Source organism: Vulpes lagopus, chromosome 24, assembly GCF_018345385.1.
Source record: "Vulpes lagopus strain Blue_001 chromosome 24, ASM1834538v1, whole genome shotgun sequence".
Taxonomy (NCBI): Eukaryota; Metazoa; Chordata; class Mammalia; order Carnivora; family Canidae; genus Vulpes; species Vulpes lagopus.
In genome coordinates this window covers 10,523,303-10,583,427 of record NC_054847.1, presented here as the reverse complement: position 1 = coordinate 10,583,427, position 60,125 = coordinate 10,523,303, and the positions used below count along the sequence as shown (strand labels likewise).

Here is a 60,125-nt window from a genome sequence, read left to right as displayed (position 1 = left end):
GCTCTCTTCCTGGCAGCCCATGGTCCCTGCCTTTTTCTTCAGCCTCCCTAGATGCTGTGAGGGCCCATATTCTGCTCTAGATGTTCAGAGCCCAGGTCTATCGTGGGCAGTGCAGAACCATAATAGGGACGGGGGGTGGGGAGGTGCATGGAGGGAAGGAAGAAGGAAATACGGTGGGGCAGATCCCTCTGTGGCATCTGGGGAGATTTAAGGCTGTTTTTTGCCCAGTTTCCCACCACCACCCTGTCCCAAGCAGCCTGGACAAATTGCATCACGCCTCTTACCGCTTGCGTTCCTGGCACACATGTCTGTCCTAACACTCATCACCTCATACTGGTTAAACATCAGCCACCTTTATTTGCTTGTGGGTGTTTGGAGGGCATTTTGTTCTCCCCCTCTCTTGGCCTAGTTTTCTCATCTTTAAACAAGAGAGTGGAGAGCATTAACCCCAAGGCTGCTTCCACCGATCATTTTATGGGTTGGTTCATGCATTCAACCAATCAGCTCTCCTGGAAGACTCTGGCTGGGTTAAAAACTTGGGGAAACTCCCCAGAGAGAGGAAAAACAAATCATCCAAGGTTAAACAGAACCAGAAGTGCAGACCAGAGTATTCATATTACCTTAGGACTCTAAATTCTATAAGAATTGATGCCTGTTCTGTAAACAGAGCCCTCTTCTCTTGCACTTAAGCATTTGTTTGCAGATCAATACCCATTAACAACTGGGGGAGATGGGCAAAGACTCTAACAAGGGCCCCAGGTCTCCCTGGCTGTGTCCAAAATAGCAGGGAATCACTGTCCAGCAGAGGTGCTGTCACTTTCCCAGCCCGTCCTCTGGGACCCCCTCATTGGACCCCTCCAGGACCTCACGGTGAATCACTGAATACATCGGCCACCTTCAGAGGTCACTTAACTCCTCTATAACAAAGATGGCATAGCTGTTGACTGAATGAACAAATGAACCTCAATCTTTTCATCTCTAAATGAGAAGGTTAGACTAAAATAAGACTCCTTGAAATTCCTTCCGGCTCTGACATCATCACCATTGATAAGTGGCTGTGAAACTGGATTATGCAGGGTCTTCTGGCCTTACCAACTCTTTGGAATAATTTTATCTTTTCCCTCAGCTAGGTAATGATGCGCCTAAGGGCAGGGAGGGTGTGTAGGCCTGCTTCCGTGTCTGGGAATTGTGTGGTGGGGGTCCCAGCGCTGGCCCACAAGGTCTGCCCCTTGCTGCACCTCTAGTGCCCATCTCATAGCCGCTCAGCCTCTCCTTGGAGCAGAGCTGTGCTGGCCTACACCCTGCAGGTGTTCACTCCCTCTTCTCTCTCAGGGCTTCCCTGACACCGAGTCACCAGGAGAGCCTGCCCCACAAGCAGGCATGCACAGTCCAGAGGCACAGGGCTTAGGGATCCTCAGAGCAGCCCTGGGCCATAGCATGGGGGTGGCAGGGCACAAGCAGACACACTCCTCAGGGGCTTCCAACAGACGGGAGACCAAGTCAACAATGTACCCTTGATTTGGCTTTTCCTCCTCATACCCCCACTCAGCTCCCTGGGCTCCGGTCCCAAATAACACATGCATACACAGCAGGCCTGAGGCTCTGCCCTTAGTGGAGACTCCAGGCTGAGAAACAAGCCCTGGGGATCTGAGGAGAGCCAAGAGAAGGCAGGAGGGCAGTGTGGGGCCACCAAGGAGGGCTTCCGGGGTGCTGAGTAGAATCTCAGGCAGGAGAGAGGGAACCTGCCATGGAGTGAGGAGAAACACTAAAGCAGAAACAATCGAACGAGGAATTCTCTCAGACAGCAGTAGGGGGCTTTGGTTAATCCAGGGTTTCTTCACCCATGGATGTCTATAAAAGGACATATCTTTGTTGTGGAGGGTCTGTCCTGGGCATTGCAACATCTCTGGCCTCTACCCACTAGACACTGGTAACACCCTCCCAGTCAAGACAACCAAAATTATCTCCAGACATTGCCAAATACACACACACACACACACACACACACACACACCAGTGTGGGGGGGGGGGCAGGGGCAGGGAATGAGAACCACTGGGTTAATCAGAAATGATTCAAGAAACACACTCCAGGGGGCAATTTGAGAGCTATTTACTAGGGAGAGTGGGTAAGCCCATGCATTCTGGAATGCCTTGTTTTCTTCAACTACAAAATGAGGATGATAGTAATGGACCTAGCTCATGAGTTGGCCAGTAGGCTTGGATGAGACCCTTTATATATATTAGGACACACATGACAGAGTCTGGTACATGTAAGGGTCATGGACCTCTCATTATTTGTCTTTCAAGGAGAAAGGACCCTAAGGCAAAACAGGAGTGGGAGCTTCTTGCAGGGAGATCTTGCTTTCTCCTTACTGATTTCCCAGCCTAAAGGAAACACGGAGGCAGGGGAACCTGGGTGGTGCAGTTGGTTGAGCGCCCAACTCTTAGTTCCAGCTCAGGTCGTGATCTCAGGGTCATGACATTGGCCCCTGTATGGGCTCCGTGCTCAGCAGGGAATCTTCTCTCTCCTTTCCCTCTGACCCTTACACTGTACTTTGTCTCTCTCTCAAATAAATAAATACATTTTTTAAAGAAAGAAAACACGTAGGCAGAGTTAGCAAACAGTGAGCAAAGAACGATGGCAGGCTATTCTGTGGGTGGCAGCAAGAGGCATGGCCACTTTAAAAGTCTGACTAGAGAGACAGCCACAAAGCCAGAGGCGGGCCACCTGATTGTTCAGGGACCAGGGCTTCTCAGATGTTTAGAGGCTCATGTTTTCCCAGCCAGTCCACCCAGCAGCCTGCCCCCAGCCATCACTGGGGCTTATTCGCCTCAGTTTCTGTGTCCTCAGGCCCCAGGGACACACATAGCCTGCTCTCTTTTCTGAGCCTCCAAAAAACCTGCCCCCCAAAAGTAGCTCCAAAGGCAGGCATTCCAGACAGGCACTCAGTGAGGTCTGGGAACACTGGTGCATTACCAATATGTGGGGCTGGAAAAGCTTGTAGCAGAATGTCTCACAGTGCACTTTGTAGAAAGAAGCTCCTAGGTCCCACCTTGTTTCAGGGATCCCTTTCTTTCCAGATCTTCCTCCTATCCAGCTTGGAGCACTGACTTCTCACCCTTCCCTTCCAGGTTGCCTGAAATTCAAAATCCCTTTTAAGGGACGCCTGGGTGGCTCAGTGGTTGAGTGCCTCCTTTTGGGCCTGGGCATGATCCTGGAGTCCCAGGATCAAGTCCCATATCGGGCTCCCTGCGTGGAGCCTGCTTCTCCCTCTGCCTGTGTCTCTGCCTCTCTCTGTGTCTCTCATGAATAAATAAATAAAATCTTTAAAAAACACACACACACACACAAAAATCCCTTTTAAATAAAAGATGGGACAATTTATCTCCCATGAGTCTTGTCCCTCTGCCCCTGGTGGGGGTCAGGGGTAGGGTTAGAGGGGAGTTTGCCTTTTGTGGCAAACTAGGTCCCAAAGGAGCAGATCTCTCTCTCTCTCTCTCTCTCTCTCTCTCTCTCTCTCTCTTAGAGAAGTTTTGCTTCCTCCTAGCCCAGGTGGTTCAGATTATTGCCTGTCTCTAAAAATAAGGTAATTCTTCTCATTAAAGAAACATTCTCATGTACCAATAGAAAAGAGATGGATCTCTAAGTGGTGAAGAGCTTTCAGAAGAGCAGGGTGAGCTGATCTGAAGCTCAGGCTCCAGCTTATGATTTAGGGACATAACTGGTTTCTGCATTCCTGCATCCTGGAGGTCGATGTCTAAAGGGTTGCAGAAGGCCTGGCAAAAAGGAGCAGCGCTAATAGCATGGAGACCCCTCCCCAGCAGGCAGGTTTTACACCTGCAAAGCTTCCTAGAATGCTCAGAGCAACAGGAAGAAGCCTCAAGCCCCTCCCCTCTCCCACCACCCTCCTTCCCTGTCCTCCTCCTCCCGCCCCACCCAACCCCCCCCCCCCCTGCTGCGTCCCACTGGGCCTCTGGTGGCTCAACTCTCCCTGGCTCTGGTCTCTAAGAAGCAGGATTTTACAGACTGGGAAGCCAAGTGTAAGTAGGGGCCGTCCCAGAATGTCCAAGCTGCAAAGCTCCATGAATGTTTTCAGCTGTAAGCTCAGTGCTAGGAGAAGGAAATGGGAGCAGGGAGATGGAGATGACTAAATCAAGGGCACATGGGGTAGGGGAGGGATTAGGGAAGTCTGGTCCCTGCTGGATGCAGAGTAGATCTCTGACCCCAGCATCGCCCTCTAGTACTTGCTCCAGAGGGTGTGTGGCTGGGACCATCCTCCACGTGTTTCTCACTTACTGGGGCCTCAGTGTACAGATCCCCAGAGGCCACAACCCACCAGATTGCAACCACCATGCACTGGCGGCACCACATCCTGACCCTGCACATGTGGCCGCCAGCCAGCGTTTGCAAATTTCAGTTTACAGCTTTATTAGAGAATTGGGCCAACAAGCTTTTTTTCCTTTAATGTAATGGAATAGAATTAAATTTAAAATATCAGATGTTACCACGTGTCACAAAGGTAAGTCCCGTCTCTGAACGCTTCTGTTTCAGTTAGGGATCGATGATCTATATTTAAGTGTGTATGTACTGGGTCAGGCTGTACAACCCTGCACAAATGCTGGAAAGCCTTTGCATTGTAGCCATCTGACAGATCAGACACCCAATAAAAGCTTTCAAAAATGAGTATTTGCCAACCGAAAGGAGACACCGTGAGCCTGGGAGAAATCTACTCAAGTGCCATCACCGTAGCAAGAAAGGGATCGAGGCCAGACTCCACTCCCACTACACTGAGCTGAGTTGCCCCTAAAACACTGTCCACCGCACAACTTGGTTTGATTCCTCTTGTTAGAGGATCAGCGTTCTCATCGGAGACACGGGCAGATGGAAGACCAAAGACGTCAGAGGCAATGGAAGTGGAGAGCCTGCAACCAGCCAGTGCTCCACAGCAGGATAGCAGCTGGCAGGGGAGCGGGCCCCAAGTCAGGCAGAAGGAACACGGGAGTCTTCTTGGCCCAGCAAGGTCTCCTGCCCAGGCTCGAGTAGGACCTCTGTGCAGCAGTGTTTGAGACCAGACTTCTGTTACAAGAAAGTGCCTTTGGGACGATAGGGAAATGAGGTCCTGCTCTGAGCAGGTGCCACAGTGAGACGCCCTCAAGGAGAGAGGGCAAAGCCTTGGAGTAGAGTCAATGGTGGGTCCCCAAGTGGGGACCGTGCAAGAGACACCTCATGGGGGTCACTACCTCAAACACACTGGAGGAGGAATGTGTGGGGCAGGCTCCATGCCTCTCTCTTCTCCTTTTTTCCAAAATGCCCTGCCTGCCTCCAGGCCACCTCTCGGGTCAACAGCGCGCATTTGAGCACCTGAGGGGATGCTCCTCTCCAAAGTGCATTACCGAGCCCTGTGGTTAATTTTTCAGTAGCTGCTTGCCTCGCTAATGGTCTGGGAAACCAACTGGGCCTCCCCTGCTGCCTAAGTGCCCAGGCCTCCCCCACCCCGGCCCTGATTGGGCAGGAAGCCGGGCGCTGCCCCGCAGCCAGGCTCACCACACCGCCACCGGCTCTCCTTTGTCCTCTACCAAGGACTTGAGCCTCTGCCGTGGGGCCTAGCATCATATTTTACCCGAAATTTTACATGGTCTCTGCATGATAAGCCTGGGAGAGTGAAAAGTTGTGTCTTAATTTCACCTGGAGAACCAGTCACATTCGGAAGTAACTGCTGCGTGGGAAGAAATCCCAGGGCTCCCAGGTTGATGGGAAAAGGAAACTGGCTTCCCGGGCCTAGAGACTCTGCACTGTCACCAGTGCCATCAGGATGCCTGGCCCCTGACAGCTCTGGCTATTTCTTCTGCCGCCACCAAACTGGCCTCAGTCGGGGTCACCATACTGTGACTGGCCAGGCCCCAGGCCAGAGACCAGGCTTGAGTATGTAGGTCTCCAAACCTATTGTCCTGTGACCCCCAAAAGAGAGCACCCTTGCTTTTTTGGCTGCAATCATTATAGTATAAGTCCTTACCGCCATCTACCCAAAGGTACCTGTCTCACCCCTACCACTGTTTTTTTTTAAAGGGTTTCCCAGGAGACCACCTGCAAGGGCTCCCGAATAAGGCCCCTCCTCCAGTGTCTGGTCTTGCCACCATGTTGCAATGACCACCTGAGGTGGCCATATGCCCACTTGTGCAGGTCTGGCTCTCTCCACAGAAACCACTGATGCCTCCACTTGAGGGGGAACAGGATCCCCAGTGGCCCACAGCACAACCAGGCCCAAGCATCCCTGGGCAAAATGCCCCACAAAGCTTGTAATTAACCCAAGTCCAGCCCTCTGGGCTCACACACACCTCGGTCTGACCGTGCCACTCCACTGGTCATGCCTGTGCCAACGTGATTCCCTGGAATGGAAGGGTGGATCAGGGTGGGGGCTGGGGTGTTGCAGCTCAAACTGTGGGAACTCTGAGTTTTCAGGCCAATGTTCTCCAGGTCCAGAGGGGATCTCTGTGCCCAGTTCTGAGGCTGCCTCATTTCCCACCCGAGGGCAATGAGCAGCTACTAGAACATCCAGGCTCTACAGCAAGAAACCTCCAGGGTGTGGTCTGGCCTGGACACTGGCTGTCTTAAGAACAGCAAGTACCCAGGTAGCTGACGTAAACTTCAAGTACCCACCTTAAAGGTAACTTTCAGGCCTCTGTGAGAACAGTTGCAGAGCACCTCCCGGGCGCTGGGTCTGGGAATGGACGAGTGCCCTGGGGCTTGCATGTTAAGTGGGCCTGGGTCCCGCTGCAGGGGTCTGGAGGGTCCACGCGGCTGCATGCCCCCATGAACACACACAGCAGGGCATTTAGTTCTGGAGGTGGGGGTGCAGCACTGGAGCTGGCCGTCGTGGGGAGAGGCATGGAGTCAGCATTGGGCTGGCTGAATTCTGTCCCTTCCTATGGAGCGAGGACACTGACCCAGACCAGGCCGTCTGTTCCCCTCAGTTCCCCTACATCTCTGTGTCCCCTCAGTTCCCCCTGGTGTATTCCAGCACAGTGGGGCCTGGGCATGGGGACAGCCCATCCCTGCTGGTCTCCTGCATACCCTGCAGAGCAGAGGGAAAGCGGTGGGCTGCTCCCTGTGAAGTCCTCAGGAGCCTTAGGCAAAGTCAGAAGTGACAGGGGCACCCCATCCCCCACCAGCCTCTATCCCAGGGCCCCCAGCCTAAGGCCAGCTGTATTTGCATTCTATTTACATAAATTTGCATAAGCACCACAAACGTGTATCTTGTAGCCAATTATTTCATTCAGGCATCTCTGCATTCCAGGAAAGGGCACCAGGAGAGATGTGGCCCTGTGGGCTTCATGTCAAAAGGGCACCCAGAGTCCCTGCCCCATCCCCAGCCCCCCTCCCGCACAAAGTGTCTCCGGTGGGCCTGCACCTTCCCTCCCCCATCACCTGCTGACCCTGAACCCTTCTCAGGAGCTACTGTCTCCTGCCTCTGGCTGTGGCCACCCGAAATTCCAGTTTCCTGGGGAAGGCTGAGCCTTGACACCTCCAATCCTCCCCTACTCTTCAGTGGCCCTAATTTAACCAATCAGGAATCTTAGATGTGGAGGGGACGGACTTTTGGAGTATCTTACACAGGGATGGTCAACTTGATCCCACCTACAGATAGTTAAGAGGGCAGCTGCTCTGGATAAGGGGAGGGTGGGCAAGGAGGCCACCCTTGATCTAGGCCCTCACAAAGGCGTTTGTAACCCACTGCATTTCACCTCTGGGAAAATGGAGGTGTGACGAGGGGAAAGGTCTCAGCCAAGGTCACAGTGGCTGCAGCAGAGCAAGGACCAGAACCCAGGGGAGCTGGGATCCTCATGCACCCAGCAAAAGTGGAGAACATGCCCAGGAGGCTGCAGGCCTCACAGAGCAACTTCCAGAATCAGAGCAGCCAGATGGGCCTGGAGCAAAAGTAGAGAGACAGGGGTCCCATCCTCCCTTCCACCCAGGGAGAAGGAGGGTTTCTGGAACTTCAGGAAGACTGTGATCCTGAATGGGAGAGTGCAGGAGAGACTGGGCCTGGCAGCCACCAAATCAGGCCCTCCAGCCTGGGGCCAGGCCAAAGGACAGAGGGCACCCAGGGTCCTAGGACTCTTTCCAACCCACCTTCTACACTGCTTCTAGATAGGGGTAGGTAGGGCCTGCAGGTGGCAGTCCCACTGTTGGCCTAGGCCTAGGGGATTGATTGTGGCAAAGGACAAGGAGCCAGGGGAATCTGGATGAGGGGAGGCAGGGGATTAACATGAGTTCAAGTCTCATTGTACCATCTGCACTTCTGCTCTTGCTTCATCATCCCATTTCACAGATATGTTGAGCTGAAAGGTGTAGGAGGCCCAGCAAGGCAGAGATTTGATGGGCAGCTCCATGGCAAGTCTCTTGACTCCCAGACTAGGGTGCCATGGCACCCGCAGACCTCTGGGACAGGGGGCAGGGGAGGGGTGGCAGGCATTCATTGCCCACTGGTCAGAGCAGAAAGAGTTTCCTGAGCGTTTCTCGGGGAAGGAGGACACAGGACAACAAAGAAGACTTTTCCAAGGGGGAAGACTTATGGAACTGGCTTTTTTCAGTGGTCTGTCTTCCTCCCCCTGAACCCCTTTCTTTTCCTCTCAGATTGGCTGGCAGTATTTTAATGAACACCTACTAAGTGCCAGGCACTTCCTGGCAATTTGTAACTTAATTCTCACACTACCTGAGGCAGTATATTCTCTCAGATTATAGCTGAAGGGATCCAGGTTCTATGGGGAGACCACATCTGAACCCAGGTCAGTGTGTTTCTTTACCCTACGGATGCCTCCAGAGCCCCAGCAGGGCCCCCTCCTCCTCCCAGGAGACCCCGTGCCCCGCTGACCGTGGCTCCTGGCCCTTGGCACAGATCACAGCTCTTGCACCATTATCCACCATAAGGTTTTCCTTTTCTGCAGGGACCCTGCTTTTTGCACGCCACCAGGGCCCAGCAAACCTTCAACACTGGCTGGCAGGTCGGTGAAACCGGCCCTACTCCAGATACAAGCAGGCTCTTAGAGGCCTACCTGGCAGTCCACAGACCTGCTCCAGGCGAGGCAAATCTCAAGTGAACAGAGTCGTGGGGCTGCCACTGACCTGGAGGCTGCAGACAGCCGACGAACCTCACTAGGCTCGGCAGGCAGGCACTGTGGGGTGTGCTGGGGAGGGAACCCTGCTCCCCAGCTCGCGTCCCCTCTGGTCACACCACGCAGACTGCCTCTGTTCCTCCCTTGCATCACGCCGGCCCCAGTCCTTGGCACTAACGGGGGTCACAGGAGCCTTCCACTTAGCGAGGCAACCACAGCAGAAAGGCCTAGGAGCCAGGCAGACCTGGTTCAAATCCCAGCTCTGCCACTTGCTCCGTGCATGAGGCCAAGCAGGTCACTTTCCCCATCTGAAAAATGGAGCTGATCCCATTTACCTGGCAGGGGCCAGGGAGGCTTAGGGGGGGCTGATTTATTTTTTAATTTTTTTAAAGGTTTTATTTATTTATTCATGAGACCCACAGAGAGAGGCAGAGACACAGGCAGAGGAGGAAACAGACTCCTCACAGGGAGCCCGATGCGGGACTCGATCCCTGGTCTCCAGGATCAGGCCCTGAGCTGAAGGCAGATGCTCAACCACTGAGCCCCCCAGGCGTCCCAGGGGGCTGATTTAAATGTGGCACAGTGCTGGCCTCAAGGTGGGACCTCAACAAATGTCACTTCCCTTCCCCGACACTTCCCGGAGAGCCAAGGCTCCCGGAACAGAACCAAGCAGGTTGAAACACATGGGGGGGGGGGGGGGAGGGCTTATCTCAGCTGCTGACCAGCCTGTTTGTAGACGTGCCTGAGGTCAGTGACCCCACCTCTGCCCTGCGGAGCTGTGACTCCTCTGTCCCGGAGCCGCCTCAGCTGACTGTCTCCTCCGCCCACACCCTGCACCAAGTGAGCTGGGCACAGACCACCTGCCTGGGGACCCAGCAGAAGGAGCAGCGCATGCTGAGATGGCAGCGGAGGCCTCTGGTGAGCAGGATCCCTCCACCCCAGCCTGTGGAGAGTCCCCCGGCATGAAGGACAATACCTTGCACACCGGATCAGGTGAGACATGCAGACAGACATAGGGGAAGCTGGGAGGGGCAGGGTGTGAGCACCCCATCATGATTTCCCCCCTGGTTACCCCTAGCTGGTTGGACTTCCCTTCCTCCGCAACGCCTGCTGGAGTGCAAGGGCATGTCCTTCTCCCTACCCCTCGGTCCCCTTCTCAAAATTCCAGCAGAGGATATGCCACGAACCACCCTGCTCTTGCCATGAAAGGGCGATGGCCGCCGAGGGGGAAGAGAGGATTGGCCACTGTCGCACACCGATGTTTCCTATTTAGTTTGCTTACACAATTGGCTTTTTCCAAAAGCAACTTAAGAGAGCTTATAGTGAAAAGTTGAGCGACAACGCTGATTGTAAACCTGACACACATACAGTTCATGGACTGGAGGGAAATAAAGTAGAACTTAAATATATTCAGGGAGGATAATATAGTCATGAATATGGGTCTGAGTATCCGAGTCACCACGGTAAGAAGAGAAATAAGGTTAGTCCCTGGAAAGGAGTAAGCACACTAACATTTTTCTTCTCAGAGCTCTGTAGGACAGGCATGGAGTGTCGTGAAGGACAGTCATTGACTTCCTATTCATGAAAATTCAGAAGCAGATCGAGTCAGGCTGTTTGGCTCATAAGAACCCCCGAGAAAGCAAAGGGTAGAGTGTTAAAATGCCACCCCAGTAGGGTGGGTGTAGTCCTGTACAGACTTCTGATCATCAGCCGTGGCCCAGGTGCTCAAGGAGTTGCTGGTTTCATTTGGACCTCAGACCAGTGCTTCTCAAACTAGAATGTGCACATTATTTCTTGTGGATTCTTGTTAACATGCACTTCTGATTCATTAAGGCTGGCTGGGGCAGGAGAGACTGCAATCCTAAACCACGCCCTGAGGCCATCACATGCACCACAGTTGGAGCAAGGTCCTGAAACCCAGACTTCTCTAGTTCTGTGCCTTTGCAAACTCCCCCAACTTAAAGACGATGTGATGCTACCATGGACCAACAGGGAAGACCTGCTTCTGGGCTCATTAAATGCTCCCCGGAGGTACTGGGCCAGCTTCCTACATTCTCATTGGCCACCGGTGGTCTAGTCACAAGCTGAGACACCGGATCTTACACAGAGTTAAGTACCTGCTATGTGCTAGTGAGCTCCCTTGGGGGAATGGTTGCTCCTGCCCACCCCATCCCCAGTCCCTTATCCACACCCACCTTTAGCACTTGCCTTTAGAACCTTCTCCACACTGTTGTGCTGGTCACGGTTAAATCTCCTGTGGATCCACAGTTCATTCCAATGAGCTCAGAGAGTTCTTCCTCTTGGGAGAGCTCATGTTTCTTTTCTTTTTCTCTCTCTCTCTCTTTTTTTTAAAGAGTTTATTTATTTATTCATGAGATACACACACACACACACACACACACACACACACACACAGAGGCAGAGGCACAGGCAGAGGGCGAAGCAGGCTCCATGCAGGGAGCCCGTTGTGGGACTGGAGCCCTGGACTCCAGGATTACGCCCTGAGCCGAAGGCAGGTGCTAAACCGCTGAGCCACCCAGAAATTCCTCAGAGTTTCAACAGAGGACTGAAAGAAGGGCAGCCTTATGCCAGAGTACCGAGCTCTGGGGTGCAGGGGGCCCAGTGCCCGGGAAGCCAAACCTTATCACATCATACAACACTGGTTCAAAATAAGGTGCCAAGTGGAGACAGAGTTTGTAACTCCAATCCCAGGCCCCAATCACACTTTTGCCAGCCTGCCTCCCCACTCGGTGGCTCGTCCCACAGACTATTCCCACAGTCCGCTGCCACCTCAGCTCTGGGTGGTTCCGACAGGCTTTTACCCACGAGGTCACCACAGTGGCAGGGAAACTCCTCCATTTGCCCCACCAGGATCACCTGCTGGGACTGCAGCCTCGTTATCCGTGCACCCTCCGGGGCCCCAGCAGCACTAGATCCAGGCAGCCTGGCTCCCAGCTGTCAGAGTACATGGGCACATGGCTTCTCGTGGCCATCTCCTCATAGTCAATGAGGGTGTTTATTCTGGAAATGGATGTGTTCTGTCCTAGCCTATAAATGCCGGATCAATCCAAGAAGCTGAGAGTGCACAACGGTTCCTCTCCTCTCTGGCCCAAGGAGGAGATGAACCTATATTTTCTTCCTGGATACTCTTGTCTTCTTTGCCAAAGGGCTAGCCTTGTCTCCAGAAAAAGGGGCAATCTCAGGAGGCTGACACCAGCGGCTCCATAAAGAGAATATTTGGCAACCCTAGGCCCAGACATCCAGCAGTGCATGCACTGGGCACATCCTCTGTCCCAGCACCACGCCAGCTCTGGGGCAGGCAAGGATAGCAGAGATGGTCAAGAGCCATGGGGGAAGCTTCCCGGAGAGGCTGAAGTTGGTGATGAAGGGTAAGAATGAGAGTGTGTTCACTCAACTGTGTGCCAGGCACTGCTCTAGGCACTGAGAATACAGCATTGAATGAGACAGACCTAACTTCTTGCCATAGGGGGGCTCACATTTCTGTGGGAGCGGACGGTTAACATGCAATAAACAGGAAAGTGGGTTTACGGCATGTTAGGAGAGAAACACTTCTAAAAAACAGAAAAGAAATAGGACATGGTGCATGGATGAGGGATGAGGGATGATGGGGTGGGTCTCACAGAGATGATGGTATTCAGCAAGTACCTGAGGGAGGCAGGGAGGGCCACAGGGATGCCCAGGGTCCAGGCAGAGGGAACAGCAAGGACAGCCAGCTGGCTGGCCTGAGGACCCCGCCTAATCTCTTTAAGGGGAAGAGAGGAGGCCACCCGGGGAGAATGGCGGTGGGGGTGGCATGCGGAGCAGAGAAGTAACAAGATCTGCCAAATGTCTTAAAGGATGGTTCTCACTGCTCTGCCCTTGGCCTGATCAGACACGAGGCTGGCACAGAGAAGGCACTCAGCCAATGTCAACGCACCATCCTCTCCCCTAGATCAGGACGGGGCCCATCTGCTTCCAAAAGTTTGGCCCCCAGAGTATTCAGGAGACATTTTTTGAGCCCTCACCCACACGAGACCCCTTGCCAGATAAGCTTCCACTCAAGGCACTCCCAATCCAGGGGGAGACAGACCCGCAAGCCACTGAGGCCAACAGAGCCGGTGGGCCTCTTGGACTTCAGCAGGGCATTCACCTGCCTACCTCCCTGTCCCCATGAGGGCTCCCGATGTTCTCTTGCAGAAGTTCATGCTCCCCTTAGAATATTCTTCCCCCTATAGTCTTCGGTCAGGTCAGCCTTCATCTCTCTCCAGTTCATGGGGAGCCCCACAGAGAGGCCCTCCAGGTCTCTATGGAAGGCTGCTGGATGGATCCAAGGGTCCTTCCAAGAATGCCACAAGATCTCTGAGTGCCTCCATTTCTCAAGCTCAGGCTCCTTGTGCTGCTTGCTGGCATTGCAGGAAGGATGCTCAGAGATCACCATCAGCCAGAGACATTCAAAGAGCACCTAGTGTGTGTGTGTGTGTGTGTGTGTGTGTGTGTGTGTGAGTCGGTGGGGGGCGCCAAAGGGAGCTAGGAACTGGTTCTGTCTTCCTACAGTTTATAACCCACTGCAGCAGCAACCCACCATCCAAGGGCAGGGACCAGGCATTGGGCCCCTTGCTCCCTGGCACCCAGAACGTTGTGTGGTATTCCCTGAGCATGGAATGGAAAAAGGACCCATGAGAAAGAACTGCCATGGGAACTCAGAGAGGGTGTTGCCCGTGGGGCAGGGTGGAGCAAAAGGAGGCAGGAGAGGATCTGGGCCTTGGGGCCTGGCAGTGGAGAGCTGGGGACAGAGGGTATTCTAGGCAGGAGGAAACCTATGGAGGTGAGCAAGCACAGGTGCTCATGGGTGGATGCCATGGGGGGGGGGGGGCGCAGGGGGAGTGGGGAGAAGAGGCCCTTCACAGCAGCAATCCCACCCTGCTGTTGTGCTCTTTGGGGTCCATTTAGTAGGGCCCAGTCCCCCGAGTCTGGCCTCAGGGTTCAGATAAACCTCCCTAGGGCTTATCTCCCCTGCCCAGTTAGGCTCCCTGGGGTAATCTGAAGCTCTTTATCAGGGACTGCTGGAATATGCCCCCCAGGCATTTTCTAGATGGAGTCCCAAGGGTCTGGGAACCCCCAGTCAGTCTCCCAGAAGATGAGGGACCTTAACACCAACAGCACCTCACCTAACCAGAGCCCCTACCTCCTCACCTGTAAAGGGAGGGGAATAACTCAGCACCTGTTGTGAGGCTGCAGATGAGAAAGGGCTTCAGATGGGCATGCACCCCTCTAGAGAGACACCCCGAGCATGCTCACCTGCTGTGCTGTGGTGCCATCCACATGGGGGTGGGGGGCAGCAGTCAGTGTTGGGGGCCACCTTTCTCGGGGGCAGGGTAGTGTCTGGGGGCCTAGGAGGTCTACACAGGAAGGCGAGCTCAGCAGTTCCTCCCAAGGGCCCCCCACCAGCTTCCAGGCCTCGGAACCTGAGGCTCTGGGCAAGGACCAAAGGTCCGCCCTGTGCGTGGACAAGGGACAGCGGAGGACCAGGACCACACTGCCTGGATGCTGCCTTGTGTCACCCCCACTTCCGCGGCAGGAAAAGAAAGAAGCCGGTTGCAGCCTGACGTCTTGGCCTCTCGCCACCTGTGCACGTTTCGCCGCCACTTAGCCTCGGTCGTAAAATGGCAGCGGACCTGAGGTTCCCTCCGATGAAGGAAGTCACCGGCCTGCGCGCCCTCGTCCCGGCTCGGCTCGGTGGCGGCCCGGAGTGTGCGCGCTTGGGCAGGGCGGGGAGGGGCGGGCACAGGTCGGGGCGTGGGCGGGGGGCTCGGGGCGTGGGGCTCGGGGCGTGGGGGCTCGGGGCGTGGGCGGGGGGCTCGGGGCGTGGGGCTCGGGGCGGGGGGCTCGGGGCGTGGGGCTCGGGGCGTGGGGCTCGGGGCGTGGGCGTGGGGCTCGGGGCGTGGGCGGGGGGGGCTGCAGCTCCGCGATCGCGGCGCGGGGGTGCGGGCGGGCCGGCGGCGGGCTGGCGGGCGGCCACGTGCCCGCAGGGCGGTCCCCGCGGGCGGGCGGAGGAGGAGGAGCCTGCGGCCCAGCGCCCGCCTCCAGCGCGGACCTGCCGCCGCCGCCGCGGCTCGGAGCTGCGGGCCACCTCGGTGAGTGACCCCCGCCCCGGCCGCGACCCCGCCGCGCCCCGCCCGGGACCCCCGCACCGCGGCTGCAGCCGCCCGGGCCGCGGGGGCCGAGCCACGTGCGCCCGGCGGCGGCTCCCGGCTCCCGGCCCCCCAGCTCCCGGCTCCTGGCACCCAGCTCCCGGCACCCCAGCTCCCGGCACCCCGGTTCCCCGGCCCCCCGGCTCCTGGCACCCAGCTCCCCGGCCCCCCGGCTCCTGGCACCCGGCTCCCGGCTCCCGGTTCCCCGGCCCCCTGCCCCGGGGGGCGCCGGCCGCGTGCGCCGAGGGGAGGCCGGGCCCGGGGGCCGCGCGGGGCGGGGCGGGGGCGGGACCTGCCGGTCAGGCCTCCCCGAGCCTCGCAGCCGCAGCCGGGCGGGCCGGGTCGGGGCGGCGGCGCCGACCTTGAGCGGAGGAGGCCGGGCCGACCCCTGCCCGCCACCGCCACCGCCACCGCCACCGCCACCGCCACCGCCCGCCGAACTGTTGCCTTAACCCTCTTGACCGCTTTCCCCGAAACCTGGGGGCAGGCTGCCCACAGGGGTGTGGCTGGAACTTTGGGCGCTCCGGGTGGAGGACGGGGAAGGTACTAATTTCCCTGGGGGGGGCCGAGGGGCCAAAACCAGGGAGGAAATGCGGCCCGTCCCGCTGGAGCCCTGACGGGGGGCACCGAAAGGCCTCCCAGGTGTCCAGGGCCGCGTCTGAAACAGGCTCTAGAAGTGGGCTCTGGAAATAGCCCCAGGGAAGTATCTCTGTCCATCAGAGCGCCGGGGTGATATAATTAATAGCAGACATTTATTGTGCACTTATCTGTGCCAGGCAGCTTGCTTTGCACACACTGCCCTGGTTAACCCTCAGGGCAGGAAGGAACGGCTGTGGCTGTCATCTCGTGACAGATGGGGAAACTGAGCCTCAGAAAGCATGGGTAGTTGGCAAAGATGCACAAGTAGCAAGTTGCAGAAATAGGGATTTGTGTTCAGATTTATCCGACTCGGGAACCCAGAGGAGCCAGCTGATGGGACAGAAGGGACATGTTCTCAGAGGTGGCAGCCTAGAGAATGCAGTGTTGGGGGCCAGGATATCCACAGGACCAAAGGGTCTCACGTGGGTGTGCCCCTTCAGTCACCTGCATGGCTTGTTAAAAATAGGGATGCCTAAAGCCTACCTGTGGCTGACTGAATCTGAGTCTGAGTGAACCCCCGCCCAACACCCAGCCAGGAGGGCTGGAGGACTAAGCCTGTGTCTGTCCATCCTGGCATATGGGGATGGGGGGAGGGGTGGGAGGGGCAGCTTGGAGCAGGTGTTTGATCATGGTCTGATGGAGAAATGACCTACCTTAGTAGGGCAGGGGGCATCACTGGGTACAAAAAGTTTCCTGAAGGAGGCCTTGAATGATGGGCAGGTGGCCTCTGCCAGGCAACCTAGGAGGAAGGCCTGGAGTCGGCATGGGGTGATGTTGGCCTCAGAGCCCGCAGGGAGCTCAGCCCAGGCCACCTGTTCACTATCAGGGAGCTCAGCCCAGGCCACCTGTTCACTAGAGGGTCAGACAGCTGGTCCCAAGCCTGCTGAGTTCCCCAGGACCTGTGGTCACTCTGGGACCACAGGTGTGCCCCCTCTAGCCTAGAGGTGCCAAACAGGTAAATTACTCTCCAGCTCATGTCTCCTGTCCTTGCCCCATGGCCCTTCCCTCCTCGCGCTCATCAGAGTATTGGGCAGGGCTCCAGATAGTAAAAAGTGAGAGTTAAGGACTCTAGTGCAAAGCTGTGTACCCGAGCAATGGAGCTGCCTGACTGTAGGTGAGAGCCCCCGGCTTTGCAGTCAGATGCAACCGAGTCAGAATCTCAGCTCTTTACCATGTGACCTTGACCAAGTCCTCAACTCTCGCACTTGCTTCTTCATCTGTAAAACCTTGCTAAGGACGCTGCACCTGATATCTCTATCAAACAGTGACAGTAATGCCTGCCTGGGGGATTAGCTGTGTGAAGTGCTGAGTTTTAAGAGTGCAATAAATTAAACATCAGAGCCCTCTCTCTTCCCCCAGGATTTGAACATTAATCAGCTGGGGACCTTCTAGGTTCATTGCTCTTCTAGTCCAAGCCCCTCAGTTCCCTAGAGAAGGTAGGTAGCTAAGGCCCAAGGAGTGGCTTCCACCGCCTTCTTCTCTGTTGCAGAGCTGGCCATGGGCCCAGGCCTCGAGGCTCCCTGCTTGTTGTCCTGGCCAGCGCCTTCCAGACTGGGAGAAAAGTCTGTGCTCCTGCTTTATTCCCTGGCCAGTCTGCAAAAAACACCTCAGGGGCCGGAGTGATTTTCAGGCATGTTGGGACAGGCCAGGGAAGCAGGTTATGCAGTTGATGTCCAGGCTCCCTGAGGCTGGATCTACCCCTTCCTGCCCTCCCCACCAATATAGTGGCCACGACTTCCTTGGGTGGGCATTCCAAGCTGGGCCTCAAATGGGCGCCCCATGAAATTGCTTTCTAGCATCTGGACTGAGAATGGGCCTCTCAATTTAAAACAAGGAAGCTTGCCTTTATAAGCAGTTATTAAAACTTAAGATCAAGCTGGTTCTTTCCCTCCCTCCTAGGGGCTGGAGGGGTGTGTGCCTCTTTTTCTACTCATATTCTGACGTTGCCAGCCCAGTCCCAATCCAGGGGGCTGTGGAAATTATAGGACTTGGAGAGAGGAATGAAGGGGTGGGGATAGGCCACTCTAATGTGGTTTTCAAACATTCGACTACAGAATTCTCTTTTTCTCTCTCTGTCCTCTGCAGCTGGGCCTACCAGCTGTCTAACCTACCCAGACCTCTGCACATCAGCCCTTCACATCCTTGGCATGCCACAGGCACCTCATGGATCACACCTGATATGACAGTTATCGTCCCTGAATGTTTAGTTCCCCACACGCCAGTCCCTGGGCTGAGCACGTTAAGCCTGTGAGCACATCTGAAACTTCAACCCTCTTAGGAGGTAGATAATATTGTTCTCCCAACCATAGGGCTTTTCCAAGTAAACATGAGGCTTCAATCCATTCTTCCCACCAAACTGGAGGCTCCTAACCACTAACTCCAAATGCTTGTCCAAATTCTGCCTCATTTACTCATTCAACAAACATCTATGGAGCACCAGTCAGGCGCCAAGTACTCAAGACCGAGTCCCACTGCTGGTGGGATGAGGGTCCATTGTCATTTTTTTTTTAAGATTTTATTTATTTATTCATGAGAGACAGAGAGAGGCAGAGACACAAGCAGAGGGAGAAGCAGGCACCATGCAGGGAGCCCGATGTGGGACTCGATCCCAGGGCTCCAGGATCACGCCCTGGTGGAGAGCTGCGCTAAACCGCTGAGCCACCCGGGCTGCCCTCCATTGTCATTTTTAAGCTTGTGCGAACCCACAGCCTCCACTCACTTCTGAAGAGAAGTAAGGGAATTCAGCAGCACTGAGGCCCAGGTTCCTCAGCTAGTGGGAGCCAGGGCAGGTGCGTGCGTGCATGGGGCTGCCAGGGTGGGATCAGTGACTGCTGATATCAGCGATATCAGGGTTGTGGCCTGCATTGTCACTTCATCCCAGGGCAGAAGGTTTCCCTCCCCCTCAGATGTGGACCGCAGTCGCCTGGGAATTACTGGCACCAGCTCTTCCCAATCAGCCTATCCTCATAACTCACCACAGTCCCTTGGCAGAAAGTGCAACAGGTGGGCGCTAATTGTCCTGCAACCAGGCAGTAACTTCCTACCTCCCACTTCTGCCTAATGCGAGCCAGGTAGGATGTAAGCAAACGATTCTTAAGCCTTCCAGAGCTATCAGATTAGGAGATGAAACTGGAGAAGCTACAGGCCCCAGATGATAAACTCATTCACAGGTAAACATAAAGGAATTTGCAGGCCATCTCGGTGCCCTGGGGGACAGCAGGTCTCCCAAAGCCCATGTGCTGGGCTTTGTGCTGGGTGACCCTTCCTGTTCCTATAACATCCGCTGTTTGTCCTAAGGCCGTCAGGCTGTGAGGAGGGTGGGCTCGGGAAGTGCCAACATGCCCAGCAGTAGAGCTGAGGGTCCTGCTAAAGGTGAATCATTCAGGACACACGGTGGGGGGGTGGGTGTTGGCTGTGACATGGGCCCTACAGGTGGAGTCTGTGTGAAGATAGGGTGACCTGCTACATCGCCAGGGTAGGCTTTTTGGGATCCAAGGGGCCTGTGCTGGGGCAGGGTGACCAGCGAGCTCTGTGCATGGGACACTGGGGCAGGGAGGGGGAGCCAGTGACCACTGTCCAGTGAATCAGCTACAACCTGGGCGTGGGACCGAGCAGCTAAAAGAGGTGGGACAAAGCCCCTTGTGGTTGGTCCGTGCAGATGGCTTCAGGCTGGCCAGAAATAAAGTGGTGCCCGGAGCTGGAAGGAAAGGGAAAGAGCCTGTGGCGGGCGGGGCAGCCAAGGATTGTGTTGGGGGTTGGGGACTTCTGTCCAGGAAAGCCCTGCCCTCCCGGTGTTCCTGGATTGGAGGGCTGACAATGCTCTGTTGTGTGTTGCCTGTTGGACCTGTTTGTCTTCCTCTAACCTTTGCTACAGTTCTTCTTGAATGTTCTGATCTAGCATGGCTGTGTGTGGTGAAGGTAGAGGGGGAGCTCAGGGCACAGCCGAGGGCCCATTGAAAACCCCAGGAAACCGGGAATCACAGCCGACCTGGACCCGTCTCGGATCCATGGGCGTACTCTTGTCAGCTCACACCTGGAGGGTTTGCATTCTTGCAGAAGTGTGAGGTCCTCACAGTACAGCTTCTTCAAGGGGATGGGAGACTGCCCAGAAGCTTTGATAGGGACAGAGAATGCTGAGCCCACCCCAGCTACTGAAAGGAGGGCTCTGGCTGCCTGGAAACCTGGGGTCTGAACTCCCCCATGATCCCGTGTTCGCTACCGTTTGAGAGCACTGCCTGAGCCCCCATGGGCCCAACAGGCACCTGCGGCCTCACAGTGAGCAGAGTACCATGAGCAGGGCCTTGTGGATGCAGAGGGGTGCGGGGCACCAGGTCCCTGCCCTCAGTGAGCTTGCAGTCTCATTGGGAAGCTGAGGGACAATACAAGGTACCACCAGGCAGCAGAGGAAGAAGATTCCAGGACATCATGCAGTGGGTGGTGCACAGCAAAGCACAGGAAATGTGTGAACCAAAGCAGTCCAGTGATGCGGTTTGGGGGGGCTTTCACGTTCACCATTTAGCTGAATCACAGAGAAGGACAGGAATCCGTCCAAGGTCACACTGCTGGGGCGCTGCCAAATCTGAAGTCACACCCAGGTGTGACAAACAGCAGCCAAGGTGAACTTGGTCCCAGGAGAAATGGTTGCGGGGCTCTGGGGGCTGGGAGGTGTCTTCAGGACCCGAGGAAGGGATTTGGCTGGCCAGGGGGATGTCAAGAGGGCTAAGCATTGGCAAGTGGGGAGTGGCAGGCAATGGAAAGAGGGGAGTGGGAGCTGAGTGGAGGGGAGGTCGGTCTGCGTGCTCACCTCTGCTGGACTCGGGAGGTTCGAGAATACCCTTGCCCACAGGAGGTTTCTCTCTGGCAGAAGAGACAAGACACCATGCTGTGGTCTGACCGCAGCACGGGCTCTGTTCTGCTGCTTGCAACTTTTGAACAACCTGCCGAGCCTGGAGGTGTGTATTCTGGTTATGAGAATGAACAGGGTTACTCAAAACTACCATTTTCCAAAACCATCAGTGTGCGAACATGTGGAAAGCAGTTGAATATACTTGTCTGAGACCGGACTTGGCATAATTAACTTCAATGATGAAAAAAACCTCCAAACCTCTGGCTTCCCTTTGTGCTGCCTCCAGGGTCACTAGGAGAGCCGTGGGCAGCAGGCAGGCGCATGCCCATCCATGCTTTGCCCGTGTGACAGTGCTGCCTTCTGCCTGTGGGGCCTTCTGTCTGTCTGTCTCCCCTACTATGGGCACCGACTAGCAAATAAAGATGACCATTGAAGCCTTTGTTGGCACAGAAATGCTGAGAAAGTGATCCCTAAGCCAATGACAGCCACAGTGATGGCAGTAAATCACCCCCAGAGCGGTTGATAAATTGCCACTTTCTGCTTCGTAACCCGAAGAGTAAACACCCCCCCGCCCCCCCCCCCACACACACACAGGGAGGCAGCCTCCACCCTGCACTGGATGACATTTACTCACTTTATGCATCCTGGGTTTTGCTGGCTATCCTACCTCAGTTCCTGTGGCAGAGACACTTGAGTCTGAGCCACTAATTATCACCAGTGACGTTTCCTTCCCAAACAGGAAGTATCAGTCAGAAGTGCTCTCTCGCAGTGCACTCTGCAACCGAGCATCAGCCACCACTCCCGGTCCGGGAGCTGGTCCCTGTGGCCAGGAGCTGGAGCGTAGGCTGAGGGGGCAGCAGCCCAGCTGTCTGAGCCCAGCGGGTCCCCCGCCTTTGAGGGTCAGCTTGAGGCCTGACTTCAAAGACAAAGTCAGGCTGCCCACACATCAGAGGAGGATCCGAGCAAGAAGCAGTGGCCGGGATCACAGTGGGGCTGGCAAGGGACCTCATGCTTCAAACACTGGCATTGGCCTGATGTCGCAGCAGCCCCGCCATTGGTAAGTCTGGTTAGGGCACACAGATCCACGGCGGCATGGGTGGTGTGTGGGCTTCCTCCTTCCGTGCTACCAACCCCAGGCCTGCCTCCGTGTGTGCCCCAGCATCCCGGGGAGTCCGAAGAACCAGAGCTTCGTGGCCTCAGGGCAGGCACCCCTTATTTGGAACTGGCAGCAAAGGGCGCAGTGTGATGGAGCTCTTGCCAAAGGAAAGTGGGAAATGTTGTCATCTGTACATTAAGTCAGGAACCTTTTTCAAAGTAGAGGGTTTAAGGATTTATCACACATGGTGCCTTTGGTTAGTGAGAGCAATGGTTTTGTGGGTTCTGGTGTATTTAAAAAAAAAAAAGATGTTAATGTTTATAATGCAGGTCCGTGGAAGGCTAGCCCATTGGGAATTAATAAATTTTACTTCTTGGTCACCATTTCTGGGTTGGTTTAGCTCAGAACTGCTGCTATAAGTAATCAAACTGGATTTTTCTAGAATGATTAAAAAATCTAGATGTTTGTAAAAAGTCCTATAAATTATTCATTCACTTCTGTTTTGCAAAGTGACATAATGATAAACCTCTCTTTGCTGTCACACTAAGCTGGCACATATGTATACTCGTGTGTGGACCGGCTTGTGTGTGTTGTTGGTGTGTGTGTGCCCGAGCTTTTTGTATTCTCTTTTGTAGGAATTCTCAGCCTTTCTTTTAAAGATATAATGATTTTTTTATGATGTCTAAATAACGATTCCAGGCAGTATTACAAGAAATATAACAGTAAAATGTTTGTAAGAGTCCATCAGAAAGGAAGAAATGCCCACAGAGAAAATAGAAACGCACCAATTAAGATGTGTGTGGCTCTAACCTAGCTTTTAAACCTGGCGTCCTCTATCCTGTCCCCCCTCAGGTCAGCTGTGAGGGATCGGAGGGGGTGCCTGGACTCAGGTGGAAATTTCTTACCACCTTGCCCGGAGAGAGAGGGAGGGCCTGGGACCTGTGCTGCCATTGTTTGGAATCTAGGATAGAGGGCGGCCCCGGATTTGCAGAAACAGCTGAGAATGAGAGGCTGGAAAGTCTGAGTTTGGGCAGCTCAGCAGGGCAGAGGGAGAGCTGGGCGGAAGTGAGCAGACCACCCCAGAGCCCCATGCAGACCAGGTGACTGGCTCTTACTCATACCCACAGCAATAAGCTGCCCACCCTCACTACCCTGGAGGCGGCTGGAATGCTGGACCTGGATGGGACTAGGGTGAGAGCCAACTTTGGGACCTTACGGGAATCCTCACTGGACCTGTTTTCTTGTCCATAAAGTGGAAGTAATCATAAGCCTGAGCGTGCAAGTCCACGGTCAGGATCTTTCCACAGTGTGAGCCTGGCCACGCCTCCCAGTGACTGCTCTTCGTTTGGCTCCTGATGATTGCAGATGTGCCCTGTGCCAGGCCCTGGCTCGGTGGTGTGATGTGACTGCTCAGCTGCCCCTGTAGGGGTGAGTGGACCTCGCAGCCCTGGGGAGGCCCAGAATTTCTACATGATGTGGCTTTAGGGGCAGTCATGTGGAGGGAAGGGGGAACTAGGAGACTTCCCTTCAGCTGCTTCTCTTTGCATAGCAAGCAGCCAGCTTTTTACTTAGATTGTTTATTTCACATTCATACGATGAGAAAGGTTTTACAGAAGCTGTTATTCATTTTACCTGGCTGGGAAATGTGAATTATTTATATCAAAGGGGATTAGTTTTAATGTCAACATTAGCAGCACATGGGGCGGGGTGGTGGTGAGAGGGTCAGGGACCTCCCCACCGTCCACCCCTTGGACCTCTCATGGACAGGGCCCACCTTTGTTCGCTGGTCCTGTCCTGGTACCTGTGCTGCAGAGAGCCAAGAGGACCAGAGGAGGGATTGATTCTGTCTGGAAGAGGAGGTACTGTGAGGGCTTCACAGAAAAGGTAGCCTTTCTGCTGGACCTCATTTGGGGGGGAAGGGCCTTTCTAGGCAAACAGATAGAATCCGTGACTGGGGCAGAAACAAAGCATGTGGTCTGAGTCAGGTGGCCACAGCTGGGCCTCACCTGCCTCTGGACACCCTCCCAGCCTCCTGGAGCCCGGGCAGACCATTTTGAATGGTTGTCCGCTACCCTCCCCATATCCACTCCGCCCCGGGCTCAGGAGCGCACGGGCCCTAGACCCATTGACCCAGCGTCCCTGAAGCCCTCTTCTGGGCACCCACATACCAGGCTGTACCCCAATAGGCCTCACATCTGATGCTTGATTTTCCACTTTGGCCAGGGCTGCATGAGTCTATTTGTGTTTTTCTGTTTATTTTCAACATTTAAACTCCTCTGTGCATAAGTCTTCTGCGTGATTAAGTTTAGCAAGTAGTGAAATGCCTGGCCAGGTCTAACAACATGATCAGGCTGTGGAAGGGACTAGAGAGTCCTGGTAGTATTTAATCACCACTGGGTACAGGAGGGCCCCTAAGGTTCCATGGAGAACAGCCAGGACTCCTAAGTATGCTCTGCCCTTAGGCATAGAAACTAGCAGGTAGGTTACTCAAGCCTCAAACATTAATCGATTGGGTACCTAGTCGGTGCCAGGCCCCAGGCTAGGTGCTAGACACCTAGAAATGAGTATGAAGAAGCCCCTATGGACAGAAAAGCAAATCAGCATGTGCAGTCAATGGTAACATGCCAAATGCAAAGTGAGGCCCAGAATGCGAGATCCCCTCTGTTTTAAGGGTCTAAGCAGAAATCAGGAGGCCTCCCAGGGCTGCCTGGACCAGCCTTTGAGCTCTCAGGGATTCTTGTAAAAGTCAGAGATCTGCATGGAGCCAGCCCCTGGTGGGTAGGTAGGTGGGTGGGTGGGAAGTAATTGCACGATCCTACCCACACAAGCATTTGGAGAGTGGAGGCTGACTTTCAGTGTCCCTGGGAGCCCAAAGGGTCCAGGGGGGCCTCTCAGAAGCCTCTTTGAAAAAGTGGCCCATCAACTGGGCAAAGCCGGGGAAGCATGCATCCCCAAGCAGGCCCAGGAACCGGGCCAGTGAGGCAGGCCGAGTTCCTTGGCAAAAGCCCCTGGAGCTGCCCTCGTTTGTCTTGGCTGCTTCTGCTGCTTTCCCTGCCCCCAAACCTCCTTCTGCCTAGGAATAAGGGGGCTCTGATCCCTTATGCTGCAAACCTACACCATGGCTAGGGGAGGGGGTCAGGGGCAGCCACAGCCCACAAGACCCATCTGGCCCAGGGCTTCACAGCTCTAGGTGTCTCTAGAAAGCAAGAAGCCACCCAAGCCCAGACGCTGAGACTACAGATTCAGCGGCTGCCACCTGATAGCCTCCAGCCTGGCTGGATTAACCAGGCCATAGGGAGCTGGCTGCTCCCACATGCCAGCACCCTGAGCTCACTGGGCAGAGATAAGCCACTCTCTGGCTCCCACAGCACCTGGCAGGCCCTCACATGAGCACTTAGCTCCTTACTGTAGGGTGTAGCTGGCCTTTCTCCAAAGAGCCCCAAGAGGATAGATCATCTTCTGGGTAGTTGCCAGAATGCCTACCGGGTACATAGTAGGTATTCAAGGAATAACAAATGAGGAAACTTTTCAGACTAGGATTGGTAGGACCAGCTATTGCATAACGCGGTACAGAGTGTGCACTGCACAACTTCAGGGCTTGCTGTTCACGTGGATTACAGCGTGAATGGTCCCCTCTGGGGTTGTGCAGCGGAAGGACCCTAAGGGCTTGAGCATCTTCCCTACTTCAAGCCGCTGGCCTTGGTGCTGACCACGGAGACTTCCCCTTCCACCTCCTCCCCGGCACTGACCACCATCCTGCCGCTGTGCTGGCAGCGAGTGGTAATGAACTGGCCCAGTGAACACTTCTTCCTGGCCTCGCTGTCAGACTGTGGTAGCAGAAGAGCCCCAGATGCAGAGTCAGGTCATATGAATCCTTGGCCATCCAGGAAACTCGGTCCTCTTGGAAGATGTTCCAAGTCAGGGTGTTGGGGACTCCTGAATCCCCAGGATCTGTGTGGAGACAGCCCAGTACTACCCTTCTCTTTTCCCTTGGCCTGCAGCGGGCCTGGTGACCCATGTGAGGGAAGGGGGAGGGGCCATGAGAGCACCTCCTGGGGAGTTTGCCTCACAGGCTCAGGGAGCAACAGCACCATGGCCTCGACCCCCTTCTCACCGGAAGGACCCAGCTCTGGGCTGCCAAGAGGTATTCAGAGATGGGGCACATTCATCTGACTCCCGAGGCTGAGAGGAGCAGAGGGAGAGAGCATGGATACCAGAGGTCCCAGAGGGCGGGGAGGACTTAGGGAAGAGGCAGGCGAAGAGCTGGGCCTGACTGTAAAAACCCAGGAAAGTCACATCTGGAGTTGTTCGTCCCTCGCACAGCACCTTTTGCGAGCATCTCCTGCAGTGGTTTTCAAAGTGTGGTCCTGGTTGCAGCAGCATCAGAAATTCTGGGGCTAGAGCCCAACAGTATGTTTTAACAAACCCTCCAGATGACCCCAGGGAGGCTCAGGTTTGACCTGATATGCGTCTGGTGCCAGGCTAAGTGCTGAGCTTACAAAAAATTTAGGTCTATTCCCACACCTGAGGAACTTAGAGTCTGGGTAGAAGACAGACAGGAGAGAAAGCAATGCTGTCAGTGGGAAAGGGGCTGCTCGTAGGGCTGTGGAAGCAGGGAGGCAGCTGGTGTGAGTTATCCAGGAGCTGGGGGTCCTGGTGAGGAAGGGTGGCCTGGGGACACCAGTGACATGAGGATTATCCTTTGCAGGGAGCCGGATGTTAGGACTAAGAGTCCATAGAGAGCTCAGAGGGCTCACTGTGCAGTCCCAAACCACCCTGGTGCCCCACTCCTGACCACCAGCCTCACCCTACTATCTCCTCATCCCCATTCCACCGCCCCCCCTCCTCACTCCCCGAGCCCCACAGAGCCACAGGTTCTCCTTGCAATTGCCTTGTGGGAAATGTGTGCATTCCTCCAGGCCATTATCTCAGAGCACATTTTTAGAAAATTTTAGACTAAATTTCTCCATTCAGCAGAGTTCTCTGCTGTACCATGTATTGATTTAGGTGCATCTATTTCTGCTTTACACAGACAGAAGGTTTTTAAAAGTCCTAGACAGAGAGGAACAAAATGAAAAGGGAGTGAACTTAACAGGCTCAGATCGGGGCACTTTGCTGATCCTATATAATCCTTACTACATCTCATTTAAGTAGATAACATTACTCTGCAGTACAGATAAGGAAACCGAGGCTCAGAGAGGTCAAGTGACTTGCTGAGGCCACCCCACTAATAAGGCGTAGGGCTGAAATCTAACCCCAGCTGTCTCCAAGCAAGCCTGTGTTCTCACTGGCCTACCTTGCAGTTTACCAAACCTCAATAAATTTGGAATATCCAGATGTCTTCGAGCTCATGTTCTGATGGCTGCACTCAGGAGCCAGCCTAGCCTGGCCAGACAAGCTCCCAATGACCATGATGGCTCTCACGGGCTGATCCTCTGCCTAATTAAGGAGGGGATGGGTTTGGTTGGGAAAGTGAAACAAATCAGACCTAATGTTAGCAGATTAGCAGCTATGTGCTGGTTTCCAGCTGCATGTCCTTACATAAACCCTCTACCACTTGGGAGAGTATTGGATGATGCTTCCTTACCCCCTCTCATTGGAACACCTCTGCCTTGTTCATTGACCTGCCCTGGGCGCTGGAAGGGTGGGCCTCATACCCCAGCACCTTCCTTGCATTCTGTGCACCAAGGCCCTTGGCTGTCTGCTTGGGCTGGAGTGCAGGGCAGGAGCTGCATGAGCAAAAGCTGCAGAGTCCATGCAGAAGCTAAGAGGAGGACTAACCTCTAGTACCGTCTCCCCTTTAACAGTTGTTAATCTTGTTGACTACACACTACACACTTTTCTAGAGGTCGTGTGGCTTAGAAACTCAGATATATGGGAAACAGCTAGAGAATAATTTAGAGCCACCAATGTTGATGTCACAGGTTCCATGCTTTAAGCTCATGAGGAGGCCTTGGACTCTCACCCAAAGCAAGTTTACTCTTCGTTCACACATCAGGCGGTGCTGTCTCAATTTCTTTTTTTTTCTTTTCTTCAAAATTTTATTTATTTATTCATGAGAGACCCACAGAGAGAGGCAGAGACACAGGCAGAGGGAGAAGCAGGCTCCATGCGAGGAGCCTGACGTGGGACTCGATCCAGGATCCCGGGATCACGCCCTGAGCTGGAGGCAGACACTCAACCGCTGAGCCACTCAGGCATCCCACAATTTCTTTTTTTTTTTTCTTTAATAGCAACTTTATTGAGCTGTAATTCACATACCATACAACGCCCTCATTTAAAGTATACAACCCAGTGGTCTTTAGTATATTCATGGAGTTGTGTGGCCATCACCACGATCCATTTTAGAATAGTGTCCTCACCTCAGAAAAGAACCCTGTACCAATGAGCACTTTCCATTTCCCCTGCCCTCACCACCACGCCATCCCCCTTCTTGGCAACCACTAATCTACTTTCTGTTTTTGTAGACTTGCCTATTGCAGGCATTTCAGAAAAAAATGGAGTCACACAACATGTGGCCTTTTGTGACTGGCTTCTTTCATTTAACGTAGTGGTTCCAAGATTCATGGTGCTGTGGCCCCGTAGGGGCACTTCCTTGCTCTTTGTTGCTGAACGATGCTGCATCGTATGGAGAGAGTACATTTGGTTTGCCCATTCACCAGTTGGTGGACATTGGGTGGTTTCTACATTTGGGGTATTATGAGTAATGCTACGAGAAATGTTGCTGTACACATTTTTGTGTGGACAATGTGTTTTCAGTTCTTCCAGGTGTATTCCTAGGAGTGGGATCGCTACGTCATATAGAAACTAAACTCCCTGTTCAACATTTTGAGGAACTTCCAGACTCTTTCCCAGTGGGTATATATTTTATATCATTGTTACGTCAACGGTGGATGTGGGTTCCAGCGTCTACATCCTCACCGATACTTACTCTGTCTGCCTTTTTGGATTAAGCCATCCAAGTGACTGTAAAATTGCATGTCATGATTTTAATTTGTTTCCCCCGAGGGGTTAATGACGTGGAGCATCTTTGTGTGTTCTTCATGATGACTTGTGTATTTTCTGTAGAGAAATGTCGACTCAGCTCCTTTGCTCATGTTTATATAGGTTATTTGTCTTTTTAATACTGAGTTGTGAGAGTTTTAATACTGAGCAAAGAGTTCTTTATATACCTGGGAGCAAAGCCCCTTATCAGATAAATGATTTGCAAAATTTATCTCCCATTCTGTGGGCTTTGCGCTTTCTCAGTGGTGTGTGGCCTGCATTTCTTGTCCACAGCAGGACCTGGGCGGGCTTTGAGAGGCAAGCAGGCAGAGAGAGAGAGAGCTGTGATAAATGTTCTCACAATGAGGGAGGATTTAAACCTATAAACTTATAAAAACAAGGGCAAGACCCAAGGACATCCCCTCTTGCAGTTTGGGGTGATGCTGGGGTTTTCAGTGAGGATCTGACGGCTTCTCTTGAAACATGCACTGCATTTTGGAAGGATTTTTGGTCCCTAAGAATAAACAGAGTAAGTTTTGAAGCTGAAGATCCAGGATGTTTGCCTGTGGTCGGAAATATCCATGAAACCTCTATGCTGTGCCCAGCCTGGGGCTGGGTTTCAGGGTTACAGCCATGCAACAGAACATGGCAGTCTCTACCTTGCCAAAGCTGACAGGAGGGTAGAGAAGCTCACTGAGCACAGGAGCCACCAGGCAAGGACTCTCAGAGAAGTCCCCAACCACCGAGCAAGGCTCCAGGCACATGTGGCCCCCAACTGTCTCATGAGGGAAGCTGGGCAGATACTGGTCCCTTTGGGCTCAGGTCTCCAGGATGGGTATGGACCTCCCAGGGATTGTAAAGGATCATTCCCTGGGGCCAGGAAGAAAACTTAGAGCTTCTATAAATTTTAGCTTTATCCTTTAACATTTATCTACGTTGATGTTTATGTTAATAGACGATTTATTCTGTGTGTAACATTATACAGCACAAATTACAACATTTGAAATAAATTTAACTTATAAATAAAAATAGCAGTAATAGGAATGTGTCCCCGCCCCAACTTAATTTTATCGACTAGATAAAACTTCAAGTTAGAAGATAAAGATAACTATGGGCCACTTGCGGCTAAGAGCTTTGCCGTATAGCCTTCTCTCCATCCCCAGGGCCAGGCAGGGCCAGAAATATTAGGGCAAGTCAGCCTCTGCATGGGAAGGGGGTGGAAGCCACCCCTCCTCCATCCAGCTGCAATGTGCCACAGCCCCCCCCCCCCACACACACACACTTATGATTCTACTCTGACCCCTTCATAGACATCAACTGCCCTAGCCACTTGAGTCTGAGGGTTGGTGGCCGGCTGCCCTCACAGAAGAGGCTGTAAAGCCATCTGTGTCACGACTGGCCACCATTAGTGGCCTGCCTGAAGGCGAGTAGCAGCAGGCAGGAGTGGACAGGCCGGCCAGTGGGCCCCACATGGCTCCCAGCCACGAACACAGCCCGTGTCATGACCTTGCTGGGAAGTGGGAGGGCCCAGACAAGCCTGGGCAAACACCCAGAGAGGACCAGGACCTGTGGTTTGTGCCAGTTCCTGCCCCACTAGCCTCAGTGCTGTTTTGTCCGCAGCTTGGTCCCAGGGTGGGGGGCAGGTGGGCAGGTCTGTGTGTGGCCTGCGGGGCCCAGCCTGCCACTCGGACTCCAGCTGTAATTTGATCCACACCCTCCTCCACCCTCCAGGTCTGTAAATAGAACAACCCAAACAACCAGGAGCCAGGGCCCAGCCTGGATCAGTCACTGTCTCACCTTTAGGCCATGTGGACAGGCAACAGGGGCTCCTGGGCCCCCCAGGGCCTCTAGAACTTGTGCCACCTGTCCTCCCTTCTCTGGCCTTCATGCCAGCAGCAGACCTTGTGCTGGGCCCTGGGAGGGCAGAATTTTGAGAGGCGACCCTGGCCCATGAAGCACCCAGAGAACGGTTTCATACACTTGTGCACCGATACACAGAGGCACAGGCATCCGTCAGAAAACCTGGCTCTGAGCTCCTGCACGTAGGACCTCATTTCCTCCTCAGAGCAACCCTTGTGGGAAAGTACTAGTGTCCCCATTTTAAGGAAGGGGACTGGGGCTCCCGGGTGGCTCAGCCCGTTTAGCATCTGCTTTTAGCTCAGGTCATGATCCTGGGGTACTGGGATTGAGCCCCGCATCGGGCTCCCTGCTCAGCAGGGAGTCTGCTTCTCCCTCTCCGTCTCCCTCTGTACCCTCTCCTTTTCTCAAGTAAATACAGTTTTTAAAAATATATATATATATAAAGGAGGGAGCCTGAGGCATGCCCAGTAAGTGACGCAGGGCCCTGATTTGACCCCAGCACCCCCTCTTGGCCTGGTGGCTCTGTCCCTGCCATCAAAACTGTAGAAGAAGGAGCTGCCCCTGGGATGGGGGTCTCACAAGGTGGCATTATAACCTAGCATTTTCCTGTCCCAGGACCCAATCTTGATGGCAAGAAGCACTTCAGGGTGCTTTGTGCTTAATTTCCATTTGGCCTATGGCTGAAAGCAGTCCCCTGGGTGTGGGACCATTAACACACTGGGAGGCCGGGGATCCCTGGGTGGCTCAGCGGTTTAGTGCCTGCCTTTGGCCCAGGGCGCGATCCTGGAGTCCCGGGATCGAGTCCCACATCTGGCTCCCTGCATGGAGCCTGCTTCTCCCTCTGCCTGTGTCTCTGCCTCTCTCTCTCTCTATGTCTATAATAAATAAATAAATCTTTAAAAAAAAAAGATTTCATTTATTTATTCATGAGAGACAGAGAGAAAGAGACACAGGCAGAGGGAGAAGCAGGCTCCATGCAGGGAGCCAGATGTGGGACTCGATCCCGGGACTCCAGGATCGCGCCCTGGGCCAAAGGCAGGCGCCAAACTGCTGAGCCACCCAGGAATCCCCAATAAATGAAATCTTAAAAAAAAAAAAAAAACCCACACTGGGAGGCTGCTGGGGCTGCAGGGGCTCGCAGGTGATTTGGTACAGCGGCCGGATTAGAGAAGCCACCCAGAGAGGCTCAGCGACGCTCCTGTGTCCCACAGCCAGTTGCAGGCCCAGCCCAGGTCCCCTCAGTCGCTGCCTGCGGCTCCCTGAAAGGAAGCCAGTACTGAGTCAGGTTCTGAGCAAAGAGCCTCTTGGGAGCCAGCCCCAAATAAGTCCTCCCCTGCCTCCACCTTGGGATGCTCAGTCTGGGGTTGAAGGTGGACAAGATTCAAAGTCTAGGTGTCACTGACTCCCTCCCTATGGCTCAGTTGGTGGGGGCATCTATAAGAGCCAGCTGATGCCATATGTGCCACAAAGCCTTCCCTTGTGTCTGTTCCTGGGCTCCATCCCCTGGTGCTCTGTGTCCAGTTATGGGTGGACATGTCCTATCTAAGGTGTCCCCAGCATGTTACATGCAAACATACACACGATTGTAAACCATCCAGGAGTGGGGGCCACGTCTTTCTCATCTTTATTCTCTTAGCACCTGGCAGTTACTGCAGTGATGGGAGGAAGGGAGGAGAGAGCAAAGGAGAGGCTTCTGGCCAGGAGGGACCCTCCAAATTGCTAACAGACATGGAGAAGGTGGTCTGATGGCTTCCGTGTCTCCCTATAAATGCAAGACTCACCCTAGGGTTGGTGTCTCCAGGTAGCTGATGCAGTTATCCAGAAAGGCCCCTGTGTATCTGTCCCAGCCTTGACTGACCACAGGGATACTGGGGTCCCCGTGGGGGGAGTTTATATTCATATCAGCCCAAATGCACCATGGAGGCCTGGCAGCCCCAGGCCACCAGCACAGCCCCTGTCCTGACTCTCCCCATTTTCCCAGGGCTAAAGAGGGTTGGCAGGGGCTTCTGCATCTTCCCTTTGCCTTGTCCCTGCCACTGGTAAAGTGCTGGCACCGGTTATTTGCTTAGGATTGACTGACACCTGCCGAGTGCCGAGCTGCTCTAAGTGCTTTATATATAGAGAGAGAGAGACTTATTCCTATAATCTCCCCTTAAGGAAGGTGCTATGATCGTCTCCCTTTTTATAGCTGGGGAGACTGAGGCACCACAGCCACAGCTAGCAAGTAGTAGTCAGAATTAGAAACCAGGCCAAGTTGGGTGCCCAGGGCAGCCTTCCGTGGATGCACAACTCCAGGTCTGTACTCTAGGGATCATCCGGAGCCCCACTTCCATCTACAAAGGCTAGTGCATCACCATTTGGAAAAATATCCTTGTCCTCAAAACCAGGCAGAAAACGCTCTCCCATTTTGCAGGGAGGGACTGTTGCCATCAGAGCATTCCGTTGAGTCCCACATGAGCAGGATGGGGGTCCTGGGTGCAACACGTGTCCCCTGACTCTTGGAATGGATGGTCAGGCATCCTCTTCTACCCTGATTCCTTCTTCTCAGCTGCAGGGTCCTGGCTCTGCCACTCACCGGGGAATCTCTGGGCAGGTCTTCTGTCTGGCCAGTAAGACTGTTGGTGAAGCTCAGCTGCTGAGGCTGACAGACCTGTACCCCATTCTACTTTCCCCATGACCCTCTGTGCCACCTGGAGCAAGGTCCTCAACCTCTGTGAGCTCAGTTTCCTCCCCTTTAAGTTGGAGATAATAATGGGATCTACATCGTGGGGTCCCATGAGGCCTAAATGACTGTCCCTTGTGGAAAGGCTTTAGAGCAGTGTCCAGTACATGGCGGGCATGTTGCTGCCTTGTCCAATGTCCAGGTCACAGTTTTCAAAACCTTTTAAGATTGTATCATATGTCATCTTAGAGCTGAGCTCATGACCTGCGTTTACAAGGGTGGAAGCTGGGGACCCAGAGAGGCACAGGGGCTTTTCCAAGGACACAACTGGTCTGTGACAGAGCTGGGGAACAGCCTCCTGCTCCCCTGGTCCCCCTTGCATTAGACCCTGAACCCACCATACACACATACACACACACATACACACAGCTCTCACCTGAGAGGCTGCTGTGGAAAGTGGGAAGAGGGGGTGAGAAGCCATTCCTACTGCTCCATTGATTGTAGCAGTGGTTCTTACCCCTTCTCCGCTGAGTATATCCATAAGATGGTGATTCTGTTTCCTTTGGGTACATACCCAGAAGATGGATTGCTGGATCATGAGGTATTTCTATTTTTAATATTTTGAGGAGTCTTCATGCTGTTTTCTATAATAGCTGCACCAATTTATATTCCCAATAGGAGTCCTCTTTTCTCCACATCCTCTCCAACACTTATTATCTTTTGACTTTTTGATAATAGTCATCGTAACAGGTTTGAGAAGATATATCACTGTAGCTTAGATTTACATTTCCCTAATGATTAGTGATGTTGAGCATCTTTTCATATACTTGTTGGCCATTTGTATGTCGTCTTTGGAGAAATGTTTATTCAGATCCTTTGCCCATTTTTTAATGGAATTATTTATTTTGGGGGGATTGTCTTGTTTTGTTTACTATTGAGTTGTATGAGTTAGGGAGTTCTTTACATATTTTGGAAATTAATCCTTTATTGGATAGATGGTTTACAGCTATTTTATTCCATTCAATAGGTTGCCTTTTCATTTTGTTTATTGTATCCTTTACTGTTCAAAACCTTTTTTTTTTTTTAAGATTGTATTTATTTATTCATGAGAGACACACAGAGAGAGGCAGAGACACAGGGAGAAGCAGGCTCCACACAGGGAGCCCAACATGGGGACTCAGTCCCGGGTCTCCAGGATCACAGCCCTGGGCTGAAGGCGGCGCTAAACCACTGAGCCACCAGGGCTGCCCTGTTCAAAACCTTTTTAGTTTGATGTAGTCCACTTACTTGTTTTTACTTTTGTTGCCTGAGCATTTGGTGTAAAATCAAAAAACAAACAAAAAAGTCATTGCCTAGACCCATAACAAGGAGCTTTTCCCCATGTTTTCTTCTAGGAGTTATACAGTTTCAGGTTTTACATCCTTTTTGAGTAAGTCCTTAATCCATTTCAGTTTGGTTTTTGTACATGGTGTGAGATAAGGGTCCAGTTTCACTCTTTTGCATGAGTATATCCAGTTTTCCCAGCACCATTTATTGAAGAGACTGTCCTTTCCCTATTGAGTATTCTTGGCACTCCCATTGAAGATTAGTTGATCTTATATGCATGGGTTTGTTTCTGGACTATTTCATTCTATTGGCCTATTTTTATGCCAATACTGTACTGTTTTGATTACTGTAGCTCTATAATATAATTTGAAATCAGGAAGTGTGATTCCTCCAGCTTTGTTCTTCTGCTCAAGATTGCTTTAGCTCTTTGGGGTCTTCTGCAGTTTGATACAAATCTTAGGATTATTTTTCTATATCTGTACAAAATGCCATTGGAATTTTGTTAGAGATTGTTTTTAAATCTATAGATCATTTTGGGTACTATGGATATCTTAACATTAATTCTTTCAATCCATGAATATGGGATATCTTTGTATTATTTGTGAATTAAGTACTTGAATTTCTTTCATTGGTGTTTTATAGTTCTCAGTATACAGCTCTTTGACCTTTTTAGCTAAATTTATTCGTAAATATTTTATTCTTTTCAATGGTACTGTAAATGGGATTGTCTTAATTTCTTTTTCGGATAGTTCATCTTCAGTGCTTAGAAACACAACTGATTTTTGTATGTTGGTTTTGTATCTTGCAACTTTACTGAATTAGTTTCTTAGTTTTAACAGATGTGGTTTGGGGTTTTTTTGGTGGGGTCTTAGAGTTTTCTATATGTGAGATCATATCATCTGCAAACATAAATTTTACATTTTCCTTTTTAGTGTGTATGCCTTTTCTTCCTTTTTCTTGTGTAACAGCTCTGGCTAAGACGACTTGTACTATGTTGAATAGAAGTGGCAAGAGGGACATCCTTGTCTTGTTCCTGATCCTAGAAGAAAAGCTTTCCACTTCTCACCATTGAGTATGATGTTAGGTGTGGGGTTGCCATATATGATCTTTACTGTGTGGAGTATATTCCTTCAATATCAATATTTTTGAGTTTTTATCATGAAAGTCTGTTTAATTTTGTCAAATGCTTTTTTTTCATGGGTTGATATGATCACATGATTTTCATCCCTCATTCTGTTGATGTGCATCTCTTTTATTTATTGGTTTGTGTATGTTGAACCATCTTTGCATCCCAGGAATGAATCTCACTTGATCATGGTATAGAATCTTTTTAATGTGCTGTTGAATTTAGTTTGGTAGTAGTTTGTCAAAGATTTTTTTCATCTGTGTTCATTAGGGATATTAGCCTGTAATTTTCTTTTCTTGTCCTTATCTGGCTTTGGTATCAGGGTAACACTAACCTCATAAAATGAGGCTGAAAGTGTTCCCTTCCTTTGATTTTTTGGAACAGTTTGGAGAGAGGCTAGCATTAAATCTTGAAATGTTTGGTGGAAGATTTCTTATTACTGATTCAGTCACCTTACTCATTATTGGCTTGTTCAGATTTTCTATTTCTTCATGATTCAGTCTTGGTAGATTTTAAGTTCCTAGGAATTTATCCATTTTCTCTGGGTTGTCCAATTTGTTGCCATATAATTATTCATAGCTGTCTCTTATTATCTTTAGTATTTCTATGGTATTTTATCTTTCATTTTTTATTTGGAGTCTGTTTTTTCTTAGTCTAGCTAAAGTTTTGTCAATTTTGTTTGTCTTTAAAAAAAAACAGGTCTTAGTTTCATTGATCTTTTATATTGTTTATTTAGCCTCTATTTCATTTGTTTCTATACTGATATATGTTATTTCCTTCCTTCTGCTAGAACTTTGACTTGTTCTGTTTCTAGTTGAGGTGTAAAGGTATGTTGTTTGAGATTTATCCTTTTTTATAAGGTAGGCATTAAGCTATAAACATCCCTCTTAGAGCTGCTTTTCCTACATCCCATAAGTTTTGGTATGTTGAGTTTTCCATTTCTACTTCCTTTCTAAGATTTTTTATTTTTTGGTTTTCCCTTTTGATTTCTTCTTTGGCTCATTGGTTGTCCAAGAGTGTGTTACTTTTTTGCGTATTGAGTTTAATAAGTTCTTTTTGGATTTTGTATACTAACTCTTTATCAGATATGTCATTTGCAAATGTCTTCTCCCATTCCGTAGGCTGCCTTTTAGTTTTGTTGACTATTTCCTTTGCTGTGCAGAAGCCTTTTATCTTGATGAAATCCCGGTAGTTCATTTTTGCTTCTGTTTCCCTTGCCTTTAGAGATATGTCTAAGAAGTTGCTCCAGCTGAGGTTCAGAGAGGTTGCTACGTGCGTTCTCCTCTAGGGTTTTGATGGATTCCTATCTCACATTTAGGTCTTTCATCCATGTTGAATTCATTTTTGTGTATGGTGTGAGGAAATGGTCCAGTTTCATTTTTCTGCATGCATTGTCCAGTGACCCCAAAGCCATTTGTTGAAGAGACTGTCTTTTTTCCATTGAATATTCTTTCCTGCTTTGTCAAAGATTAGTTAACCATTGAGTTGTGGGCCCACTTCTGGGTTTTCCATTCTGTTCCATTGAACTATGTGTCTGTTTTAGGAGCCAGAATGTATTATGCTAAGCAAAATAAGTTAGTCAGAGAAAGATAAATACCAAGCCATTTCACACATATATAGAATTTAAGAAACAAAACAGATGAACACATGGGAGGGGGGGGAAGGGGAAAAAAGAGAGAGAGAGGAAAACAAACCATAAGAGACTCGACTCTTAAAGATAACCAATAAACTGACGGTTGCTGGAGAAACGTGGGTGGGGGATGAACTAGATGGGTGATGGGTATTAAGGAGGGCACTTGTCATAATGAGCACTGGGTGTTGTACGTAAGTGATGAATCACTGAATTCTACTCCTGAAACCAATATTGCACTTTATGATGACTCACTAGAATTTAAATAAAAATTTGAGAAGAAAAAAATGTATTACTTAATTTCCACATATCTGTGAATTTTCCCGTATTCTAGTTCTATGCCATTATGGTCAGAAAAGATACTTTATATAATTTCAATCTTAAATTTGTAAGGCTTATTTTATGACTTAACATACGATCTATCCTGGAGGATGTTCTGTGGATGCGTGAGGAGAACCTGTATTCTGCTGCCGTTGGATCGGATGTTCTGTGCCTGTTAGGTTTGTTTGGTCTAAAGTATAGTTCAAGTCCAGTGTTTTTGTGCTGATCTTCTGTCTGGATGATCCATCCATTTTTGAGAGCTGGGCAGAGAAGTCCCCTATGTTACTGTGTTGCCATCTCTCTCTTCACATCTGTTAATGTTTGGTTTATATATTTATTATATATTTATCCTGTCTACCATAATTTTTAAAAAAGATTTTATTTATTTATTCATGAGAGACACAGAGAGAGGCAGAGACACAGGCAGAGGAAGAAGCAGGCTCCATGCAGGGAGCCCAATACGGGACTCGATCCTGGGACTCCAGGATCGCGCCCCGGGCCAAAGGCAGGCGCTAAACCGCTGAGCCACCCAGGGTTCCCTCTACCATAATTTTAAGTGAGTGATAAGTGTAAATAGCATTTGAAGAACTGTTTCACAATTAAACTTGTGATATGATCAGCACTGACTACCAGTACTATTGTGTCGACTACCAGTACTTTTATGGTCTTCTGCTTACATTCATACTTGAAGGAAATGGCAAATTTCAGTTCAAAGCTACTAACAAGGCCAGCAGAATTTTTTCCATCCAAGTTCACTCTGAACTCCTGGCCTAAGCCCAGGTTTTCTACCATGTTTGCTCCTATGTTAGGCTCAGTAAAGGAGATCCCAGGGCACCCACCCAATCTCAGGGTCCTACTCACTGTCATGTCCCACTCCAACCCTACCCTCATAGAATAGGGCATCAGTGTTCCTTCATTCACTCAGCAAACATTGAACACCAGTGGTGTTCTAGGCCCTGTGACAAATGGTGAGACCCAAAGTCAAATAAGATGAGGTCCCTGTGGGGTGCCTGGGTGGTCAGTCGGTTAAGCATCTGCCTTCAGCTCAGGTCAGGGATCCTGGGATTGAGCACTGTGTTGGGCTCCCTGCTCAGCAGGGAGTCTGCTTCTCTCTCTTCCTCTGCCCCTCTCCTCACTCATGCTCTCTCTCTCTTTCTCTCTCTCAAATAAATAAATAAAATATTTAAAAAAAAAAAAAAAGTCCTTGCCTTCAAGCAGCTCATCGTCTACTAAAGGAAGAGTACAGAAGTACCTTCCCCAAACGCACAAGGTGACCAAGCACAAGCACACATCACCCTTCCTGGTAACCAAATAACACCCAATGGTGAGAAGGTCAGAGTAACTGCTGGCAGTACCACCATCCATCTATGACATACACCTTTGACAAGAAGTATGGTACCGCATAGCACTCATCATGAAGGTTCCATACACTTCTTTCTAGCACTTTTGCAAATTTGTCCCAAGGACATAATTCAGGACAAAGGACAGAGAGTGGAGGGCAGAGGTCCTTCTCCCTCTTCCTGGGGTGCTAGGTCTCACTCAGCTTAGCCCCCCCGTGCTGGCACATGCCAACACTCATGGCGGTCTGTTGGGTGGCTGTTTGGCCACCATGTGGTTACAGTGGACTAGAAAGAGGAAGGTGTTATGAAGGACAGTCTGGGAGCTCTCCAATGATCAAGTTCCTGTTTTCTTTCCAGCCATTCAGATGTCAGGAGAGATGGACAAGCCGCTGATCAGCCGCCGGCTGGTGGACAGTGATGGGAGCCTCGCCGAGGCCCCCAGCGAGGCCCCCAAAGTCGGCGTCCTGGGCAGCGGGGACTTTGCCCGCTCCCTGGTCACACGCTTGCTGGGCTCTGGCTTTAGTGTGGTTGTGGGGAGCCGCAACCCCAAACGCACAGCCGGGCTGTTCCCCTCAGCTGCACAAGTGACCTTCCAGGCGGAGGCAGTGGACTCCCCTGATGTCATCTTTGTGGCCATGTTCCGGGAACATTACTCCTCCCTGTGCGGTCTCAGTGACCAGCTAGCTGGCAAGATCCTCGTGGACGTGAGCAACCCCACGGAGCAGGAGCATCTTTGTCGCCGCGAGTCCAACGCCGAGTACCTGGCTTCACTCTTCCCCACCTGCACTGTGGTCAAGGCCTTCAATGTCATCTCCGCCTGGACCCTGCAGTCCGGCCCTAGGGATGGGAACAGGCAGGTGGGTACCGGGGTGTTGGTGAGGGTGACCAGCAGCCGTCAAAACAGTAAGTGGAAATGGCTAACTTTTGTTGCGGGCCCTCGGTGTGCCAGGTTCGTCTCACGTCACTGCCGAGTTCCATTTCACAGAGTGGGAAACTGAGGCTCCCCGACGTTACCCACCTGACTCACACCAAGTCCCACAGTCTGTGTCATAGGACTCCCGTGTGTGGACGGGCAGGGACCAGTGTGTGAGGGCCGGTGGCAGAGCTGACTTCCAGGTCAGCTTTTCATATTGTCAGGTACAGGGAGTGGGGAGGACATCCCAGGCCATGGGGACAACCTGCACAGGTACAGAGGTGAGAAATGATGCTCCTGGACCTCAATCTCCTCACCTGAGAAATGGGGATGTACCCACCTGTGGACTTGAGGCAAGGCTGAAGGACTGTGTGCTTAAAGCCTAGCACGTAGTAGGTGCCCCGTCAGTGTTGGTGGACCAGACTGACCATAGCAGCGGGGGAGAGGCCACAGTGTCCAGAGATCTGAGGACACTAATATGCCTGCGTGGAGCTCATGGTGGGAAGCAGCGGGCTGGGAGGCTGGGGCTGGCTTCTGTGTTGGCTGAGGGCCATAGGAGGCCGAGGGACACCATCGCAGAGGACACTTGTGGCCTGAGGGATGGAACTGCACCACTGCATGTTCTGGGCCATATGCAAAGCCCAATTACTGAGTGACCCCCAGAGCAGACCACCATTCTCAAAGCATCTATTCTTGGGGCTCCTGGGACCTGCCTAGGTGGGCTCATTGTTTGTGGTTGCCTATGGCAATGAACTGGACAAAACACTCCCTGTCGGGTCCTCTCTTTGCATCACGGGCATGCTGGACCAGGGCCTGGGAGGCTGTAGCCGGCTGAGGGGAGAGCCTGGCCTGGGAGTCAGAGCCACCTTCTGCTCTGGGGTTCTCTGGCCTCAGCTTCCTCCACTGCTTGGTGAGGGGTTTGGCCTAGCCACTGTCTGAGTCCCTGCCCACCCCTGTGGCCTGTGACCCCATCTGCTTCCCCCTACCTCCCCCCAGGTGCCCATCTGCAGTGACCATCCGGAAGCCAAGCGGGCCGTCTCAGAGATGGTACAGGCCATGGGCTTCATGCCCATGGACATGGGGTCCCTGGTCTCGGCCCGGGAGGTGGAGGCCATGCCCCTGCGCCTCCTCCCAGGCTGGAAGGTGCCTGCTCTCCTGGCCCTGGGGCTCTTCATCTTCTTTTACGTCTACAACTTCATCCGGGACGTCTTGCAGCCCTATGTGCGCGATGGCAAGAGCAAGTTCTACAAGCTCCCCGTGTCCGTGGTCAACACGACGCTGCCGTGCGTGGCCTACGTGCTGCTGTCGCTGGTGTACCTGCCCGGGGTGCTGGCAGCCGCCCTGCAGCTGCACCGCGGCACCAAGTACCGCCGCTTCCCCGACTGGCTGGACCACTGGCTGCAGCACCGCAAGCAGATAGGCCTGCTCAGCTTCTTCTGCGCCGCCCTGCACGCGCTCTACAGCTTCTGTCTGCCCCTGGGCCGTGTGAGCCGCTACGAGGTGGTCAACCTCGCCATCAAACAGGTACGGCCTGTGGGTGCCGCCCACCAGCTGCTCTCCGGGCGCCCGGGCCCGCCGCCATCCCGGATGCTGAGCACCAGTGACCCAGACGGGGAGATGCGACACGTGGGCACGGCCCGGGGTGGGAGCGGGGGCAGGGGGGCAAACCAAGCCAGCTGCGAGGTCCTGAGGGCTGAGGAGAAAAGCCAAGCAGCTCCTTGTGGTGGAATATGTTTTTTTGTTTTTTGGAGTTTTTTTAAGTTTTGTTTTTTTTTGAGAGAGACAGAGACAGAGACAGCATGAAAGAGAGAGAGAGAGAGAGAGAGCACAAGCAGGGGGAGGGGCAGAGGGAGAAGCAGGCTTCCCGCTGAGCAGGGAGCCCAATGTGAGGCTGGATCACAGGACCCCAGGATCATGACCCATGCCAAAGGCAGACGTCCAACCAACGGAGCCACCCAGGTGCCCCTGGAGTATGGTCAGGGCAGGCCTGGCTGAGGGGGTGATGGGTGGGCAGAGGCGGAAAAAGGTGAGAATGGCCTGTGGCAGCCAGCCCAGGGAGCGGCAAGGGCAGAGGCTCTGAGGCACATTCCAGGAGCCTCCAGGACCCCAGCGAGGGGTGGTGGACCAGGCCTGAGATGTTGAAACCAGGCCAGAGAGGCCCTGAAGGCAGGGGAAGGGCTTTGGCTTTAGACTCTGAGTGAAACAGGGAGCCAGTGAAGGGTTTCAAGGAGGGGAGATGCTGTGCCTGCCCCTTCAGCTGGCTCGCTCTGGCTGCTGCGTGGAGAACAGGCAGGAGGGGTCAAAGGCACGTACTGGGACGGGTTCCAGCACAGGAACTCAAGACGAGAGGCCACAGGGGCCTGGAGTGAGGTGGGAGCCGCAGGGGTCAAGAGAGTATTGAAGGCATGTTTTGAAGCCAGAGGACACAGAATTTTGAAATAGAGGGTATGCCGGGTGGTCAAGGATGACAGAAGCAGTCGCCCTCAGCCAAGGTGGGGAAGGCCCCAGAAGCAAGGTATTTTGGCAGGGGTCTGGGAGGAGGCGTTAATTATTCATTCGTCTGGGAAACCCATGTGGTGCTCTTTTGCTACCAGGCTTCCTGGGCAATGGAGGGCCTACAGGCCAAGCCAGGTAGCAGCATAGGCAGAACAGCAGGCACCCGTACCCACAGAAAAGGGCTCCCCGATGCTCCCTTCTGGTTTACAAAGTTCACAGGGTCTGATCCTGATGCCCAGGCTCAGGTCTATAAGCAACGCTGCCTGTCTTTTCCCCCCACATGCTTCATCCTACCTCCCGTCCCCAGGCAGGTACATGGGTCCTTTCCCCTGCAGGACAAGTCAGCCAAGAGTTTGGCCCAGGTGCCAGTGAGCCCCTCATTCCAGCCCAGGTGGCCTCTGCAGTTTCTGTTCTTGCTCGGGAGGCTGGGCCCTCCCCAGGTGTACCCACCATGCAGCCATCCCCTCAGAAGCCAGGCCACCTCCCACAGCAGGACCTGGAGGCAAGGCTGGGCCGCTTCTAGGGAACCACGAACCAGGGCCCCTGCTTCCCTGCTGGCAGCTTCTCAAATGCCCTCGTCCTTCCCTCCCCACAGACACCTGGCATATTGTGTCTGTGGGCTTAGGCTTTTCTGAGAGAAAGGAAGAACCCCAGACTTCAGGCGGAGGAGCAAGACGCCCACTGGAAATGAGAAGAAGGGAAAAATAATAGGCACAAACCCTTAAAAAGAACATGCTGTGTGCCAGGTACCATTCTAAGTGCTTCACATACTCCCCGTGAATCCATCTCACACTTATTCCTCTAAGGCACGTGCTATACTACCCTCATTTTAAAGATGAGAAAATGGAGGCACAGAGAGGTGAAGTAACTTGACCAAAGTCACACAGCCAGTGAGTGGCTGAGCTGGGAGTCTGATCCCGCCATTCTACTCCAGATCCATGCTCCTATCCTCATCGCTTTCTATAGGGAAAATGAATCCAAAGTAACAGCTGAGTACAGGATCCCAGGACCCAGGTCATTCCTTCACTGAGCACCTGCTCTCTCAGTCTTGGGGCCCCAGAACGGAATAAGACAGTCTCATCTCCTGCTATAGCTGGTGTTGGGGTGGGAGTAGGGGTGGCGTGGAGGCCTGAAGGCCAGAGCCCTAAACTCTTATCCTCCACCATTCCTGATTAGAACAAGACCTTGACCTTGGACAAGTCCCAGCCCCCGGTTTGCCCTGAAGGCTCTCATGCAGAGCAAGGCCTCTCCCACTGCTAATGTTTCTGACGCTCTTTGATGATATTTTCCTACTTCTAAAATGAGCCAGCCTGCTCAGCAGGAGGCTCTGCGTGGCTCCTCAAGGACTGGCACAATGTTTGCTGCCCAGAAGGTGGCAGATCTGGGTGGCAGGTGTTTTACACAGTGGGTGGAGAAGAAGGTAATGCCTCCTCCCCTCCCCAGAGCACAAGGCAAGCCCCTGCACCCTCCCTTCCCTCATCCACCCTCTCCTCGCCATCCTCTGAATTCTCCACCCTGCCAAGGCTCTGCTTGATATTATGTTAACCCAGTTTCGCCACGATGCAAAATACTAGAGTGAGGAGGGGCTGGTGCAAGGTAATTTTGCCGAGTTCCTAAGCCCTTTGGGGCTGCAGGCTCCCCCACCCCCACCCCATGGAGGTTGCCAGGCAACCATCACTCCCATAGGACAGGATCACTTGGAGACCGTGAAGGCTTCTCATGCAAAAGGGGCTTTAACTTGTCCTGCAGAGTTCTGGAGGGTAGAGCCAGGGCTGAAGAAGTCTGTCGGGGAAGAGTGGTTAGAGAGAGGTGGGAGGGGGTGAGGGAGGCTAACACAGGGCAGGCCAGGTGAGGCCAACCCTACAGTGGTGTCTCCTACACCTGCAGGTGTTGGAGTAGATGCTGGATAGTCTGGGGGTCAGCCACGCCCTCGGGCCCCAGACTGGGTGGCAGAGGCGTTCCTCATTCAGCGCTGTAACATCAGGCTCCTGCCTGATGTGTGACTTTTCCAGCCTGCCCTTAGGCTGTCCTCCTGGGGCCTCCAGGCAGGCAGGCAGGTGCCCACCACCCTAGCTGGCCTGCTGGGCCTTAGGGAGAAGGGACAGCACAGTTCCCCTCAATCCCGAGTCCACAGATTTGGACAGAGCTGCATCCCAGCCACAGAGGGAGTCTCTGAGACCGTGTGTATTGCCAGTAGTTATCACCTACAATAACTAATATTTGTACAGCGCTTTCTGATTTGCTTGTGTGGCTGCCCAGAAATGCATCTCAAGATCAAAATCAAAGATCGAAATCAAAGAAAATGTTTAACCCACACCCTGTTTTCTTCTTCCCCTTGCCTCAACCCTCGCCCAGGCTGTTGGAGAGTCTAAAATTTGCATCTTACCCTGTCCCTGCTGAAGAGCGCCCAGTGATCCCCCACTGTCCTCAGGGTAATGGCAGACCCTTCCCGGAGCAGCTGCACTCTCTCCCCACTGCTCCTGTGATGCTCAAGTCCCATGTTGTCCTCTGAGTGGCCACAGCTCATTCCTCCTGGCCTGGACTCCCCACCCTGGGACACCCTGTCTAATATACTTGTATTTCTCTTTTTTTAATTTATTTTTACAGATTTTATTTATTTATTCATGAGAGACGCACAGAGAGAGGCAGAGACAAAGGCAGAGGGAGAAGCAGGCTCCATGCAGGGAGCCCGATGTGGGACTCGATCCCGGGACTCCAGGATCATGCCCTAAGCCGAAGGCAGACGCTCAACCGCAGAAGCACCCAGGGGTCCCTGTAATTCTCTTTTAAAACCCTATCTCTGTGGGTCACCTGGGTGGCTTAGTCAGCTAAGCGTCTGCCTTCAGCTCAGGTCATGATCCCAGTGTCCTGGGATCAAGCCTGCTTCGGGCTCCCTGCTCTGCGTGGGGAATCTCCTTCTTCCTTTCCCTCTGCCCCTTCCTCTGCTTGTGCATGCGCTCTGTCAAATAAATAAATAAAATCCTAAAAAACAAAAACCAAAAAAGCCCCTGCCTCTAAGCTCTCCTGCCTATCTCGCCCATTCCCCATACCCACCTCTGTAATCTGTTGTATTTTGTCCATGCTTCTGTGACGTTTATTGGGCATCACGTTGTAATCACTCCTTGACGGGCCTGTCTTCTGCCCCCACTCAGTTCCATGACGGGTTCTTCCACCCCTTGAGGTCCATGGTTCCGGACACAGATTCCCAGTGCGTGTCCGTGGAGCGGCTGTTAAGTTGGCCAACATGAAGCCAGGGGCAGGCATCTCCTAGGAGGAGTACATGTAGAGCTTAGGGCAAGAACTAGTCCAGCTTCCTAGCTGCCATTAAAAGCAACAGTGCCAACCATTTATTGTGCTAATCACCTACTGTGTGCCAGTCACATGCGACTTGTTTCACAAACATCCTTTTTCCCTCTGGGGTAACACAGCCAGGGAAGGGTCTTGGCCCTCTTAGCCAGGGAAGGGACTGCCCAGGGTCTCCTGACTGCCCCCTAGTGGCAGCATCAGCAGGAGCCCCGCCCTGAGCCTGAAGCCAGTCTCTACTACACAAGGCTGCCCCTCATCTGGGTGTCAGCCCCACCCTCTGAACACTCTTGGGACAAGGACAGGGGCCAATGATACAGCCTCACTGGTCCTCCTGCCCCTGGGTTCTTCACCGTGGCCGGCCAACCCCAGAGAACGGAAATCCTACGCGTGAATGCCACTATTCCGGCTCCTGTTCTCTTGGTGGCCACCTGGGTTAGCTGTGAACTTGGGAGAATTACCAGGGGAGTGAAGAGCTGTCGCATCGACATTCCAGGTAGCCGTGTGTGACGCAGGTCCCTGGGGAGCCCTGAGTACAGCACAGTGGTCCGGTCAGTGGGTTAAGAATCCCACGGGCTACTGCAGGCGCCGGGCTGCAGATCCTCACCTGGGTCCGCGCCACCCATTGCTCCCCTGCCCACCTCACCCCGCCGCTTCCCAGAGTCATTGCAGAGTGGAAATATTGGAGGAAAAAAACAAGACATTTTGCAAGCAAGTATGGTATGTGTGTGTAATCATCCAGACTCTGACTTGTGACATTAACTGCCTGGTCTTACCGAAACACGGAGAGGAATGACTAATGAAGTCTATCTGAAGAACAAACAATTTGCAGTGAGATGACTTACTTAGTGGCAGTTGTCAACACGGCGAAGGTGTGAGTAAGACTTGGAGCCGCGTTACGCAGAAGACCCCTCCACCCTCTGCAGGGCTGTGTTGGTCACAGCCTTCCGGCTAATGCGGACACATGCTTGGTACACAGGCCCAGTCATGCGACCTGAGACGTTACCTCTTCCAGCCCGCAGTGGGGAAACAGAGGCCCAGGGCCGGAGCTGCCCAGAGTCACATACACCCTACAGCCAGAATGAGAACTCAAGTCCCCAGGCTCCTCGTCCTTTTGTGGCTTAAGGACAGCGACGTGAGCCACCTGCCCTAAAAAAGAACTGGGGGGTCGTGTTTCTCAAATTGGAGGAATAGCACCCAGTGGATGGCATTTTCTCAGTTTCTTTAAACTTTGTCTCATCAGCTTTTCAACAATTTTGCTCAGCCCACTAGATTCATTTTTAATAGTGGAGCTGGTAACTGGGCCTGGGTTATTTTTTTTTAAGATTTTATTTATTTATTCATGAGAGACAGAGAGAGGCAGAGACATAGAGGAAGAAGCAGGGGAGCTTGATTTGGTACTTGGTGCCAGGACCCCGGGATCACGCTCTGAGCCAAAGGCAGACACTCAACCACTGAGCCACCCAGGGGCTACCACCCCCCTTTTTTCCCCTGATGAAATAGTTTCTCAAAAACTTGTATGAGTCATTCTGTTTTGCAAAGACCTGCCTGCTAAAGCAGAGTCACATTTCCTAATAGAAAATATTGTTCCTTGATCTGCTGCTAGAATGAAAGTACCATGGTGTTTCTTCAGAGGACACTAACTTCCAGGAACTCTGCTACCTAGTCCAATTGGCAGTGATGGTTCCAATGGAAGGACCTTAATAAAAGTTTCCTCGTGCGTGCACCATACAAAGGAGTATGGGCAGGAAGTGGGAGCCGAGATGGCACGGAGTGGGGAGGCGGGGAGCCAAGATCTCTGGGCTCACAGGGGCTCCCTGATGGTGTGTGCCTCGAGCTCAGTGGGGGATCCCAGAGCCCTGTGAGGGCAGGTGCCCTTGCTCCCTGCAGCCTGGGGCACTGCACGCAGCAGGTGCTTCCTAAGTGCTCACAACTTGGTGATGGCTGTCAATCTCTGTTGCCTGGCAATGGCTGAGCCAAAACTATATTCCTCAGGCAGAAATAGGGAACTGCATGGGAAGATGGGAGCTGGTGGCTTTGGGTCAGCAAATGTTGAGGGATTTAGTGTCTATGTGTGTCTTTTTGTGTCCTGAATGGAAGCCTATGGTTGGAGCAGCGTGGAGGACCAGGAAGGCAAAGTGTCCAGGGTAAGACAGGCCCATAGGGAGCCTGGTCACAGAGGCATGAGCCCATCTGGTTGAAGGGATTCCGAGCTAGGAGAGCTCTTCCCTCCTTTTGGGGATTTGGGGACCAGAAAACCATGTGATATGGTCATATTTGAAGGGTCTGTATGTCTTATTGACTTTTCTTACCCCCCCCCTTTTTTTTAAGATTTTATCCATTTATTTGAAAAAGAGATAGAGCGAGGACAAGTGAGGGGGCACCCCGTCCTCTCTGACTCCTTACTGTTAGCTCAGGGGACTGTGCTGGTTGACTGGCCCCAGAAGGATTTGAGAAAGCTGAGACCCAGACTGCCTGGGTCCCAATCCCAGCCCTGCCATCTACTACCTTGCGTGTGACCTTAGGAAAGTTACTTGATCCTCATGCCTCATTTCCCTCATCTGTGAAATGGGGATAATAGTGCGCCCTACCTCACAGGGTTGTTGTGAGGATTAGATGAGCTGATGCCGGCAGCCCCGGTGGCTCAGCGGTTTAGCGCCACCTTCAGCCCAGGGTGTGATCCTAGAGACCAGGGATCAAGTCCCACATCGGGCTCCCTGCATGGAGCCTGCTTCTCCCTCTGCCTGTGTCTCTGCCTCTCTTTCTGTGTCTCTTGTGAATAAATAAATAAAATCTTAAAAAAAAAAAAAAAAAAAAAGATGAGCTGATGCCTAAAAAGCACTTAGAGCAGGACTAGGTGCATGTCAAACGTGGTGGGAATGTTCACCATTGCGGTGTTTGTCCAGGCCGAAAATCTCCTCTCACTGATACCCCAGGGCCCCAACCTCGGCCACTGTGCCCATGGATTTTCTTCCATCCACTTCAGGTCTTGGCCAACAAGAGTCACCTGTGGATCGAGGAGGAAGTCTGGCGGATGGAGATATACCTGTCGCTGGGCGTGCTGGCCCTTGGCACACTGTCCCTGCTGGCTGTCACATCACTGCCGTCCATTGCAAACTCACTTAACTGGAGGGAGTTCAGCTTCGTTCAGGTAAAGTACTTCTTCTACCTCTGCTGGTAAGACTCCGCTAGCTCAGTGTTGGCCCTGACTCTCATGTACAGCACCTTCCCCTCCATCAACCACCTTGGCTTACGTAATCTTTGCAGCAGGATGGCTCGGTCAGATGCTAGGGCCTTCCGGAGCCTTGAGAGCTCGGCCACACCTGATGAAGAGGCTGTGGGATAAGCTCAACCTCGTGATGTCTGGGGAAGCCAGATGTAGATATGGGGAAAAAATTAGATGATGGAACACTGAACCCTGGACTAAACATTCTCAGTGTCTATGGTTCTTGTGCTTCTCAGACAAAATTCCATGATGTGCAGTCACTGCATATCTCACTGGTCTAGCTGAGAGCCAGCGAGCCGGTGAGGGAGCCTTGCCGACCACTCAGCAACCTCATCTCAACTGGCTCTGTTGTGTCCCCTTTAACCTGTTGATTCTTATGGGGCGAAGAGGAGGTAAGCATTAGGATCACCAGTTTATAGGGGATAAGACATGGCATGTACACCATGCCTATGAGATATTCAGAGAAAAGGAGGTCCGTAGTTGAATAAATCTGAGAAAAGATTTGCCTTCCCTAAGAGATTCACAATGCCCTCTGGCACATCAAAATTCTAGTAATGGGGCAGCCCGGGTGGCTCAGTGGTTTAGTGCCTGCCTTCGGCCCAGGGTGCGATCCTGGAGTCCTGGGATTGAGTCCCACATCGGGCTCCCTGCATGGAGGCTGCTCCTCCCTCTGCCTGTGTCTCTGCTTCTCTCTCTCTGTGTCTCTCATGGATAAATAAATAAAATCTTAAAAAAAATTCTAGTAATGTCTACAACCAACCTGTTACCCAGACCTACTTGAGCATTAACACCCTACCTCTCCCCACTTTGTTGGGTTTGTTTTTTGTCTTGCAGATAACATTCCACCAAATACAGTTTAGGAAATGCTGTTAATGGCCCAGGGTTTTTTGTTTTTCAGGGGTTTTTTGTAAAGATTTATTTATTTACTTTAGAGGGGATGGGGAGGGGCAGAGGGCAGAGGGAGAGAGAGAATCTCAAGCAGGCTCCATGTTCAGCTTGGAGCTCGATTTCATGACCCTAAGATTATGACATGAGCCAAAATCAAGAGTCAGATGCTTCATCAACTGAGCCACCCAGGTGCCCCAGGCACAGGGTCTTCACACATGTATTCATTCATTCAGTACGTGTTTGTTGCACACTTAAGGCATGCCCGGCATCGTGTTAGGCCTCCGATGGGATAGGGAACAAAACAGGCATAGCCACATTTCAGTCACAAGGACATCTGAGACAGGCACATTTTTTTACATTGCTTTGGCATTTCCCACCGTTCTCCATACAGAGTACGCGGTCAGCCCCCAAGTGTTGGCGGATTAACTCATCCCCTCCATGGATAGGTGCTGACTAATACTGGTTTCTGCATTGATACTGTATCAGGGCAGGGAACAGCTCTCATTTCCACCCCCAGTATCAACAAAAATCTGTCACGTATCCTCCCTGTGTGGTGAGGACACAGTACGGGATTCACAGGGGGACGCCGAGGCGCCGCAGTGCTCTTATGTAATCCAAATTAATTGTCCCTGATTGGGGACGCTTACATACCCTAGAACAAAACACAGTTGTGGTTATTTGGGGTTTTTTGTTTTTTTGTTTTTTTGTTTTTTAAATATGTCTATTTCTGAATCTCAGTGGCTCTGCTCATCTCGGAAGGTCTCGGGGGGAGTGCTCAGGGCTGACACACGCCAGCAGCAGAGGGGGAAAAACAGAATTTTATTTATCTGCCATTAATCCCCATGTGTCGCACACCCAAATCTCGGATTTTTCCTGTTCCTGCTTGGAGTATCCTGGGGTGCATGGTTTATCCACAATTAAAACAGACTGCAGGCTGCTCCCCTAACCAGAAAGCTGCTCCGTTAAGCAGCTGTAGATTACAAGCCCTGGCTCTGGCTGCCGGAGAAAGCCAGAGGATTTGATTTTGTTAGCGAAGGCTGACTGGAACCTCAGGAGCCACGCTTGACTTTACATATTGAAGAGCTGAAATGTAAATATGGAAGTCCCTCTCCCACTGCAAGAGCAGGGGGGTTGCAAGGCCAGGGGATGGGTAGAAAGGCAGGGTTTTACTTATGAAGTCAAACGCCCACATTCTGTCCACGAAAACAAATGCTCTATCTCCCGAGGGTGCTAATAGGGAGGAGGAACTGTCAGCGCCCAGAGCCCAGGTCCAGCTCTGCCTCCCCCGTCCCAGCTCTGGAATCGTGGGCAGGTGACGAACGCCCCCTGAACCTCACTTTACACTCTTGTAAGATGGAGGTAATGCCTACAGAGGTGAGAGACGACACGTGGAAGAAAGTAAAAAGCGTTTTGCATTATTCTTAGCATATGTGGCCACATTTCCATTACTCCTAAGATACCAATCACCCATTTCTGAGCTCACGAGACACCAGGAGACTCCAACTTTGGGGATCAGAATGATCCAGGGCGGTGTTTCCAAACTATAGCCGATACCCACTGGTGGGTCATGAAATCAATTTGGTGGATCATAAGCAGCTTTTAAAAAAATGAAGTAGGATAGGATGTTACAAAAATTCATGCTTTGCATGTCCTAAGGATAGTTTTTGCAGTTATATTGATTCGGTAGTTATATTTACATATGTGGTATGTCCTGGGCAGTAATGAAAAGTATGTTTCTTCCTGCGAGCCACCATCATGAAGTTTGAAGTCACAGAGCTCTTTTGGAGAAACACAGATACCCAGACCCACCCCCGACCTGTGGACTCAGATGCCCGAGAAGTCTGTTTTTGTTGTGTGTGTGGTAACCGTTGGGGTGGCTGACACAGGGTGTGGAGTGAGCAGATCTGGGTTTCAGTCCCAAGACTGCTGCCGCCCCATGAGATAGTTTTCCTAGCCTGCTGGAGCACCAGTGTCCCCATTTATGTCCTGTGGTCCTCAGGGAGGTGTGAGCCGAGGGCATGTCAGACGCACCATACATGCACCCGATAGTAGCTGGATGATTTTTGAGGTTAGCACTGCCAGCAAGGAGCTACCCGGGCCCCATTTCCTCCCGCTGCCACACACAACCACGACAGGTCACCAGGGCTCAGCAGCTGGCTGGGGAGAGCTGCAGTTCTCCAGGGGCTTGGCCTGACTCCTGGGTCTGTGATGATTTCTGGAGCTGAAAGCCATCAAAACAGTGTGTTGACTCTACAGTGATGACTTGTGTTTATCTTTATCCTTTTGTTCCTAAGATGGTTTGCAAAGGTTTAAATTCTGGGTTTTGTGATTATGGCTTTGGTTTGGCCTTGGCTGTGCTAACTGCTCAAAGTAAGCGAGTTAAACATTGTTAGGTTGCAGAATAGCCAGGTCGGGGCCGCTCACCTGGACAGAGAAATTAGGGTTCTGCTCTAGCAACTCAGTTCTGCCTCAGAGTTAGAGGGACTTCCCGTGACCTTGGCCACTCCGGCCACCTGCCTGAAATAATGACAGAGACCGGCTCTGACGGCAGCTTCATGAGCGATTGTCCACGGCCCCTCTACGCCACAGTAATTGAGCAGGAGCAAGAGCCACAGACAACCTGGCTGTTTCTTTTTTGCTAACAAGCTTACGTACAATATAAATGGCCTTCGTTTGGGGAGTGTGGGTGTGTGTTGGGATGGGGATGGGATTTTCAAAACGTTCCCAAGGAGAAAGAGCTTGAGGAAATCAAACTCCCTGGAATCATCCAGGTGTCCCATTGGCACTGGAAGTCCAAAGGCCCTTCATTACTGGCTGATGTTTGGCTGTCAGCCCTCTCTGTAAACCATTAACCTGGGACTGGGGCTTCCTGCCATCTGTCATCATGGAATTTGGGATGGCAAAAGGATGGGGATGCAGGAACGGGAGCAGCATCTCTGTGTCCTCCCACATTCCTACCACAATCCAGCACTCCAAATTAGGGGCTGGGGATGGTGGTCCACGTGAGTCAAACACTGGAGCTCCAGGGCATGTCCCTGAGGGAAATGCTGAGGCCTCCTGGGCTGGATCTCTAGGCCTGGGTGGGTTCTCATTGCTGCAGCCCACGATGCAGGTTGTGGGCCCTTTGAGGCCTCAGTGGATCTTTGTGGAAGGCACATATAAGATCAGGTCCATCCTAATCAAATAGCCTGGGCAGAGCGGCACATGGGGGCTTCTCACCGTGACCTCAACTTCAGACTTGGGTGACGAGAGTCTCCTAAATTTTTGTTCTTAGTCCTCACTGCATATTAGCATCGTCACTGAATTTCTAAAAGCTCATGATACCCAAGCCCCACCCCAAGCCAACCTCATCTGCATTTCTGGCCCAGGCTTGGGCATTTCATATTTTTCCTAAGCTCTCCATGATTTTACCATGTAGCCAGGTTTGCAAACCACAGTCTCAGACTTAGGGGTAAAACACACTTCCCAGCCATCTGAGCAAAGCCCAGTATATCCACGTGAGGAAGGGGAAGCAAGGATTTGAGGCCAGGCAGCCAGTTGGGGAGCATCAGCATAGTTGTCCAGCTTGTTCAAAGATTGATTCCTGATGGTTGGTGCTGGGGACCTTTTCTTCCCCCCTCAATTTTTTTTTTTTATTGTAGTAAAATAACACAAAATTTACTCTCTTAACCATTAAGTGTATGACTCAGTGATATTAAGCACATCCATACTGTTGTGCAACTGTCCCCACCTTCCATCTCCAGAGCTCTTTTTATCTTGCAACACTGACCCCCTGTCCCCAGTAATCACTAACCCCCCCACCGTCCCCTCCCCCAGCCCCTGACAACCACCCTTCCACTTTCCGTGTCTGTGACCTGACTGCCTCATAGAAACGCGATCATACAGTATTTGTCTTTTTGTGCCTGGCTGATTTCATGTGCATAGTGTTCTCAGGGTCCATCTGTGTCACACCATGTGTCAGAACTGCCTTCCTTTATAAGGCTGAGTAATAGTCTACTGTTTAGGAATATCCCATTTTGCTTATCCATTCTTCTGCCGGTGGACACTTGGGTTGCCTCCATGCTTTGGCTCCTGTGAATAATGCCACTGAGGATACGGGGTATACATGTATCTCTTCGGGACCCTGCTTTCCATTCTTTTGGGTGTATATCAGAAGTGGGTGGGCTGGAGTGCGTGGTAATTGTATTTTTATTTATTGAGGAACCTCCCCCCAACCCATCTTCCCCAGCAGCTGTGCCCACCCAGTGTGCAAGGTTTCCGATTTCTCCACATCCTTTCAACACTTGTTTTCTGGGTTTTTTTGACAGCTAGCCATCCTAATGGGTGTGAGGGGACATCTCATTATGGTTTGGATCTGCATTTCCCCGATGATGAGTGATGTGGAGCTTCTCTTCATGTGTTTATTAGCCATCCATAGGTCTTCTTTTGGAGATAGTTCTATTTAAGTGCTTTGCCTCTGTTTGAATTGAGGTGTTTGGTTTTCTGTTGCTGAGTTTGGGAGTCCTCTCTATAGTCTGGATGTTAACCCCAAATATTTTCTTAGTGCTCAGACCTTTTTAATCCCAGTCTTCAATATCAATAGATCAGAACTTAGAAAAATTTGGGGTGGTTGCCAGGAGGTTTGGGGTTCTTGATAGATACATCTGCAAGTGACATGGATCTGGTCGTGACTCGCAGTCAGGGAGCCTTCCATTTGGGGGCTGATCATTTTAATATGGCATACCTGTGGGTAGTAGCACAGAACCAACCGTGGCTTTTCCCACCAGGCTGTGTTGAGCCAGGAAGTTGTTAAAGATGAGATAAAAACATCTTTGAAGTTACTAAAAGCCAAGAAGAAAACAGTGGTGGCCAGGAATGATAGACACTGGGGATTTTTTGGCAACTAGTATTTTTTAGGGTTCAAAATGCTATACTTGCCAACCTGTTTAGGAACATATAGAACATAGCCATTAGAAAATGCTTTGTTTTTTCATAAAAGTATTGCAAGCAATTCTTCCAAACAATGTTCCTCCACGTACTGAGGTTCACTGTCCTGGTGTTTGTACTGGAGTGGGTGTAAGCAAGGTGTCCCCCACACTAGGGAGGAGCGAGAATAAGGCCTGGTAGCAGAATCAGACCCACTTAGAACCATGCCTGAGGGGAGTATAAGCAAGACAGTGTCTCTCAACCCAGCCCCTGGATCGATGCTGAAAAACGGGGCTGGAAGGAAATCCAGGAAGCCCAATTGTGGCTTCTCTGTGGAAAGCTCAAAACCTCCCTATAGAGAGTACCCCGAGGTACCCTCATACTACCACATTACAATTGAACACTTACAGTGTCTCCTTAGAGAAAATGCATATGTGTTCATGGCTTGATGAGTCACTGCTATTTTCATTCCTTATGTAAGAAACACAGGGCTCTCCTGCCCAAAATCTCAATGGTTCCTCAGTGCTTATGGAATGCAATCAGAACTGCCCAGTGCCTCTCCTCCATGCCTGCCACACAGCCCTGCTCCTTGGTACCCTGTGCTCTCCATCATCCCTGCCTCGTCTAGGGGCCGCAGAATGCCCAGCCATACAGCGCTTCCCTCACATCTCCCAGCTTTAACTTTGGGGACCACTGACTTCTCATTGAGGCTGACTTAGTGGCTTGCCCAGGGCCACAGTGTCATTCAAGACTCTAGCCCCCACAAGTGGACTCTAGAATGCCTCATTTGATGTCCACAAGAAACCTGACCTGCCAAAGATTCCAAGGCTAGAGCTACAGATCAGCACTTCCCAGCTATTTACATGCCATAGCTCCCAGAGAAAGTCGGGATTGTATAGCCCTTGGGATGATGCTCTTGGCTGGAGGTGGTGCATAAGAGCCACCCATGGCTCAAGGGCTGGGATGCTCCCCTTCCCTGTAAAATGGCCTAAACTGCTTCTGTTTGGGTTTGTGACTGTCCCGATCTCCACACAGTACCCATTCCCTTCCAGGTAAGAGAGTAACCTGGCGGGGTTTTCAGCTGAGGTGTTCATGAGTCAGGGTGTAGGTGGGAGGGGAAGGGCCAGCACCCGCCAAGAGCATCTATGTGATGCTCTCAAGCCTCGGGCTTCACAGATAGTGTCAGGTCACTCAGCCCATATGCCCTTGGAGCCACCCTCACTACCGGTGCCAAATCCACATGCCAAGTACACTTGTTACTTTGTGTTTATGTGTAAGTCAGCTTAAAACCAACTCACTTTTTTATCTGGCCTCATCTTAGGCCAAATATCATTAGCAAAATTAGGGCTTTGGTATGCTGGCAGACACTCCTTACTCAAATATACATTAAAATATACACAGAACCAGTAAAATGTTTTTAAACTTTGAACTTCATTGCATCTGAAGTCCTCCGGCAGCCACCAGAGGCACAAATAATGCAGTGGGGCGGGGATGGGGGCAGCATTACTTTGTCAGGTCCTCATGATGCAGTCAGCCCTACGCACCTGCAGGGTAGAGACATTATTCTCATCTTTTCTGTAGGGGAAACTGAGGCTCCAAGAGTTTAGGTATGATGAAGATCCTGCAGAGAGGGAGTGACAGGACTGGGATTGGCACCCAGACTCTTGACTATCAAAGCAGCCCTCCTTCCTCCCCCTGGGCCAGGCAAGCAGATGAGCCACAGGTGGGATCCCTGTGTGTCACCAACCACACCCCCCACCACTGGCCCTAACTCCATCTCCCCTTTCTTTCACAGTCCACGCTGGGCTTCGTAGCCCTGGTGCTGAGCACCCTGCATACACTCACCTACGGCTGGACCCGCGCCTTCGAAGACAGCCATTACAAGTTCTATCTGCCGCCTACCTTCACACTCACGTTGCTGGTGCCCTGTGTCGTGATCCTTGCCAAAGGCCTGTTCCTGCTGCCCTGTTTCCGCCACAGGCTCTCCAAGATCCGGAGGGGCTGGGAGAAGGATGGTGCCATCAAGTTTACCCTGCCAATGGACCATGCCCTGGCCCAGAAGACAAGCCACGTGTGAGCTGCCTGCCTCTGGCCCCAGAAAGCAGACACAGGCAGGATAGAGCCCTGGGCCTGTCAGGGCCGCTTCTCTGGATCGCCTGGTACGGTGAAATTGTGCACAAACTGCTAGGTCTCTGGTCTGAACTCCCAGGACACCAATGTATGCAGTGATATTCCAAATGGCACACATGCGTGTGCGCTATATATGTTCACATATATTTCATATCTATAACAGGATTTGCATTTATACTTACTTAGTTAAAAAAAGCTGAATCCCTGAGATCTCAACTTGTAGATTTAAAAGCCAGTGCCAGATGTTAGGAGAACAGGAGCTCATGCTAGTGGGATATCTGCCAAGACTGACATATACTCTCTGCACAGAAAAGGCAGTGAGAGGCTTGTCTCTTGGTGGATTTGATCCATTTGTGTCCTCGCACCCTTTTTGCTGCTTTCCCAAAGCTTTCGCAGAGCCGGGGCTTTAAGGGGGGCAGATGAGAGCTCTGCCTGGAGCTGGATTCAGTGCACAGGGCGAAAGAGTGGCTAGTGAGCAGGGCAGGGGGTGGGTCTCCTCCCTCATTCACCTCCAGCCTAGCAGGAGGTCAGGCGGGAGCCAGGGCCCTTGGGGGGTGAGCCTGCTGCCTGTAGATGGGTGCTTTGCTAGGTAGAAGGGGATAGGGGGTGTGGGCCAGACTGATCTCCCCAACCCTCTCTGAGCCGGGGAGATTTTTTTTCCCCTGAAAGCCAGAAGTCACCACAACGGCGGCACATTGATCTCTTGTGGGAGTGTGAAGTCACCTCCGCACAGGAGCCACTAATGAACCATCTTGAGAACAAGTGTAATTTCTTTCCTTCCTTTAAGTTGGTGATGACCGTTCTTTAAACCACTGTGCCTTCTCACCTTCCAGATCATTAGTTTGGATATCTCTTACAAAGGCCCAGAGCAGGCCCTTTGAAAGTCAGTTTGAGGGGGAGGGGAAAACAAGGCAGACTGGCGCTTAGCATCCCAGGGGTGCCTTCCCCAGGCCCTACCCAGGGCACTGAGGGACGGATGGTCTCCACCTAACTGGTCCTGTGCAAAAACACTGGGGACCTCTTCCAATGTCCTCTGCTCCTCCCGGGCAGAGAAACTGCCAGAAAACCGTCCTGGCACCAAGCTCCCGCACTGCTCCAGGGAGACAGGGAGAACGTGGGCAACAGGCCCCAACAAGAATCACCAACCCCAGGTGGTCATACTTCAAAATAGTTGGGAGGGTCTTTTCTACCAAAGCTACAAACTTGAAGTGCTGCTACCCTAAAGCACAAGAGGCTGGACCACAGTCAGGGCCATAGGACATGTGTCCTCAAATCCCATGCCATCCCTTGCTTGTTCAGACTGAAACCGCTTTTATTTCCCCTGTGGAGAAACAGCTATTTTTGGCTGAGCCCCCCTGCCAGCTCTAGAACCAGGATGATCTGTCATGTCCACAGAAAAAGCACCTTTGGGTGCTTTACCCACTGGGGGTGAAGTCCCAGTGGAAGACACAAGTGAGGCTGACACTGTACTCTGCTCTGAATGGGGAGCACTGGCCACACTTGTTATGTCTTAGGTCTTCTGGGCCAGAGGGGATCTTAGGAACAGAGGGTTGAGCCAGCAAAGGCTAACAAGACTGTGCTACAAGGATGCCCCTGCTTCCCCCAGGGAGGCTTCATGAGCTCATGTCTGTAGAGCACATTAGCGTCCTTTAGTAAGGAGGGGGGAAGAAAAAGAAAGCCAAGTGTAAGAATATCTCATTAGGCCAGTGAGTGATGGAGGGAAGGCAATGCAGGCAAAACTTTGCTTCCTGCAGATGTTTTCCATCTGCTGCTTCAAGGCTGAGCAGCAGAATCTTTTCTTCCAAATGGGACCTGATGGAGCGGCCACTGAGATCCTCGGAGAGGCTGGCTGAAAAAGGAGGTGGGCAAAGCACAGATCCTGGCATTTGCTTAATGAAATGAGGGCCCGTCAATTTCCTGCTGATTGGAAGCATGGAGAACAGGGGCAACTGGGATCCACCAGGTCTTCAACCCCAGTCCCAGTCAGTATTGGCTGCCTTCCTTCTCCAGCCCTCCCTAGGCCCAGGGAATTTCCTTATACCAAAGATGCTGACATACAGCAAAATCCATTATGCTCCCCTCCTCCCCACCTCCTGCTGCAGGTGCTCCCAGGGGAGGGAACTGGTTCCAAGGTGGGTGGCAGGAGGGAACAGGTGCAGCAGAGGACCTGGCCACCCACCAGCTGGACAATCAACTCATGAAAAGCAGGGTGGACTGTGTGCTTGGCCTTGATCTGGTGTTTGCTGCTCTTCCCTACCTCACTGGGCAGCTGGCAACAGCATCCCCATGAAAGCAAGTCACTCCCTTTCAGCCTGGTAAATTCTATGTGCCTCTGGGTACAAAAGTGCCTGAACCAACATGCTCCAGAAACCCTAAATGCCATGGTCTGAGGTTGATGTTCAAAATCAATGCCATTGAAACAGTTTGTGTATTTTGTGTTTACCTCGTAGAGCTTGTCAAAGAAGCAGCAAAAATAAACACCTAACCTGTGAATTTCAGGCTTTTATTTCTGTCCTGCTGGTCACCTACCTGCCCACTCATTCATTCATTCATTGGCTCAATGAGCCTTCTGATTGACCTTTGCTCATCATCAGGCAATGTACAAGGTGAGCACAGGATGATCTGGGCTAGAGCTTACCTCCTAGGAAGGGCAGGCACGCAGACCCACAGCAATAGGCAGGGAAGGACAGACAAGATCCAGGTGATGATGTGGTGGTGGTGGTGGTATGTGTGTGTGTGTTGGGGGGGACTTGTTTGTGGTGTGAAAGGAGCACCCAAAGCCAGTAGAGTTGGGGAAAGGCTTCCTGGAGGGAGCAGTGTCTGCTGTGGTCAGAAGGCTACAGCTCAAAATGTGGGTGAGAGCACCTGCTTCTCAAACTAGAATGTGCACAGGAGTCACATATGGATCTTGTTCACACACAGGCTCTAAGTCCTGATCTAGGATGAGACTGACCCTGTGCATTTCTAATAAACTCCCAAGTAACATGGATGGTGTTTGATCCTCAGACACTCTGAGTAACAAGGGCTTAGATATCTTCCTTTGTCCCTGCTGTGCTGCATTGCTGCTCTATTAACCTTCCCCAACATGGGTTCCCTGGCCATGCTGGAGAGATATGCCCCTGCACGCTG

General features: G+C 52.1%; 1 protein-coding gene across 5 annotated transcripts; it reads left to right on the top strand.

Moving 5' to 3' along the window:
* The first annotated feature begins 9,919 nt into the window (after positions 1–9,919).
* Positions 9,920–59,489, top strand: STEAP3 (STEAP3 metalloreductase). 5 transcript variants are annotated; one of them, XM_041739505.1, is made up of 7 exons: positions 20,686–20,896; positions 21,530–21,847; positions 23,014–23,314; positions 39,493–39,992; positions 41,045–41,572; positions 48,834–48,998; positions 56,662–59,489. In XM_041739505.1, the coding sequence occupies exons 4-7, from the start codon at positions 39,501–39,503 to the stop codon at positions 56,941–56,943; spliced, it is 1,467 nt and encodes a 488-aa protein (XP_041595439.1). In that variant the 5' UTR covers positions 20,686–20,896; positions 21,530–21,847; positions 23,014–23,314; positions 39,493–39,500; the 3' UTR covers positions 56,944–59,489. The 5 variants fall into 5 exon arrangements, with proteins under 5 accessions (XP_041595436.1, XP_041595438.1, XP_041595439.1 ...); XM_041739503.1 differs by lacking the exon at positions 23,014–23,314 and having other exon boundaries at positions 20,689–20,896; XM_041739502.1 differs by lacking the exons at positions 20,686–20,896; positions 21,530–21,847; positions 23,014–23,314 and adding an exon at positions 9,920–10,107.
* Positions 59,490–60,125: the final 636 nt, after the last annotated feature.

Coding starts and splice junctions, on each gene's coding strand:
- STEAP3 (XM_041739502.1), top strand. CDS start 10,014: ATGGCAGCGGAGGCCTCTGGTGAGCAGGATCCCTCCACCCCAGCCTGT. Junction 10,108..39,492: donor TACCTTGCACACCGGATCAG/GTGAGACATGCA, acceptor TTTTCTTTCCAG/CCATTCAGATGTCAGGAGAG. Junction 41,573..48,833: donor TCAACCTCGCCATCAAACAG/GTACGGCCTGTG, acceptor CATCCACTTCAG/GTCTTGGCCAACAAGAGTCA.